We start from the raw sequence: 67,178 nt of genomic DNA on the forward strand, positions 1-67,178 counted from the left end.
TGTCTGAATCTCTAAGCTCAAAGGAGAAATCAGAGATGATTGATAGAGCCAGAAGTGCAATTATTCTATGCCTTGGAGATAAAGCTTTAAGAGAAGTTGCAAGAGAAAAGACAACAACCTCAATGTGGTTGAAACTAGAGTCATTGTATATGACAAAGTCCCTTGCAAATCGGCTATGCTTGAAGCAACAACTGTATACCTTCAAGATGACAAAGTCAATGATCGGAGTCGTACCCGAAACAAATAAACATTAAAATGCAGTATCTAGGAAGTGATCCTAGGTCGTCTCCCAGTGAGCAATGATGAAATAAACTTTCATAACATATAATAATAAAACAGTAACGAAATGGGGGGTTTGTTTGTTTTTGTAATTTAAACAGCAAGCAAACTTGAATTAAAAATAACAGAACTAAAACATGTTGTTTCCCCTTGATTCAAAAGCAAGTCTCTTATCCTAGGTTACGAGAATTTATCCCTAATCAGTTCAACCACTTAATCCAACCCAAAATTAATTTACTAAGCGAAAATTAACACAAGGTTGTCATTATGTGATTAAGCAACACATACACCAATTAATCCCTCTCGCATGTCCATTAAGCATGGACGCTAATTAAGTATAGAGACAATTAATCAAGCATTAAGCATGTATGGATTAATATCAGCAACAAATACAAAATAATTGGTGAAGGGGAAAAATTGATCAGAATTTAATATTAATAACAAAACCTCAAAGAGAGCTATGCTTAATCCTCAAGAGAAAACAACACTAGAGATTCAGCCTTCCATTAATAGCAGAAACGAAAACAAAAACAGAAATACAAACAGAAACTGAAAATGAAATTGCAATTGGAAACGAAATGCAGAAATGAAAAGGAAATCAAAGGCAGAAAATGAACTGAAATTAGAAGACAGAAATGAAAATGAAACTGGAATTAAAAGCAGAAAAAGAAACTGGAATTTGAAGCATGAAATGAAAATGGAGTTGCTACGTGAACAGTGCCATGCGAGTGAACGGTAACCCCGAAAACTGAAAATGAAACCCTCCAACATCTCCCTACGTCAATAGTAACCAGACCACTACTAAAACCCTAGCAGCTGGGCTCACTAAAGGTCACTAGGCCCCAAAGCTTACAAATATGATTTTTGGGCCCAATAAGGTTTGGTGACCTAATTACTAAAATACAGCCCAAAAACAAAATAAAAAAAAACTGGACGACAAATAAAATTGTCTGCTCTCTTCAAGTCCAAGCCAGTTCAGCCCAATTCCGGATCCAAGCCCAATTGCTTATAATTCTCCTGTGTTGGATTGAGTGGCCTCAAAATAATTAAGAAGGGTGGGTTGAATTAATTATTCCTAAACCTTTACTAATTAAAAAATTTACTCTTCTAAGATTTTTACTAAGTTGTTAAGCGAATAAGGAGTAGAAGAGAAACTTAACAGAAAGTAAAAGCGGAAATTAAATGCACAGCGGAAAGTAAAAGAGTAGGGAAGAATGAGACAAACACACAAGAGTTTTTATACTGGTTCGGCAACAACCCGTGCCTACATCCAGTCCCCAAGCGACCTGCGGTCCTTGAGATTTCTTTCAACCTTGTAAAAATCCTTTTACAAGCAAAGATCCACAAAGGATGTACCCTCCCTTGTTCTCTTTGAACCTAGTGGATGTATCCTCCACTAGAACTGATCCACAAGAGATGTACCCTCTCTTGTTCTTAGTCAAACCCAAGTAGATGTACCCTCTACTTGTACCACAAAGGATGTACCCTCCAATGTGTTAAGACAAAGATCTCAGGCTGTTAAACCTTTGATACTTTGTGAATGGGGATACAAAAGAATTCTCAGGCGGTTAGTCCTTTGAACACTTTTGTATATGGGAAAGGGAAGAATCAAAAGAATTCTCAGACTGTGTCATTTTGAATTCTTTGACAAGGGAGAAGGGAGACACAAAAGAATTCAGACGGTTAGTCCTTCATTCTTTTGGAAAAGGGAGAAGAGAGACACACAAAGAATTCAGACAGTTAGTCCTTGGCAAATTCTTTTTGGCAAAGGGAGAAGGGAATGAAAAAGATGAATAACACAAGTTTTTGAACAAAGAACTTTTCTTGGAAGAGAAAGTTTTGAACAATAACTTTTAGAAAGATGAAGAGAAGATGAAACAGAACAACTGTTGAAAGAGATGAAAGAAAATATTGAAAGATGATTGCAAGAAATGATTGAGATGAATTGATAGAAAGATTGCTTAGAAAGATTGATTGAAAATACAAAACACAGCCTTGCTTTTATAGACTCTTCATGTCTGGTCAAGAGAACCATTTTGAAGAGTTATAACTTTTAGAAAAACTTAAAACCAATTTGAAAAGGTCAAAAACCATTTGAAGAGTTATATCTTTTGATTTATTCAGAAACAACCACTGGCAATCGATTACCAAATCAGTGTAATCGAATACACAAAGCTTTTAGTGAAAGGATGTGACTCTTCACATTTGAATTTGAATTTCAACGTTCAAAGGCACTGGTAATCGATTACCAAAACATTGTAATCGATTACAGCTTTTTCGAAATCAATTGGAACGTTGTAAATTCATTTGAAAACTTTTTCAAATCCATTTTGCTACTGGTAATCGATTACAACAATCTGGTAATCGATTAACAGAGAGTAAAAACTCTTTGGTAAACATGTTTTGAGAAAAATCCATGTGCTACTCAGTTTTTGAAAACACCTTTTCATACTTATCTTGATTAAGTCTTCTGTTGATTCTTGAATCTTGAGTCTTGAATCTTGTTCTTGATTATTCTTGATTCTTGATCCTTGAAAACTTGAAACTTGAAACTTCTCTTGAATCTTTCTCTTGATTCTTGAATTCTTTGGCATCATCAAAATAACCTTTGAAGGCATTGCTCCTGAAATTAAATTAAAACACAGAATTAGTCAAGTAGGCCCAAATGATAAAACTGCATAATTAATTTGACAATTAAGGCTAATCAGTAATTAAAATGGTGACTGAAAGGGGTAAGAAATAGGAGAAAATAATGGCACATCAGTCAAGAACAACCACTGAACAATTGGCTGATTTCAACATGATTCTTGATGTTTTGGAAAATATTGAAGTAAAGCTTGAAGAGGAGGATAAAGCTCTCTTGCTTCTGAATTCCTTACCAAAATCCTTTGAACATTTCAAGGATACAATTTTTTATGGCAAAGATCAAGACATTACCCTAGAAGAAGTCCAGACCTCAATAAGGACCAAGGAGATGCAAAAACAGCAAGACTCCAAATCTGAGGATAATGGTGAAAGCCTGCATATTTCAAGGGGAAGGAGTGAAAAGAAGGGAACAAGAGGAAAGAAGTCCAGATCAAGGTCAAAGGATTCAAAGAGTGGCCAGAAAACAAAGTTCAAATGCTTTAATTGTCACAAAACTGGACATTTCAAGAAAGACTGCCCAAACAAGTTCAAGAAAGGATATTTGGACTCTACTGACATAGTTGAAGCCTTTGAAGGTTATGAGAGTGCGGGTGTTTTAGTAGCTTCTAATACCAAAACGCAAACAGAATGGATTATGGATTCTGGATGCTCATATCACAGCAGCCCGAGAAAGGACTATTTTGAAACCCTGGAACTGAAACCAGCAGGAGCTGTACTGCTAGGAGACAACTACCCCTGCAAGGTACAAGGCATTGGAACGGTGAGACTGAAGATGTTTGATAACAGAGAGTATCTACTGAAAAATGTAAGGTACATTCCAAAACTCAAAAGAAATCTTATTTCCATAAACATGTTTGATGATCTAGGATATGCAACTAGAATTTCAAATGGTGTTCTTAAGATTTCAAATGGATCTTTAATCATAGCTAAGGGTAACAAGAATAAAAGTAATGGCTTATTTATTCTTGAAGGTTCCACGATTATTGGACATGCATTGGTAGCTAGTAATACATTGATTGATAAAACAAAACTTTGGCATTTGAGATTAGGTCATGTTAGTGAAAGAGGACTACATGAACTAGTGAAACAAAATCTGTTAGGTGGTGATAAACTAGATAAACTTGAATTCTATGATAATTGTGTGCTTGGTAAATCACATAGAATAAGCTTTGGCACTGGTATTCATGTTTCATCTAGGCCTTTTGAGTATGTGCATTTTGATTTATGGGGACCATCTAGAGTAAAAACTCATGGTGGAAGCTCATATTTTCTCACCATCATAGATGATTTCTCAAGAAGAGTATGGTTGTATGTTTTGAAAAATAAGTCAGAAGCTTTTCAAAAATTCAGAGAATGGCATACTCTTATTGGAAATCAACTTGGTACAAAATTAAAAGTTTTAAGGACTGATAATGGCCTGGAGTTTGTTTCAGAGCAGTTCAATGAGTTTTGCAGGAAAATAGGCATCAAAAGGTACAAAACAGTCCCTCACACACCACATCAGAATGGTTTAGCAGAAAGGATGAATATGACCATTTTGGAAAGAGTGAGGTGCATGCTACTAAGTGCAGGACTGCCAAAGACCTTTTGGGGAGAAGCTGCAAACACAACAACATATTTGATTAACAGATGCCCTTCATCAACCTTAGGTTTCAAGACACCAATGGAAGCTTGGAGTGGTGAACCACCTGATTACTCAGGATTAAGGGTGTTTGGATCACTGGCCTTTGCTCATGTTAAACAAGGAAAGTTGGATGCAAGGGCTGTAAAGTGTGTGTTCATTGGCTATCCTGAAGGAGTTAAAGGGTACAAGCTGTGAAAATTGGAACCTAGTGAGACAAGATCCATCATCTGCAGGGATGTAACCTTTGATGAGAGCAGAATGACAATACTAAGCAAGGAGCAGAAGGATAACAACTCAAATAGTGAGAGTACCAATTTTGAGGTGGAGCATTCTGAGATTTTAAATCATGGCAGTGGAGATACTATTGATCACATTGATCAAGGAGAAGCTGGAGATAATGAAGAGCTAGCTACTCAGCATGACTTGTCTAATTATCAATTGACTAGAGATAGAGAAAAAAAGGGTGACAAAGCCTACAAAGAGGTATGGTCATGCTGATATTATCTGCTATGCCTTGAGTGTTGCTGAGGAGATTCAAAATTAAGAACCAAGGACCTGGAGAGAAGCAATTGAAAGTGAAGACAGTCAGCTGTGGCTTTAGGCAATGAGTGAAGAAATGGAATCTTTAAGAAAGAACAAGACTTGGATACTTGTGGATCAACCCAAGAAGCAGAAGGCTGTTGGATGTAAGTGGATTTTCAAGAAGAAAGAAGGCATTCCAGGAGTAGAAAGGCCTAGATTCAAGGCAAGATTGGTAGCAAAAGGCTTTACACAGGTTGAAGGAATTGATTACAATGAGATTTTTTCACCAGTTGTGAAGCATTGTTCAATAAGAATCATACTTGGTCTGGTAAATTAGTATGATTTGGAACTTGAACAGCTAGATGTTAAAACAGCTTTTCTCCATGGAAATCTGAAGGAAACCATTTACATGAACCAGCCTAAAGGTTTTGAAGAAGGGGAGAACAAGGTGTGCTTGCTGAAAAAATCTTTGTATGGACTGAAGCAAATCCCTCGAATGTGGTATCTGAAATTTGATGAGTTCTTGATTAGATATGGCTTCATTAGAAATAGATATGACAGCTGTGTATATATCCTGAAAAAGGGGAAAGTGTGTGTTCTTTACCTTCTCTTGTATGTGGATGACATTCTCATAGCAAGCGCTAATAAGGAAGAGATTAGGAAACTCAAAGAAAGCTTGAACATAGAATTTGAGATGAAAGATCTAGGGTCAGCTAGAAGGATACTCGGGATTGATATTCATAGGGATAGGGCAAAGCGTGAACTATTCTTGTCCCAAAGCAATTACCTCAAGAAAGTGGTGGAAAGGTTTAGGATGCATCAAAGCAAACCTGTTAGCACACCACTTGGCCATCATACAAAGCTATCCATTATTCAAGCACCAGAAACAGCTGAAGAAAGGTCTAAAATGGATCAAACACCATATGCCAGTGGTGTTGAAAGCATAATGTATGGAATGGTTTGCAGCAGACTTGACTTGGCTCATGCTGTAAGTATTATAAGCAGATTCATGGGAGATCCTGGCAGTGTACACTGGGAAGCTGTGAAGTGGACACTAAGGTATCTAAATGGATCTTTGAAAGCTGGATTAAGGTACAAGAAGACAGCACATGAGGCAGCAATCACAAGCTATGTAGATGCAGATTTTGCAGGAAATGTAGACACAAGGAAATCCTTAACTGGATATGTGTTTACTTTGTTTGGTACTGCAATCAGTTGGAAAGCAAATCAACAATCAGTTGTTGCTCTTTCAACATCTGAAGCAGAATACATGGCCCTAGCTGAAGGAGTGAAGGAAGCAATCTGGCTCAAAGTGTAGATGCAAATGCCTTTGGTGTTTTGATGATGATCATGATGATATGATGCAATTGATACAAATGGGCTTTTCAAGATTAAATTCAAGACAATACTTCAAGATTACAAGTCACAACATCAAGATGATCACTAGAATATTAGGACAGGAATTCCTAATTGAATTAGCAAAAGGTTTGGCCAAGTAATTTAAATTAAAAAGTGTTTTTCAAAGGATTTACTCTCTGGTAATCGATTACCAGAGGATGTAATCGATTACCAGTGGCCAAATATGTTTTACAACAACTATTAAAATTTGAATTCGAAATTTTAGACTGTGTAATCGATTACACAATTTTGGTAATCGATTACCAGAAGTTAATAAACGTTTTAATTCAAATTTTAAAAGCTGTAATCGATTACACAATTCCTGTAATCGATTACCAGACAGGATTTTCAGGAAATATTTCTAAGAGTCACAACTTTTCAAAGGCTTTATTCATGACCACCAATGGTCTATATATATGTGACTTATAACACGAATTAGCCAAGAGTTTTTCAGAACAACAAGTGTTTATCCTCTCAAAGAGCAAAATCATTTTATCCTCTTAAGAATTCCTTGGCCAATTCAATTGCAATTCATTAAGGAATTATTTGAGTGCTCAATCTGTAAAATCTATCTCTTTCTAGAGAGATTCATTCTTCTTCTTCTCCTAATTCTCTAAGGGATTAAGAGACCGTGGGTCTCTTGTTGTAAAGGAATTCTAAACACAAAGGAAGGATTGTCCTTGTGTGTTTAGAACTTGTAAAAGGAATTTACAAGATAGTGGAACTCTCAAGCGGGTTGCTTGGGGATCGGACATAGGCACAAGGGTGTGGCCGAACCAGTATAAATCTGAGTTTGCACTTTCTCTTCCCTTAATCTCCTTTGTTTATTATTGCTTTATATTCATATTCAAATTGTTTTATTTGAATCAATATTTAAGAAGTTCATTGTTAAGGGAATTTATAACTTGAATAAAAAGTGAAATAGATTTTTAATTGGGGAAGTAGTTTGGAATATCTTAATTCAACCCCCCTTCTTAAGATATCTGAGGCCACTTGTCTAACAAGTGGTATCAGAGCTTCATTCTTGTATAAAGTTTAGAAGCTTCAAGAAAAAGATGGCCTCAGCAAATTCCTTATTTCCAGAAGGGAATTCTATCAATAGACCTCCAATCTTTAATGGAGAGGGTTACCACTATTGGAAAACCTGAATGCAAATTTTTATTGAGGCAATAGATCTAAATATTTGGGAAGCCATAGAAATAGGGCCTTATATACCCACCACAGTAGAAAGAGTTACAATAGATGGTAGTTCATCAAGTGAAAGCATAACTATAGAAAAACCTAGAGATAGATGGTCTGAAGAGGATAGAAAACGAGTACAATACAACTTAAAAGCCAAAAACATAATAACATCTGCCCTGGGAATGGATGAATATTTCAGGGTTTCAAATTGTAAGAGTGCTAAGGAAATGTGGGACACTCTTCGATTAACACATGAAGGAACTACAGATGTTAAAAGATCTAGGATAAATGCACTAACTCCTGAGTATGAATTATTTAGAATGAATGCAAATGAAAATATTCAAAGCATGCAAAAGAGATTTACACATATAGTAAATCATCTAGCAGCCTTAGGTAAAGAATTTCAAAATGAGGATCTCATAAACAAGGTGTTAAGATGTTTAAGTAGAGAATGACAACCCAAAGTAACGGCCATTACTGAATCAAGAGATTTGTCTAACATGTCCCTTGCCACTTTATTTGGAAAGTTGCAGGAACACGAGATGGAACTATTGAGATTACACCAACATGAAGAAAATGACAAGAAAAAGAAAGGAATTGCTCTTAAAGCATCATCCTCAATTCAAGAAGAAAGTTATCAGGATAATGATCCAAATGATGATGATGATCTAAGTCTTTTTGTAAAAAGGTTCAACAAATTTCTTAAAGTAAGAGGAAATCAGAGGCGACCCAATTTTAAATCAAAGAGAAGGACAGAAACTTCATCCTCTACTTTAAAATGCTTTGAATGTAATCAACCTGGACATCTGAGGGTTGATTGTCCCATATTCAAGAAAAAGATGGAGAAATCTGAAAAGAAAAATTATAGTGAAAAGAAACTGAAGAAAGCATACATCACATGGGATGAAAATGATATGGAATCTTCTGAAGATTCAGAAAATGAAGAGATAAATCTCTGCCTTATGGCTAAAAGTTATGAAAGCGATGAAGAGGTAACGTCTTCAAATAACTTATCTATTTCTTTTGATGAATTGCAAGAAGCATTTGCAAAATTAGTTTCATCTTCAAAGAAAACAATTTCAAATTTTGAAAATGAAATTTCAAAGTTAAACAAAGAATTAGATCTTCTTAGAAATGAAGTCTCAATTTCTAAAACAAATGAAAAAATTAATACCTCTACTATTTCTGACAAGAAAATATCAGATTCTTGTAGTTGTTGTGATAAATATGTAAAAGAAATTAAAGAGTTGAAAAATTCACTTGCAAAATTTTCTTATAGTAAAAATAATTTAGATGTTATATTAAGTAAACAAAGATATGTGTCCAATAAAAATGGACTAGGGTATAAATCTGAAAAACAACAAAAGTTTCATAAAAACTTTTCCACTTCCACACAAAAATGTAATTCTAATTCTATCACTTGTTTTTACTGTGGAAGAAGAGGACATGGCATATCAACTTGCTACTTCAAGAAAAATTACAGTAACATTAAAATGATATGGGTCCCAAAAGGATCCTCAGTTTATACTAACATGCAAGGACCCAATAAAATTTGGGTACCTAAGTCAAAAACTTAATTATGCAGGTATCTTTGAGAAAGAAGTGGTACATAGATAGCGGATGCTCAAAACATATGACTGGAGATGCATCAAATTTTACACATATCTCTCCAAAGAAAAGCGGGCATGTAACATATGGTGACAACAACAAAGGTAGAATCCTTGGAGTGGGTAAAATAGGTACAAATTCTTCAAACTCCATTGAAAATGTTCTACTTGTTGAAGGACTTAAGCACAGCCTGCTTAGCGTTAGTCAATTATGCGACAAAGGCTATCTAGTATCATTTGATTCTCAGAAATGTCTTATAGAACATAAGCATGACATTAATATAAAGCATGTAGGACATAGAGTCAATAATGTTTACATAATAGACTTAAGCATAAAACAAGAAAACAATCATTGCTTTCTTAGTAAAGATGATGATCCATGGTTATGGCAAAAAAGAATTGCTCACATAAACATGGATCACTTAAATAAATTAATTTCAAAAGATTTAGTAGTTGGTTTGCCTAAATTGAAATTTGAAAAAGATAAACTATGCGATGCATGTCAAAAGGGCAAACAAACAAGAGTCTCATTCAAACCTAAAAATGTTGTTTCAACCACTCAACCCTTACAATTATTGCATATGGATTTATTTGGTCCATCTAGAACCATGAGTTTTGGAGGAAATTACTATGCTCTAGTTATAGTTGATGACTTCTCTAGATATACTTGGACATTATTTATTACACATAAAAGTGATTCATTCCAAGCATTTAGAAAACTTGCTAAAGTCATACAAAACAAGAAAAATCTTAAGATTGCTTCCATTAGAAGTGATCATGGGGGTGAATTTGAAAATAAAGATTTTGAATTATTCTGTGATGAACATGGTATTGAACACAATTTTTCTGCACCTAGAACCCCTCAACAAAATGGAGTTGTTGAGAGGGAAAATAGGTCATTGGAAGAAATTGCAAGAACTTTATTAAATGATACTTCTCTTCCAAAGTATTTTTGGGCTGAAGCGGTCAATACTGCATGTTACATCATGAATAGGGCCTTAATAAGACCCATTTTAAAGAAAACCCCATGAGTTATATAATGGTAGAAAACCTAATATTTCTCATCTACATGTTTTTGGTTGCAAATGCTTTGTGCTTAATAATGGTAAAGATAATCTAGAAAAATTCGATGCAAAATCTGATGAAGGTATTTTTCTTGGATATTCATCACAAAGCAAAGCATATAGGATACATAATAAAAGAACTATGAATATCGAGGAATCCATTCATGTTACCTTTGATGAATCTAATGCTATCTTGTCAAGAAAGAATATGCTAGATGATATTGCAGATTCTTTAGAACATATGAATATTCATGAACAAGATTTCAAAGGAAATGATAAAGGAAACAATGAAGATCCTCCAGAAGAAGTCAAATCCAATGATGAACTTCCAAGAGAATGGAAAGCTTCAAGAGATCATCCCCTCGACAATATTATTGGTGATATCTCAAAAGGGGTAACAACTAGACATTCTCTTAAAGATTTATGCAATAATATGGCTTTTGTATCTATGATTGAACCTAAAAATATAAAAGAAGCCATAATAAATGATAACTGGATCATTGCCATGCAAGAAGAACTGAACCAATTTGAAAGAAACAATGTATGGAAATTAGTAGAAAAACCTGAAAATTATCCTGTCATAGGAACAAAATGGGTTTTTAGAAACAAGTTAGATGAACATGGTATAATTATTAGAAATAAAGCCATGTTAGTAGCAAAAGGGTATAATCAAGAAGAAGGAATAGACTATGAAGAAACATATGCTCCTGTTGCAAGATTAGAAGCCATTAGAATGCTTTTGGCATATGCATCCATAATGGATTTTAAACTTTATCAAATGGATGTTAAGAGTGCCTTTCTAAATGGTTTAATTCAAGAAGAGGTATATGTTGAACAACCCCCTGGTTTTGAAATTCCTGATAAACCAAACCATGTTTATAAATTACAAAAGGCTCTTTATGGTTTGAAACAAGCCCCTAGGGCGTGGTATGAACGCTTAAGCAATTTTCTTCTAGAAAAAGAATTCTCTAGAGGTAAAGTGGATACCACATTGTTCATAAAGAGAAAGCATAATGATATTTTGTTGGTTCAAATATATGTTGATCATATAATTTTTGGATCCACTAATGATTCATTGTGCAAGGAGTTTTCCCTTGATATGCAAAGTGAATTTGAAATGTCAATGATGGGAGAACTAAAGTACTTTCTGGGATTACAAATCAAGCAAACTCAAGAAGGTATATTAATCAATCAATCCAAGTACTGCAAGGAATTGATCAAAAGATTTGGGATGGATAGTGCAAAACACATGTCTACACCGATGAGCACTAGTTGTTACTTAGATAAAGATGAATCTGGTCAGTCTATAGACATAAAACAATATCAAGGTATGATCGGATCTCTTCTTTATTTATCTGCTAGTAGACTTGATATTATGTTTAGTGTATGCATGTGTGCTAGGTTTCAATCCAACCCCAAACAATCACATTTAAGTGCAGTAAAGAGAATCATGAGATATCTATTAGGAACAATCAATTTAGGATTATGGTATCCTAAGAATTCAACATGTAACTTAATAGGATATTCTGATTCTGATTTTGCCGGATCTAAAACTGATAGAAAAAGCACAAGTGGAACTTGTCAATTCATTGGATCGGCTCTTGTCTCATGGCATAGTAAGAAATAAAACAGTGTTGCTTTATCCACTGCTGAAGCGGAGTATATCTCTGCCGGTAGTTGTTGTGCACAGATTTTATGGATGAAGCAACAATTATCTGACTATGGCATCATTCTTGATCGCATACCTATTAAGTGTGATAATACTAGTGCCATAAATCTATCCAAAAACTCAGTTCAACACTCTAGAACTAAACATATAGAGATTAGACATCATTTTCTTAGAGATCATGTCCTAAAGGGAGATTGTGTATTAGAGTTTGTTGATACTAAGAATCAACTTGCTGATATTTTCACAAAACCTCTCCCCAAGGAAGTGTTCTTCTCTATTAGAAGAGAATTAGGCCTCTTAGATGTAAGAGATTTAGAAAAATAGGGATTGATTGATTGATTGATTGATTGATTGATTGATCTACTCTTATTGATTGTTTATTTTGTTTGATCTTGTTTGAATTCTTATTATTATGATAGAATTTATGATTTCTTGTGTATGTAATAATTGAATGATTGAATTAAGTGCATTAGTAGTGATAATTAATCATATTGGATGTGTTTTAGCATAAACATAGATATTCTCTTAAGAAACTAGCCTAGGATAGGCTCTGGTAATCGATTACCATCCAGTGTAATCGATTACACATGAACAGGCAGCCTATAATCGATTACAACATCCTGTAATCGATTACCAGTAGGCTTATTGGCCCTGTAATCGATTACAATTCGTCCTCTTCTATAAATACTCATGAAATCAGAGCTGCTGCGCAGCCAAAGCCTCCTCCACGTTTCCTTCATACCTAAAACTTCAAATCTTCGAATCTCACTCAATTCTTCACCAAATCACGTCCCGTAAAGCCCAATCTTCCTCTTTTTCACTCCTCTTTCACTTCCACCGATCAAAATCCACAAAAACTTCATCAAATGGTAGAGCCATCGAAGAAGAGAAAGGGATCATCCTCCACCGCTGCTGCTGCTGCCCATCGTCGCCACAGCCCATCCGAAGCACCCACAACACCTATTTATCCTTCTTTGTCATCTCCAAGATCATCAACATTGTTTTCGTCCGATGATCAGCGTCTACGGTACCTTTCTCAGTTTTCTTCTAGAATCATCTTAGACCCTAAGTACCTAGACGTAGAATTCTTTAATGATGAAACGTTTGATTGCTATCAAGTGTTTCAAAATTCTGGCCTTGTTGATTTCATGTCATTAAAATTGCCATATTATCCTGAACTTGTAAAGGTCTTCTACTGCAATTTAAAAATTCAGGATGGCATTATTATCTCTGAGGTGCATGGTGCACCTTTTGAGGGCACCATTGTTGATGACTGGAAATTTGATTATTCGAGTCATGATGCTCGCCGTATGGTCTGCAATGATCAGGCTGAAATGACCGGTAGATTGTTGGCCGGGTCATTAACATTTGATAATCGCATCATGCACTATATAATTGTTAGAATTTTGCTTCCTCGGTCTTCCAATTTAGCACAGGCCTCTGAGGAGGATTTGATTCTTATGTGGGCTTTTCTTACCGGTCGTCAGATCGACTGGGCCCATTTGGTTCGGTACCGAATGCATAAGGCATTACGGGCCAATGCACCTCTTCCTTATCCACATTTGATTACTCTGTTTTTGCGTCATTTTCAAATTCCACTTGATGATGAACCCTTTGTTCAAGTCAAGCGTTCCTTTGCAATTGGTGCTGGTGCAGTGACCTTCTTTGGGTACCGTAAAGATCGGAATGGTCAATGGCTGAAGAAGGATGCACTCCCTCCTCAAGATGAACGTACTCCTTCACCTCCTCCTCCGCGCGAAGATTCCGCACTCATGAATGAAGTCCTCTCCGAATTACGGGGTCTTCGTTCTTATGTTGGTGACCGCTTCGACTCTTTAGATACACGCTTCGCCGGTATGGACATTCGCCTCACACAGCTTGAAGAGGATGTCGGATACATTCGTTAGAGTTTCGATCTTCCACCACCACCTCCGCCTTCTTAGACTTTAGTTTCTAGTTATATGTCTTTTATAAGCCGTGTATTTTGGCTATTCAGTTTCTTAGAGTTTAAATTCTTATGTTAAGTACTTTATTTCTCTTGTGGAATTTGGATTTCAGCCTTTTTTGCTTTGACATTATGTGGTTTTTGACGTTTTGATTTATTTGGATTATGGTTTGATTATTTATTATTTGTGAGTTTGGATGGTTATGCCTTATACTCTGATATTTATATCTTTCTACTCCATTGTTATATCTGTGTTGATTCCCGAGTTCTTTGGCTTTTTGATGTTGCCAAAGGGGGAGAAAAGGTTGTAGCAAAAGCTTAACAAACTTAGAAATCAAGTGATCATAAATTCCGAAATATAGGGGGAGTAAACGCACATTTTATCTATATATAATTGGTTGTTGCTTGCTTGAATCTTGATTTCAGGTATTGTATTGTCATCATCAAAAAGGGGGAGATTGTAGATGCAAATGCCTTTGGTGTTTTGATGATGATCATGATGATATGATGCAATTGATACAAATGGGCTTTTCAAGATTAAATTCAAGACAATACTTCAAGATTACAAGTCGCAACATCAAGATGATCACTAGAATATTAGGACAGGAATTCCTAATTGAATTAGCAAAAGGTTTGGCCAAGTAATTTAAATTAAAAAGTGTTTTTCAAAGGATTTACTTTCTGGTAATCGATTACCAGTGGCCAAATATGTTTTACAATAGCTATTAAAATTTGAATTCGAAATTTTAGACTGTGTAATCGATTACACAATTTTGGTAATCGATTACCAACAGTTAATAAACGTTTTAATTCAAAATTTAAAAGTTGTAATCGATTACACAATTCCTGTAATCGATTACCAGACAGGATTTTCAGAAAATATTTCTAAGAGTCACAACTTTTCAAAGGCTTTATTCATGACCACCAATGGTCTATATATATGTGACTTATAACACGAATTTGCCAAGAGTTTTTCAGAACAACAAGTGTTTATCCTCTCAAAGAGCAAAATCATTTTATCCTCTTAAGAATTCCTTGGCCAATTCAATTGCAATTCATTAAGGAATTATTTGAGTGCTCAATCTGTAAAATCTATCTCTTTCTAGATAGATTCATTCTTCTTCTTCTCCTAATTCTCTAAGGGATTAAGAGACTGTGGGTCTCTTGTTGTAAAGGAATTCTAAACACAAAGGAAGGATTGTCCTTGTGTGTTTAGAACTTGTAAAAGGAATTTACAAGATAGTGGAACTCGCAAGCGGGTTGCTTGGGGACTGGACGTAGGCACAAGGGTGTGGCCGAACCAGTATAAATCTGAGTTTGCACTTTCTCTTCCCTTAATCTCCTTTGTTTATTATTGCTTTATATTCATATTCAAATTGTTTTATTTGAATCAATATTTAAGAAGTTCATTGTTAAGGGAATTTATAACTTGAATAAAAAGTGAAATAGATTTTTAATTGGGGAAGTAGTTTGGAATATCTTAATTCAACCCCCCTTCTTAAGATATCTGAGGCCACTTGTCGAACACAAAGGTATGGTAATTGAACTTGGAATAGCACAAGCTTGTGTCACAATTCACTGTGACAGTCAAAGTGTCATTCACTTAGCAAATCACCAAATGTACCATGAGAGGACAAAGCACATAGATGTGAAACTACACTTCATCAGAGATGTGATTCAATTTGAGAAGGTGAAGGTGGAGAAGGTTTTAACAGAAGAAAACACGACTGATATGTTCACAAAGTCCCTCTCTAGTGTCAAGTTCAAGCACTGCCTGGACTTGATAAATTTTGAAGATGCCTAAAGCAAATTGGTAGAAGTGCAGCCCTGAATCGCAAGATAGACACTCGTTGATTTGGAGTCAAGGTGGAGATTTGTGGTGTATGACTCAAAATAAAAAATGGCACAAGTGAGAAGGCTTTAAGAGGTGCTGTCATAACTGAATTCAGTTATAATAACTGAATGGGTCTTGGCACCAAAGCATAGTTAGAGTGTATATATACTCTTGATCATGTAATGCAGTAAAAAGGGGGGGGGGGGGGTTGGCTGAAAAACAGAGAGGTTGAAAAAGATTAGAGCTGTTGCAGAAAAACAGAATAAGTTTCATAGAGAAAGAGAGCTAGGTGATTGAGAGAGGTTTTGTAAGAAAGAAACCGAGAGAGATCAAAGCTAGTTGTTGCTTGTATTGAACTTGTAATGTTTCATGATCAATGTGATGATGATGAGCTGCATTTCCCGTGGATGTAGGCATATTGCTGAACCATGTAAACTCATGGTGTAGATTCTTGCTTATTGCTTTGCTGTTTTTTTTTTCTTTTCTTTGATCTTCTGCAGGTTCTACAGCTTAGATAGGTAGAAGAACCAACAAATGAATTGATTTAAAGGTCAAATGCTTTAATTTATCATTGCAACTCATCAATTATATTTTCTTCTAAAGCTCTTGTGGGTTTTTCTCTGTTTGTTATACGTGATCTATATAGCAATTCAGCTCCATTGGGCATGATAGTTTTTCTTTTCTCTATGTAAACAAAGTGAGAAAATCTTTGAATTATGAGGTAAGAATATCTTTGAATTGTGAGGTATGAACAATAAATTATACATTTAGTATTTTAAAAAAAAAATATGATTTAGATTTCTACTTGTATTTAAGAATAAACAAGACCAATACCCACACTATCATCATTAATTTGGCCTATTATCTTAAACCTAGATCATCACAAAATAACCTTTAACAATACAATCCACATGCTAATGGTATTTGAGTATATCGTTTAAGTTTTGATTTCATATTTCACAATTTCTATTTAATAGTATATATTAAATGTGTATTCTCCAATTTCAATTTATTATATGCTCTATTTAAAAAAGCAAAAAAGGATAGTTTGGAATTTTAAGAATAAAAAATTGGCAGTTTTTAATAGATTTATTTAAAAAAATTTAAGATAATATATAGTGGAGTGGTAAGAAATCTTAAATTGACGTTGTTAATCCTTAAAAAGGAGAAAAAAATCTACTTTATCCATCAAGTAATTAACAAATACGAACCTTTTAACAATTGTTTTAATTTCACTCCTTCACCATCACTATACCAACATTATTTTTCCATTGTTGCTCTTCTTATAAAGTTGAACAAAAGTGTGAGAAAGGGATTACCATGCAAGAGAGTGTGAGAGATGTGGAGTGGCAGAGACATGACATTGGATTTGGATCCATAGGGAATGACATGGAGAGTGTGTGGACATGTCCGGTTATACAAGAATCCAGAAGATAAAATACATTTTATGAACAGTTTAGAGTATCCTTCACACTCTAATTTGCGGAAAGTTAAAAACGCGAAACAGATTAGTATGCAATTACAATAGATTAGTGTGCAACTACTTTTTACCTTCCTATCAATTTAACTTCACATGTTCATGTCATCTTTCCCATTTTATCCTTCAATAATTATACATTAACTGATATGTAGTGCAGATAAAAGAGAGTTTGATCACATTATAGTATAATTCAAGGGCAAAAATGTCTAACAAAATGTGTACACCAAATAGGTATAGATTGAAGACATCAATGGTGAAGATAGAGGACCAAAGCCATTGGTAGTGAAGATTGAAGACATAGCTATTAGTGATAGAGATCAAAGACTAAACCATCAACGGTGTAGATTTAGGGAAAGTTTGTGGCGGTTAGGGGTATTAAGCATTTGTACTCTATAAATATCAAACTTGTATTATGTAATAAGGGTTGAAACTTGTAAATCACATATCCTAAGTCCCCACGACGTTTATAGATTAACGGGTTAGTGCAATGCTCTCAATCTTTTCTTTTTTTCTTCAATAAAATAGATTCTTTCAATGACATCTTCTCCTTCCTATATCTCCTTCTTCTTCCTATAACACCTTCATTTATCAATGTCTCATTCTTCTTCCTATAACATTTTCTTCTTTTGATATCTCTTTCTTCTTTCAATGTTCTCGTCTTTTACTTAATATGTTCGAATAATTTGTTTAATTATGCTTGTGATTATATATTTCAGATTATTGAATTGAACATTAAAAATTTAACACATCGGCCCATGAAAAAGGACTATCGAGAGGATACAAGGCCTCCAAATGAAGAATTGTCTCCTTCCTCAAATTTCTATGGAATTATGTTTGTTGACAAAAACAAAATGCAAAATTCAATGTCAACAAAATGACGCGCTAGGCAGGGCCCCCCTGAAAGTAGGTAACATGTGTTTAGTTTTTATTTATGGTTACCGTTGACCAATAATATTGCATTCAAGATCCATTACATCTATACTCTTGTCAATATGATTTGAATTAATCTGGCCTAAAGGATGGATCCGTTCATGTTTTCCATAGCAATTTGTTATCCTTAGATGATTTGATTACTAATTCATTTTGGTTTAGAATGATAACTTCAAAATGATCATTTTGATCATGATGCATAATGGCCCTTTGAATGTCCAATTTTATTCCAAATTATGCACAAAATGGTTTTCAGTATTGGCCGGCCTTGTAAAGAGATCTCAAAAAGAAAGTAGAACCATTAAATTTGGTTGAAGTCGAAAATGTTTGGCTAAATTGAAACTTCAATAATGTTGTTGGATTTAGTTTACTCAATTAGTATTTATCTTTTTCTACTTCACTCAAAAGATAAATACAGGGGAGCTTTTACACCACTATTTTTCAATTGTATCAAAAATTGGTCTTTGGGTAATGATTATCAAAAGATCAAGATCAGACATCAATGGTGAAGATTGAAGGCCAAAGCCATCGATGGTGAAGATTGAAGACAAAACTATCAATGGTAGAGATTGAGGACTAAAGCTATCAATGATGAAGATTAAGGGAAAACTTGTAGCGGTAATGGGTAGTTAGCATTTGTACTCGATAAATATCCAACTTATATTATGTAATAAGGGTTGAAACTTGTAAACACCCACATATCCTAAGTCCCCGCAACACTTACGGATCGACAGGTTAGTGCAATGTTCTTAACCATCTCTGTTTTCTTCAATAGAATAGATTTTTTCAATGACTTCTTCTCCTTCCTATATCCCCTTCTTCTATAACACCTTCATCTGTCGATGTCTCCTTCTTCTTATAACATTTTCTTCTTTCAATATCCCCTTCTTTTACTTAATATGTCTTATTAATTTATTCAATTATGCTTGTAATTATATATTTTATTAGATTATCAAACCGAACATTAAAAATTTAACACAATTTAACACATTGGCTCATAGTAAATGATTTGTCAAGAGGATATAGGAGCATCCAAAGGATGAATTGTCCCTTCCTCAAATTTATGAGATCATGTTTATTGACAAAAAGAAAATGCAAAATTCATCTGAAGTTGCTTTATGTATTTTCTCATAAATTCAAAGAAATATAATCTTGCTATGAAATATCAGGACAAATGAAGCTCGATGAATATCCATAGAGAACTGATTTTATGGCCACACCAAAATTGATTTTTTATAAATCATTGGAAGATGAAACTATATTTGTCAAGTTGCTTTATGTGTTTTCTCATAAATTCAAAGAAATATAATCTTGCTATGAATATCAGAACTAATGAAACTTGATGAATATACATAGAGAACTGATTTTATGGCCACACCAAAATTGATTTTTTATAAATCATGGGAAGATGAAACTATATATAGATGAGCCAGCCACCCAAACAACCAGATATGTTTATTAAATTCACTTGTTGATAGTAATATCACTCAACATAGTTCATGTGTAGCTCCTTAAGCACTGTCTGAAATGAATTGATGCATTCCTTCGATTGTCTTGATGCATGCCAGTGACTGGCCTCATATTTAAATAGAGTATGAGATTATGTTTAATGTAGTCCACTTTTGATAGAAGTAATTTGATAACTCTTGAAATGAATTGATGCATTTCTTTGAATTTAAGGTTGCAGCATTACATCCAAATGGCAGTTTCACATAGGCATAGCTAAACAGAGTTTTAAAAAGGAAAGACCTTAGGCCATGACCACATAGAGTAATCAATTTTTGGAACAGATTCAAAAAAGATTTCCAGCTATATCAATAACTAGGTGCATATAAGATTCAAAACAGATATTAACACCAAGTGAGATCGTGTGTTCAAAAGAATGGTTTGCTTGACTATTCTATTTCAAATTTCAGGTTTAGTTTGACTTATATTTTCGTTATAACTTCATTTCACATGAGCCACATATTTATGAATAAGATTTTCCTCTTTCATAATAAAGATTTGTTGAGGTCTTAGTTTTGCTTTTATTCAAATAGTCTCAAACAACGACCTAAAAATAATTTCAAAAGAGGATTGTGTTTAGGTGTTAGTTTTTCTACTTTGATCTCTGTCTGTTTCGACCTATTTCTCAGCATTGGAACATTTGCTTTCTGAACAACTAGGTATGGGAACTAATGTAAACATGGCAACTTAATTCCAGCATTGGAACATTTGCTTTGCGAAAAATTAAAAACAGCACACACACCTTCGACTGGGGGGCAGGCTAGGGCACGGCGGGGCGCGCAGGCACAGGTTGCTCGTTCAGGATTTAAGGCTGACTTCAGGGCAGCAGTGCCACGATGTCAATGATGACACACTGTTGATGCGACACAGCAGACGATTTCAACTTCGAGGTTGTTGATCAGCTTGCTTCGTGTTCAGAACGTGTAGCTATGTTCAAATGGTGAAGAGAAACATGATATATTTTTTGTCAAAAACAAATTAAAAAGCATATATTATACGTACAATTTTGTTTTCTAAATTAACAAAGACGATTTTCTAATGACAACCGTCTTAGAATGAATACTTCAAATTACTAAAATGTCATTGCGCCCTACCTACAAAGATGAGTGTCATAGACCGTCGTAGTTATATTGTCGTTAATTACAAAAATATCACCGACGCACATTCTAAGATGATTTTAGGAAATTGCCTTAAAAAATGTGTCATAAAAAAATGATTTTTTAATAGTGCTCCCATCAAAGTTTTGGTATTGCCCATGTAGTATTTGTTTAAAAATAAATGTAAAAAATTGTAAATGATAAAAGAGAGAATAAATTGTTATTAATTTTATCATTGTATCTTTTTAAAATTTTGATAATACTGATAATAAAAAAATCAAACAATTAAAATGATAAAATATATTTTAAGTCTTTGTAATACAAGTCAAATTTAGTTTTAATATCTATAATCTCATATCCATCAATTAAGTTAGTCTTTATAATTTAAAAAATAGGTGAATTTAGTTCTTCTTATTATTTTTTAAAGTACAAGCACAAAATTATAATTTATAAAAATACAAGTATTTTACATTTTTTTTTATCATGACATTATCTCTATTATAAAAATTTATAATATTTTTTCTACGAAAATATCACTCCCTCGGTCATTTTTTTATAACACTATCTCAACTAATTAACACCCTTTTAAAAAAAGTAGTTAATTTAATTAGTGAAATTAAAATTATTAATTATTTATAATATTCTTTCAAAATTACTTTTATTTTTTTAAAATCAATCATCTTTCTCTTTCCACTTTTTTTTTTCAAGTAATTGCTACTTATTTTTTTCTGATCTTAAATAAGAGATAGAAATAATTTATCTCCTTAATTTCTAACCATTATTATTTTGACTAAAAAATGTTAATTAATTAAGAATAGTTTAGGAAAAAATAATTTATACAATAAACAATTAGAGAAAAATATTATATTTTTTTAAAATGGTCTTATAAACAAGGTTAAATTACTTATTTGGTTCCTATAGTTTCATGATTCTTACCTTTTTAGTCCCTATAGTTTACATTTTAATTCTCTGTTAGTCCTTGCATTCTAAAAGTGTTTTTTTAGTCTTATGGTTTGTATTTTAATTCTCTTTTAGTCCCTATAGTTTAAAAGTGATATTTTTAGTCCGTATAATTTATATTTTAATTATCTTTTAGTCCTTACTTCAAAAAATAATATAAAAATAATTAGCTACAAATTAGTTATAAATTATCAATTATTTTTTTACTGCAAAAATTATCTTACAATAAATTAGTTACGAATTACTTGTTAATATTTTTGTATTTAATTGTAATTGATAATATTACTCATATTTTGATGGTAAGGACTAAAATAGAATTAAAATATACAATGTAGAGACTAAAAAGACTACTTTCAAATTGCAGGGACTAAAAAAGAATTAGAATAAAAATTATAAGGATTAAAAAAATCACTTTCAAAATTATATGGATGAGAATTAAAATGTAAACTATAAGGATTAAAAATAACACTTTCAAACTACATAGACCAAAAAGGTAAGAATTGTGAAACTATAAAGATTAAATGAATAATTTAACTTATAAACAAAAATAAAGAGTATAAATGATTTCTTTGCCCACTAAAATAAAATCCTGAATTGCCAATGGTAACGGGGAACGATGAAGAAGGAGAATTGGAAGGAGTGTGTTCAGTACTTTAGTTTCTTTCTTTAATTATATTCTAGTGCAATATTCTTAGGGTTGTTCCTCACTTATTTTAGCCATTAATTATAGGATCTGTGTATTTTAACTGACCACGTTTCCTTCCCGTCGTGAGAGACATAAGGAGGTCCCAACAATAAACAAATCCTTTATTTGAATGTATTTAGTAAGAAACTTTAATAACTTTCAAGCTGATCAGAAGTTAAGCTAATTTGACCAGAAGTTGACACAAGATTATTCAGAGAGTCACATGCACTAAACTATGTTTATTAAACAAAAAATGACCATACAGATAAATGTAACCCTTGCAAAAAAAGTAGCGACACTAACCATAGTCCATGTACTGGCATGTAGACCACATAACGAAATGGATCAACGTATTTGATTTCACTTTTCATTTTTCACCCGTATTTGCTTCCTTGCGTTTGCATTTCCCCAAGGCCCAGAAATTTTGGATGTGAGAAGAACACAGACGATGACTAATACGATGGTAGGGTTGAGACCCTCACTCTCACTTTCAATTCCTCTTTCTTATTCCTTTCCATCCTCTTCTCCCCTTTCTCTCAAACCCCACCCTCTCCTTCTCTCCCCAAAACCACACCCACTTCTCACATTCGCAAACAACAACAACAACAACAATGAATTAAGGGAACAGCGAAACACCCAACAACAACAACAACAACAACAACAACAACAACAGCAACAACCACCCAATGGTTCAAACGAGCAAGAAGAAAAGGTCAACGATTGGAGCAATCAAAGACGACCCATTTTGGGGTTCAATTGGAGAACCCTTTTGGACCCTGACCCCGACAACGTCCTTGCACTTGGATTAACCGGTATTCTCACTTGGGCAAGTGTGCAAGTCCTCTGGCAGCTCTTGTTCATCTCCTTGGCAATTTTTGTTGCTGCCATCAAGTACTCTTTCATCGCCGCTCTTCTTGTTTTCATTCTCATTGCCCTTCTTTAAAGAGGTTTAATTTCTATCACGGTCTACTAGTCACAAATCATGGTAGATATATGGTAAGATAGTTATCGTTAAAAAGTGGACAATTTTTTTTATCATATATGACTATTTGTGATTGAATGACAATATGACAATGTAAAATTGGTTTATACTGTCTGTACATAGAGTTGTTTACTTTTCTTTGAATTGCTTCTTAGTTCCTCTTCATCGTCGGGTCTACCATCATTGGATAATGAAATTTTTGGTTTTTTAGTTTTTGCATATATGCGTATATATATTTGTAATTGCGGGTTGGGATGTTTTTAGATTTTGTTTACCGGTTATGGTGTTTGATAGGATGGTGTTCATGTGTAATGTGATGGAGAATATGTTTACCGGTTGTGGTATTTGATAGGATAATAATCAGGAAAATTCTGATTATATCTTAATAGACTGAATTGAACCTTTATTCTCAGGATCACCTACCATATTGGCAGTAATTTGTTTCTATGTCTTGTTGTAATCATTATTCATTAGCATTCCCTTTTTTTTGCATATATTTGTAATTGTGGGTTGGGAGTGTTTTTTTATTTTGTTTACAAGTGATGGTGTTTGATATGGTGGTGTTTGTGTGTAATGTGATGGAGAATTTGTTTACCACTTATGGTGTTTGATAGGATGATATTCATGTGTAATGTGGTGGAGAATTGATTAGTTCGGAGTATCATAGCTGCTGTTGTTCTTGTGGGTGTTTTCACTATTAATTTACCCTTCTTTATATTGCTTCTAGTTCTTCTTGACCATCATCTTCACCATTCACCACCAATGGACACTGCAATTTTGATTTTTTTTGTGTGTGTGTGCATATTTGCATATATTTGTAATTGCGGGTTGGGGTTGTTGTTTGTTTTGTTTACCGGTTATGGTGTTTGATATGACGATGTTAGTGTGTAATGTGATTGAGAATTGATTAGTTGGGTGTAGCATAACTGCTATTGTTGTGGGTATTTTCTTTATTAATTTGTCATTCCCCTTTCTTTGAATTGGTTCTAGTTCCTCTTCATCTTCATCTTCACCTCCACCACCATTGGACATCCTTCTCTCTCCTTTTTTTTTGTTTACCAGTTATGGTGTTAGTTATGATGATGTTTGTGTGTAGTGTGATGAAGAATTGACTAGTTGGGTTTAACATAGCTGCTGTTGTTCTTTTGGGTGCTCTCATTATTAACTTGTAGTTACCCTTCTCTGAATTGCTTCTAGCCTTGTTTATAGAATGCTTTCTTTATGTTGTGTTTATGTTTGTGGGTTGGAATTGTTATTTATTGTTTCTGTTTTAATTAGTTAATAGTTATGCAGCATTTTAGAATGATGTTTGTTAGAAAGCTGCCTTAATTGTGGTTACCCCTAGCCCACCTTAGTCGTGGGCAAAGAAGGGTGCGTTGAAGTCCCACATCAACTAGAGATAGTGTCATGATAGAGTACATAAGTGGGGAGCAATCCACACCTTAGAAGCCGGTTTTGTAGGTTGAGTTAGACCCAAATCTCAATTTCTAAGAATGTTGATACTTTATATGTAATGGAGAGTTGATTAATTTTGCATAGCTGTTGCTGTTCTTTTTGTTTTCCATTTCATCACCCTTCTCTAATTTATTCTTTTCTTCATCATTCCATTGGTCAATGCATTTTGTTTTTCTCTTATGCTTTCTCTAGAACTTTTATTTGATTTTGTTTGTCAATTATGTCATTCAATAGAATGAAGTTCATATGTAATTCTGCTATTCTGTGGTTCAGTTGCATTTTGTTCCTTTTCTTTGTGTGCTTTTCTCTGTATAATGAAAAGTTATTTGAGAAGTTTGTATGAATAGATTTTTAAGTATTCGATGGTTTTTGTTAAAACATTCTTCTAATGAAAATAAGAACCTTCCAGAATCCAAATGGATAATGTAATGGGTTTTAACTATTGAAATTGCTCTTCCATTTTTTTTCTTCTTCTGGATAATTTCGTGTTGAGAAAGTAAAGCAATTCCATGAAGAAATGAAATGGAGCAGATTATTTTGTTGGAGGGTTATACATGCTATAGTTTGCTTACATTTTTGTAGTTTGTCGGAAAGAACGAACTTTAAATCAATGGAACTTTAAAATAAAATGTCTTTATCTGTTTAATCATTGCCATTTCTATTTTTCTGCAAACCTGTATTTTATAAAATGTAAACAAATTAGATGAACCTACTTGATTGATAACTGGCTTCTTGGCTAGGATTTAGGTAGTGCATTAGGCAATTAAACAGTTCCAAAGATGAATCATTGATAACTCATAAGATACAAGAAATTTTTTGTAAAAATAAAAGGAAAATTAACAAAAATGTTGTTTTTCTTTGTGCCTTGCTAAGATTAAATCTGGTAAAATCAATGTATCAACTGCTCGGATAATGGTTTCAATTTAAGTTTCTTGGCATTCCACTGTAATATTTTTTGCTGCCCTCAGGTACTCTTTCGTTGCTGCTCCATTGCTGCTCTTCTTATTTTCGTTCAGATTACACTTTGCTAATGCAACTTTCTTATATTTTCTTTGAAATTGCTATCTTGTTTTATTCCCCAATTATGTTGTTTCAAATGATAAAGTTTGTATGCAATGAGGAATTGTTTGTGCAAAGGTTCCTTTATTCTTGTGATTTTTTTCTTTATCTTTTTCTTTTCTACATATAATGATAAAACTGGGATTTAGTTTTTTTTAATTGCTTTGAAAGGTTGGATGGTTATTGTTCTTGTCCAAATTAGCCGAGGTTATGCAAGACAGTTCCGGGGGCTAAACACCTATTTATAGGTTGAGGGATGATTAGGATTGGTACCTGTTTAGTCTTATATAGGAATTATCACCTAATCTATATTGATGTTTGATTGAAACGATCTTAGAAGGCAATGGCTACCCTTGTTGACCTTCAGTATCCTTATAGTAAATTTTTCTTGCAATCCTTTGAATGAAGACCTTCCAGAATCCAGTTTGATTCTTGATCTCATATTTCAATTCCATTTATTTGTGGACCATTGCATTTTTGGGAAAGCAAAATAATTTCTTATGAAATTAGAATCAAGGAACAAAGCTAGATAACATTTTGTGACTAGTTACAGTGTCATATGATTAAACCACTGGAATTTGTATATATTGAGTTTGGATGTAGAATTTAAAAATTAGTTGTATGTTAGCATTCAACATCTTTTATGTTGGAAAAAAACCACTTTTTTTTTTTAAATTGACATAAATTAAAGGATAATCATGTAATTTTCTTTATTTTTGTTTTTTTAAAGTAAATAATTTAATATTCCCTTTTCTTCTCTTTCCCATCTAGTCTCTTTCTTCTCCTTGTCATATGTAAGGTCATCTCTCTTTCCCGACAATGTTGCATGTAAAGGAAGGAGACAAAAGTTTGACATAAATTTACATAGGCTTAAATACTTTTTTAGTCCATGTAATTTAGTGTATTTTTGTTTTTCGTTCTTAAAGCGTTTTAAATAACACTTTGAATAGTGAAAAAGCTCTATCTAAAGCATTTTAAGGACGAAAAACAAAAAAAAAATTGCAAGGACTAAAAGTATTTTTTTGAAGGGCGAAAAATAAAAAATGGTTAATTGTAAGGACTAAAAATGTATTAAAATGATTTATATAACATCAAATACAAATAAAATTAAAAACTTAGACTTCCTCCCCCAACTTCAATGAAATCCGACAATGGCTCTTCTTCCACGTTTGCCACCTAGAGGTCTCATCCACGGAGGTTTTGAAGATTTGCAACAAGCAACAATCACAAAGTCGTAGGGAACCCCGACGTTTTAAATAAGCGCCTCTTGTGAGGGTGGGAAGAATTTATCCAAGAAGGCTTGTTGACATGAAGCCTAGGTAAGTCACCTGGTGTAGTACTCCGCCATTTCTTTGCTTTATCTTGGAGAGTGAGAGAAAATAAGTGAATCTTCATTGCCTTGGTGACCTCTACTACGAAATTTGGGTTCCATAAATTTTCCAAGAACTCTTCAAGATGGTCATTTGGGTCCTTCGAGGGTGAACTACCAAATTGATTTTGCTTCAGTACAGTGACCAAAGTTGTTGGTATAGTAGTTCCTATAATGACCTGTCGCTGTTACATGAAACTAGGAACTAGCTCAACTGGAGGGCTTTATATTAATTCATTTAAAACTTTTCTACTAATTTAGTTATGAAAATACTTGTGAACTTTTCAGATTTCAAAGGCCAAAAGCTAAAACTCAAGATATCAAGATAAAACATCACGTGACATAACTATATAATCAAATAACTATGTGTCTTATGACACTCCATCATGACATAAACTTCTATAACATCGGTGCATTTCATAACTCCTAAGAACATGCATATAAACATATACAACTCCATAAAGGTAAGCTTTCTAGACTCTGAGCCAATCAACACTATATCAGTTGCTAATAAAGGAACCATAGACAAAAACACATGTTCACATCTCGGTATACATATCCATGAAGTCTCCAAAGACACGAGGTCACCTCCTAGCCATCTATTTCCCATATACATCAGATACATGATCATCATAGGCACAAATCACACATACAACAATGGAAGAGTAAACTTACAAAAAACTCACATACTAAAATGAGATAAAACTTAACAATTAAAGCATGATCTACTGTAGAAGCAAATGACTTTGATGTTTTGATGATGATCATGATGATTTGATGCAAATGATTCAAGAATACAAGCCACAACATCAAGATGATCACTAGTATTTTAGGAAGGGAATTCCTAATTGATTTAGCAAAGGTTTGGCCAAGTAATTTGAGTTAAAAAGTGTTTTTCAAGAGATTTACTCTTTGGTAATCGATTACCAGAGGATGTAATCGATTACCAGTGGCCAAAAATGGTTTACAACAGCTACTAAATATTTGAATTCAAATTTTAGATTGTGTAATCGATTACACCATATTGGTAATCGATTACCAGCAGTTAATAAACGTTTTAATTCAAATATTAAAACCTGTAATCGATTACACAATTATTGTAATCGATTACCAGAGGAGATTTTCAGAAAATAACTTTCAAGAGTCACATCTATTCAAATGGTTTATGAATGACCATCAAAGTTCTATTTATATGTGACTTGGAAACACGAATCAAGAGAGAGTTTTTGATTGCCCAAAAAGTTTTATCCTCTCAAAAGATTAAGAGAGTTTTTCTAAATTGAAATGTCGTATCCTTTCAAAGAATTCCTTGGTCAAACACTTGCATATTCAAATAAGGAATTGTGATTGATCTTCATTGTACAATCTGTCTCTTTCAAGAGAGATTTCTTCTTCTTTTCTTTTTACTTCTGAAAAGGGGTTAAGAGACCGAGGGTCTCTTGTTGTAAAGGATTCCTGAACACAAGGGAAGGGTTGTCCCTGTGTGATTCAGACTTTGTAAAAGGATTTTACAAAGAGTGGAAAATCTCAAGTGGGTTGCTTGAGGACTGGACGTAGGCACAGGAAGTGACCGAACCAGTATAAATGAAGTTTGCATTTCTCTCTTCCCTTAAACTTCTTTTATTTATTGCTATTTATCTTTTGCCTTTAAAGAAGTTTATTATGAATTGTCTTTTGAGTAATTCATGTTAAGGGTGCATTGTTAATCTAAAAAGAGAGAGCGGAATTTTAAATTGGGGAATAGTTCTTGTTATCTTAATTCAACCCCCCTTCTTAAGATAATTGAGGCCATTTGTCTAACATCTACCATCATCGAATATATAACATAATATGTAGAAATCGTACATAAAACATAAATCTTAGAATCCACATAACAAGAATATCATAATCATCAGTTCATCAATCATCATACACCATCATCCTCATCAATCAATCAACCATCACCACCATGATTTATCCATCAAATATCATCATCACTAGTTCATCAATCATCGACACCAAAGTCAGACTTGATTCAATGGAGATTTTACCTTTTGAGCGATTAGCCCAAGTGTATTCCTTAACATAGTAACACTTTAAGCATTTGGGGATACTCAAATTAATCCTATGAAGGAAGTGTGGTTCTATAAAAAATGGATGAGCATGGATAGTGACTTATGTTGGTAAGGCTTGCAAAGACCTTAACCTATTTAGGGATTCATCCACCATCTATTCTATAGGTAGGGGTGGGTAAGCGGGCCGGCCCACCCCGTGTAAGGCTCGCCCGCATAAGCCCGCATTGGCAGCGAATCAGACCAGTCCGCCTCGCTTCTTACACGGACCAAATAAATTAGTGCACCCCCATCCCGCGGACCCTGTGGGTCAAACGGGCCGGTCTGCGGGTCTAGTTTTAAAATAATTTCAATTTTAATAAAAATACAATACAATCAAATTAAGTTTAATACAGATGTAAATAAAATCTCAATAATTAGTCAATTACATCAATAAAATAAATAATGTCTTTACAAAAGAAAATCCAAGCAATAAATCTAAAATATGAAATTTAAACATCTCCAACAACAAATGATTTCATATTTGAAGTAGCTTGAGCCTTCTCCATCTCCACATTTATGAGTACAACAACAATGAATCAGTCCCAACAAAAATAGGATAAAAACAAATTCTAGAGAGAGAAGAGATGTACTTTGCGTGGTGGTGCGGTGGTGGGCCGAGGCTGTGCCGCTGTGGTGTGTCGCGTGATTGCGCGAATGTAAGTCGCGTTTTGTTTTCCTTGTAAGGGGAAGAGTCGGATGACTTGTGCGCGTGCGTGACTGCGTGGTGGAGAAAAAAGTGTTCTTAGCCTGCTACAATAATAACTGCTAAATATGATGTGATTGTGAGCTATTTTTTATAATAAAAATATATTGAAATATCTTTAAAAATATTTATTTAACAATTATTTTTAACTTAAATGATAAGAATTGATATTTTTATTATTTATGGCTTGCAAATATGAAAAGGATAGATAAAAAGAAAAAAAGATCGAGAAAATATCAAAAAGAAAATTTTTTAACATGTTATCACTTATCTTTTTTATCTTAATTTTTTATTTCTGTTATCATCTTTTAATTTAAATCTTTTATCTTTATCATCTTTTAATTTAAATCTTTTATTTTATCTTTAAATCTTTATCTTATCTAATATATTTCTTTATCTGTTATTTTAAAAGAAAAGTTTAAAGTGAAAAAGAGAAAATCAAACCTAATATAATTGGGTCAGGATCACACAAATCAAACATAATGCGGGTTGCGGGCAACCCGCGGATCTCGTGGGCCAAACCCGCATAGTTTGCGGGTTAATCGGGGTGGGCCCAAAAATATGACATAACTATGGACCATTTAAAAAAATTGGTTAGTAACTCGCGCGGACTGCGGACCCCGCGGGCTAGTCCATGGACCTAGGCCCGTTTACCCACCCCTATCTATAGGCTCATTCCCATTAGCCATCGTTGATAACCTCCAACATTAGGTTGAGGACCCACTAAGCACTTCCAACTTACGTGCCTACTCACAACGACAACTACACTTAGATTACTTGAGAGTTTTTGGTACAACACATCCATACCCACCATCTCACTCATTGTTGGTCTTGAGTATCCAAGTTTTACCATTAACAACAATTCATCCCACATACATTGAAAAGTCACTAAACATCTTGGGAAGTAGTTCTCACCACTTCGACACGTCATTCAAAGTCATAACCTAAGAGTGGTACTTGGAAAGATACCTCACTAAGCGAGACCTTGGGTTGCTTTAGTGAGGTGAAGTTTTAGCATGGAGCTCACCCTCCCAAGTATAGCATTTTCATTTCAACAAATACCTTCTCAAAGGCCATAGCTAATCCTTCATATGGATGGTCATAAGCATAGTTGTCAACAGTGGCCGCTATAGCGGTGGAGCGGCCCCCATCCACGACGGGCACCTCTGTAGCAGAGCAGTTTCGTGTCGCGTTTGGAGCGGCCGCTATCGCGGTGGCACGGGTTTTGGAGCAGTTTTTCGCGCCGCTACTTCGAAGCCTCCCCTTTTCCCTCCTCCTTCGCCACCCTCCGTCCTCCTCCCCCTCACGCGCTAGTGCTTGCCATAGGGGGAGGACCCTAAGGTTGTGTAGTTGTAGAAGATGTGTTTTCCGGAGAGGAAGCGAGGGCGGTTGGCGAGGACGACGTCATTTTTGGTGAAGCATTCTTGGAATAGGGTTTGGGAGGAGATGACGACGACGAGGCGGGAGCTGAACCATAGGGAGATGACGTGGCCGTACTTGTTGGAGAGGGCTTTGAAGGTGCGATGGAGGGGGCGCAGTGGAGGTTGCCGATTATGGCGAGAGAGGGTGGACCTGGTGGGAGGTTTTGGAACTTTCTGGCTTGGAGGATAAGCTTTACGAGGAGAAAGCGAAAAATGCAGAGGAGAGAGTAGGACAAGGAGGAGAGGATCTCCATGCTTTTTTAGGTGCCACAGGACTAGGACTATCACTTGTTGATGATCATCACTTTTTATAAGATATATATATATTATATTCAAGTTTTTAAATTTATGAGGAAAAAAATAATAATACTTGATTGCATATTATATGAAGATTAATATATACTTGGGGGCGGGGGGAAGTGTACCCATGCCAGCACCAAGATTAATTTTAGTTAGGTAACATCTATTGTAAGCTATTCAGCAAAAAAAAAAAAAAATCTATTGTAAGCTTAATTGTCATATGACTTGAGTAAAAATGTTTTGAAAGATAAGATGAGTATACATTTATAAAAAAATTAATTAATGTTATTTAATTTTATTAATCTCAAATAAAAAATATAATTATTTTTAAAAAAAAAATTATTTAAATTCGATATCATAAATAAAAAATCATTATAAATAAGATGAGAAACACTTAATTTAATTTAATTACTTTTGTAATTTAATTAAAACAGTTAATTAAGTATTATGAAAATCACAATGTTACAGTTCCAACTCTTGCATTTTGAGCTGCATAAACTTGCATGCTATAGGCACAAAATATTCCTTCAAGGGTATATTTCTATAATCATCAACCATGGCGGTTGTCTCTTCTACAGGTTCTACTACTCTTTTTCTTTGCTTGTTCTTCCTTTTGTGGAAGGTTGTTTTTTTCTATCTTAGGATCTCCTTTAACTGGTCCTCCAAGTCATAGCAGTTTGGGCATAGAAAGGAAGAGATTCCAACAAAAGAGAAGAAATAAGATGAGAAAAGTTAAAACTGTGTTGTTTAAAAAGGAAAATAAAATAAAAGAAGAAATAAGATGAGAAAAATTATTTAATCTTTATTTAAAAAATGCAAATAAGCACCAAGCTAAGAGACAACAGTCCCCGACAATGGTGTCAAAAACTTGATAGGTTAGCCCGAGTGCACTGTATCATTCTAGTAATAAAATTATTGTTCTCTTCCAGGGACTGCGTTTTTGGATTTGTGGTTATCACATTTAATAGAAATTAAACAATTGGAAAATGATTAAACATGGATGATTGAACCTTTTTTTAGTTTAGTATTTTCCTATTCTTCTTAGCTTATTTGACCTTTCTTTGACTCTTATTTTTTCACCTTAACTCAGTTTTGGTCTTAGATAATTGGGCTTAATTGATAATTGTTGCTTAATTGATAATTGTTGCTTATTTTCAGATTTTGTGCTTACTTGACCTACCTGCCTCGTGCAGGACCTATATGACGCTACAGAATTCCAAATGGAGCATATGAGTAGTCCATGGAAAGCCAAGGAAAAAAGCTACAATTTTTGTCAGAAATAAGTGTGGGCCAATTTTGCCGTTTCTAGGGTCATTTAGACTTGGAAGTTAGAGCCTCTGCACTTAGATTTTGGGCTGTGAAATTGGGTTTTGCAACTGTATAATTAGTTTAAGAGTGCTGCTAGGTGCACCCAGCATTTTTGCTGGTGCACCCAGCACTTGAGGTGAAAAGTCCGTAATACCCCAGGCTTAATTTAAAAAAAAAACGCATGACTCTCTCTCTCCCGCTACTCTGTCTCTCTGTTTCAATTTCTTCTTCCTCACACAGCTTCTTCTTCTTCCTCAGACCGTTTCATTCTTCTTCTTCCTCACCTCAGCCATTTTTGTATTTTGTTGCTGACCTCTCCGACCTCTCTCCCTCTTGCTAACTCTAGTTCACCATTTTCGTATTCAGCCACGAACCATTGTTGCTGTGAAGAGGAGCTTGCTGCGAAGAGGTTGCGAGGTGCATTGAGGAGGTTTCCGTGAAGAGCTACGCCACCGTCCACCGTCGAGGTAAGCGCTGTAACCATGTTTCCGCCATTGTTGTCGGAGTAGGGAAGCTTTGAGTAGTTTACGGATCAAGTGATCCGTAAGCATGTTACGGATTAAGTTGATCCGGAAACTACTCAAACATAGTTACGGATCACTTGATCCGTAAGCATATTCCGGATCAACTTGATCCGTAAGCATGTTACGGATCACTTGATTCGTAACACTCACAACTTCATTTTAAAAATTGCCAAATATTTTGATACATTCTGAGTTTTTTTTTTAAATTAGGAATTTTGGTTATTAGGATCACCTCTGAGTGTATGCTAAATATTTGATAAATAGTGTCATTTTGGAGAATATCAATTGTTTCAATTTGATTTAATGCAAATATGTAATTGTCTTTTATGTAATTGCCACTTAGAACTGAATGTTGTATCGAAAAACTGTATCAAATGTCCAGACAACCTCAGCAAATTAAGTTCAAAAGTAACATGATTAGGACAAACATGTATGCATAAAACATTTTTAGTGAAATGTGGATAAATAGATATTTTTTATATAAAAAAACAGCAAACAAAATATATATTATCATGGTACCATGGGTACCCAAAAGCTGTTACAAATCCCTATCCATGTGAAATGCATTCCTTGTTAGATTTATTGATACCTGAAAACAGTATAAAGAAGCTCACAAGCTATAGTCACATGTAAGTAAGCCTTCGTATTTATCTGATTACCCTCAATTATAGGTAAATAATATTAGAGGATGATCCAGTGATCAAAATTTGTTGAATACATGAATTAAACCATACCTTCTTAGATACCTTTGGATGATCCAATGTCACATATTTTGCTTCAATTTATGAAGCCTGTGCAGGCTCTTTGTTTACATTGCGTGGAATTTCTTTAACATCTTCAGCTTCAACGTTAGGACTTTCTTCTTTACTTCCCCCTCGTTCAACACAAACAACTTCTTGAAGTTTCTCTATCTGGGAACTACGTGATCTGCTTTCTAGCTCTTCATTGTCTTTCTCTCCTTCAACAGATGAACCTTGATAATCTCTTGAAACTGCAACATCCTCCTCCAAATTACTCTCATCGGTCCTAACAATCTCACCAATTGAATTGGTTTCTTGCTTAACCTTAACCCCTTCCATAGAACCTTGAGTATCATCACATTCTGCATCAGTCCAACAAGTGTTACAACTCAGATCTTCACCATTTTGATGTTGTGATCTAGGAGAATCTTTCTCCTTCTGCTTCGCTTAAGCCAACAATTTGGCTTTCCGAGCCGAAACATTCTTCTAATGAGCTTAAACAAATTTTAACAAATACATTTTAAATCTGTATATAATTGTAATCCCGACAACTTTGCAAATAAATAATAGACTGAATGACAGCCCTACAATCAATGAAAGCCTGACAACTTGCGTGACTTTGAGTCAATGAAATTTGCGTTAGACCAATGAAATTTTAGTGAATGAAATCAGTGATGGAATTTGCGGTACTCATTTCCAGATCATGGTTAGGACCAGAGGATTAGGTCGTGCCTTAGGTCACATTACTGGCAGAGACTGCGGCACACAATAAGCCAGTGGTCCCTGCGCCCGATGTAGAGGTTGACGTATTTCCGGAGGTCCCGATGGCACCAGCTGATGTAGAGGACACTGGGGCAGACATTCCTGCAGACACAGGCGCGCAGGCTGCTGAGGATGAGCATGAGGGATTTCCGGGTGCTCCAAGTGACCCATCCGTGCTGACCCAGTATGCGGATCACGTTGCTTGCAGTGTATGTACGGGAGAGGTATTTATAATATTTATTTTTAGTTACTTGTTAATTATACTTTATGATTGAAATTAGTTTTCCTTTAAATGATGATTTTAACGAATTTTGTGTTCCTTTATACTTCAATTCAGGAGCGTCCTGAGTTGAAGTTATCCTTTCATGGGAGGAAGGTCCATAGTTTAGGCAGGCCTGTCCCTGCCATTGAGGGACTAATTGCTAGGACAGGACTAAGTCCTCTGATCGTGTGTTCGGTAGACACCGACGATCGGGGACTGTTGTCCTCGTTTGTCGAGTGGTGGCACTGAGAGACGTCTAGTTTCCATCTCCCTGTGGGAGAGCTCACGATCACGCTGGACGACATCTCCTCGATTCTACATCTGCCCGTGGTTGGCGACTTGCACGCCTTTCAGCCCTTGCACGTGGATGATGCGGTTCAGATGCTGGTGGAGTTATTGATGGTCTCTGTAGAGGCTGCCAGGGCTGAGACAGGGCAGTGTCGTGGACCGTACGTACGCCTGCAATTGGTACGTGATATATACGAGCGCTGATGCTAGGCAGGTCATTGGACAGCTTCGGCTCGTGCATATCTTCTTCATCTTCTGGGTTGCACTCTGTTTGCTAAGAAGAGTGCAACCAATGTGCATGTTGTGTATTTGGAGGCCCTTCGTGACCTCAGTTAGACCGGGAGGTATGCCTGGGGAGTGGCTGCTCTGGTGCATATGTATGACCAGCTAAACGATGTCTCTATCAGTAGCAGCTAACAGCTTGGCGGTTACATCACACTGCTGCAGGTAACAAACATGTTTTTCATTCGTTGAGGTTCAACAATGTTCAACTTTAAATTTTGTTAGACCTTCATTATTAATGTTTCTCATTTTGATGTTACCTTTGTAGTGCTAGATTTACGAGCACTTTCCCTCAGTCGCGGAGTCCACTGCTGATCAGGACTACGACGAGGATTCCTCGCGTGCATGTAGCTGGATTGCGACGAAGAAGACCATGAAGAGCATACGTACACAGGCGTACAGGGAGCGCCTAGACCGACTCTGGATTCCAGATGTCTGTTGGATCCTGTATGGGGAGCACCGACCGGTCCAGGACTTCCATTTGATTTCATGCTATTCCGGTCTCCTGCGCTGGGGGCTTGTTGCTGTTTATTACCAACCAGAGAGGGTCGTGCGGCAGTTTGGATACACACAGACCATTCTTGCTTTGGTTGTCGATTCATGTATGATGATATACACGACAGGTGGATGCACTACTCGAATCATATCGTTCCAGTAGGTGAGGTGTGCACTGTGCCAGGTCAGTGTGCTAGTGACTACATAGATTGGTTCTTCCGCATCTCGCATCCTTTCAAGACACCAAGCCACACATCAGATCCTCCGCAGCCCCGAGTCATCCCTCAGGCCCCACAGACAGATATCCCTCACGTGTCGGAGCCAGGAGCACCGTCGACATCTGCGAGGCTCGCTGAGGAGCCTAGACATGCAGTGGTAAGTAATACTAATAATTTACGTCATTTACATCAATATTTTCATAATAATTTGTGTAATCTGTTTGTTTTGTATTTAACAGAAAGTTTGCCATGGGATTGCTGAGAGGTTGGAGCGCCATTTGAGCCTAGGGGTGGTCACACCAGGCTCATCGACACATGAGGTGATCGAAGAATGTCTCAGGATGGCCAGGAGTGTCACACAAGACTAGCTAGTATATGTTAGGTCTCGACGCAGGCGGCGCACGGATTAGGCTTAGTTTATTTACATATTTTATATTGATATTTGATGTATATACAGATATTGTACATGAACCCATTTCATTAGTAATGTTGGTTTTATTTATTTCCATTAGTAATGTTAGTTTTATTTATTTTCATTGATTGTGTATTCCCTTTGCCTAAAAACCTAGAATCGTATCTCATATTTTACATTTGTGACACACGTGTTATTAAAATGGTCTAGTTAATTTAGTTATAGAATATGTAAATTATTATAAATGGTGTAGTTAACTTAATTTACCAACTAATAAAAAGTAATTTTTAATATAACTTTAAATATAATTGAAATAAAGAAGTTGAAAAGGGTGTAGAAAAGAATAAATTAAACAAATAGGCCCCTCGAGAAATAGACAATCAGAGAAGAAACCCTTTTGTTGCTTTTTGTTGTTTGGGCTTCAACATATTTCTTCTTATATAGCCTTTTGAAGCACTATATGTATATAGCTAGCTTTTGCTTACACTTACTTTTGCATCAGTAGCCAAATAAATATTTGTGTGCATATGAGTGTTGAGGTTCTTTAAACGCAATGGGAATATGGATGCTAGGTCTTTGAAGAGTCACAAAGTATAGGGGCATAAGGTGAGTTATGATCAGTTTCTATATATATCCAGATTTGTATAGAGAAAAGACAAGGGAAAGAGAAAGGGGGAATTTCTTGGTGACTTTGTATTTGCCAACAGTGAATTAATGGGAGGGTGAAGAGAGGGGAAGGAAATAAGTGTTGGATTATTCTAACGGAATAGGTTGTTGGAGGAATAAATATGGGGTGGGGGGTTTGAAAGTCAAGAAGGGGTGTGTTGTAGGGTTTGATTGGAAAGTGGTGGTGGGTTAGTAATTGCAAGTTATTTAGATTATTTTGAGCAAAGTAAGAAATAGGGGGCTTTGGATTGACTTGATGGGCCTATTTATTATCGTTACATATGTGTATTTTGACTGAAATTCCTCCATATGTCTACACCCTTTTCAACTTCTTTATTTCAAACAGTAAATTAAAAATTCCTCCATATGTGTATTTTGACTGAAATTCCTCCATATCTTGACTCGAGGGGTCTTCCATTTCCAGAAAAAAAAAACGATTATGTGATACATGAATTCAAACAGTACATTAACTTCAACATAGTCGAACGAAATTAAATTTGCATCAAATACTATAAGTAACTCATGCTAATTTTGCGACAAGACAACTCGTCTTCCATTTCTGGTACAGGTTTACTAAAAACAGCTAAAATTTCTATTGGTCCAATATTTTTCCAGTAGTTAGACTCAATCACCACCTTCATCACGTCGTCGTTGGTTTTGAGTTCAATTATTTCAAATTGTATAACTTTTTATGAATACTCATGGTGACTTGGTTTCCGAAAAAATAATCGCCTTACCATTTGTGTTTCATCAATACCATAAGGGGGAATCCCATGAGGCGCAACTTGTTTGATCAAATCCTTCAGTTCATCCATGGTACATCCGGTGGGAATGTCAAAGTTTTTGGGATTTTTTCCTGTGAACGAGTAACCAACAAACTCATTTTGGCGTGACATGTTTCACCTCCTATTGTAATATAGCAGGGCATCATGAGTAGGGGTCATAGTAGCTTCAAGTAAGTTTAAAATACCATCTGGGATTCTAGCAATGCTACATAATAACTCAATCGGACCAAAAAATGAAAATTCATGATTACACATTAACATTGTGTTAACATCAGCATCATCTTTTAGTTGCATACATTGAAACCGAAATTGATTACCTGCATACGTGAAAGACTGCCGGTAGTAAATTTCATCCAAAAATTGCTTGTCAGTTAGCTTAAGGGTATTGTGTATTCTGGTTTTTAACGTTTGAAAATCACACCCGTTAGGTACTCGAATGTGAACTGGAGTGGAAGCTTGAAAGGAAACACCACTGTCGTTGTGAACAATGGATCCATTTGGAAAAATAAAACCTAATGTGGAGTTCACAACTGTCTGACTGCTTGTCTCTCCCAAGAATGCAATAGTTTTTTGTAAGAGTTGGGTTGAGACTGAAACTTGTGCTTTCTTACAGTGTTAGGCTGTGTCATATATATAGATGGGTTTTAATATCAGTACTGCATTTTTTAAAGATTAAAAATACGCATGCACATGCTTTCTGTATGTGTTGTCAACTACACTAATGACGTGACATGCTTTAGCTTGCATCAGATCTGCATGTGTAGTCATGCTGTGCAGGGTCCTTTCACGCTCTTTATGTTAATGCAGACAACAATTTATCATACACGTTTTTTCACAGAGCGTTGTCAACTTAGACAACAATATATCATACATGCTTTTTTAGAATTAAGTAATAATTTTGTTGAGGACATAACAAATAAATGTGAATATCCAATTCAAAGCGATCAGTCATTATAAATTACATGTTCAATCATCATTTATGTCAACATAGTCTCTCTTGAACATCACGAAGCTCTTGTAATGTTGCATTCTGCTAATATTTGGATTTGGCCACGACTTTGCCTGTGGATGACAATTGCTAGACCATAACAATGCTACAGGTGATAAGGGACAACGTTCTTTTAAATAAACCTGTTGTATATGCGAAAAAAGTGTTAACTCAATCCTACAAAACTCATTGCATAAATATAAAAATAAACACTTCATATCTACATTATACCTCAACAAAATGATTGTCATACACATGACTGATACAAATTATACGATGCAATGAAGAATTTGCCAATGGTTGACTTCTAAGAGGAAAGAATGTCGTGCTTTGTTGTTTAGACAAGGATACAACGATTACGTTATACCTTGTTGCAATGACATGTCCCATGTCCGTTATATCCATCCACTAATCCGTATTCACCTGAATGAAACAAATATATACACGTCAAACTTAATTTCAAAGTAAAGTCTTAAAAATCAAATACATAAATTACATACCTTGGTTAACCCATCAACAAGTAGTGACATCCTTAATTCCTCAAATCTCTCCATGCCACCAAAGAGCTTGATATAGTCTTCTGAGAATTTGGCAAGTTCTTTAAGTAGATGGTTGCGGACCACCGACCAAGAGTCTTGACCCATACCTAATAAACCGGCAACCGACCGATATCCACAGTTACTATTAGCTTTGACATCAACAATCTTATCAATGAAGTCGTGCATAAATGGCTGAAACTGGTCCAACATGGGCATCATCGTTCTTCAATTTGGTTGCTCAGAGGATGATGCAGTACGCCTCACCGACGAATTGCTATTTTGCATAGATTCAAAGGCATCTACATACTCCCAGTAAGATGGATCGCGCTTTGTTGACCTTGGGTTCCTGCTCATAGCTTTCTTCGATGCCCCCTTTGTGTTAACCTTTGCTGGAGGAGGACACATCGAATTCTGATCAGGGTATGCAATTTCCCAATGTTTAGTCCTTAGAGTAAACTTACCACAAACATCAAGTTCTCTGAATCTTTTGGATATTATTTCCATTACGTCCTTGATGCTCACCCCGGGCTCAGATAACCCTTGGTCTGAAAAACTGAGTCTCCTCCAGAACATATGGATTGAATCCAGTGGGATGCAACCACCAACATATTTGGATAGCTCACAAGCACAAGGAAGACCAAGTGTGGTTCTCACCACGTAACCACAACTTGAGGGATTCTTGCCAGCATAGTCAACACACTCTAATTCAGTAGCAATCTGATTTAAAGCATACCTTGAAACCATTCCAAGCAGCCTTCTGTATAAGGTTTTTTTGAACACATGTCCAACGACATGTGTACTTGTTTCAAATGATTCTTTAATCTGCGTGTGCTGCAATGTAATCATGTTTTTTATGGCATCTCACACACTGCATAAGTCTCCAATACTATTTTGTAACAGTCTTTTTAAAGACGAGTGGGCAGATTCAACCCTACATTTCAAATACACAAATAAAAATAAACATATACAATAATACAATTCCATAAATTCATCAACGTTAATAGAAATAGTTGAACAGTTTCATACCTGTTTGTTGTTGTGTTTCCTAAGTGCATCACCTTATTAGTCCAGGCGGAAACAAATTTTTCCTTGTGTGGTATTATCCATGTTTCCTTGACATAGTCAACAAACATTGGCCAAGGTGTGCAAGCCATTTCAAACTTCTTCAGGCATTCATCAAACTGCTGTTCTGAAGGACAATCAGTCAAACATCCCCAGCAATCCATGACATAATCCCAAGCATCTTTTTGCGCAATTAGTGATTTACATTTGGCCTTCACATTGTTCTTTATGTGAAAGCTGCACAAAAAATTTGTGCATTCAGGGAATACATCCTTCACTGCATTCATCAATGTTTGGTCTCTGTCAGTGACAATAACTCCAGGGAGGGCATCATGCTTTAAAAAAAGGCCTCGGAAGCGTTGTAAAGCCCAGACCAAATTATTAATGCGTTCACCCTCCACATATGCAAAATCGGCAGAGAATGTCATCCCAGTCAGTGTCACCCCAACAAAATTGAGTAGTGGGAGTCTATACCGGTTTGTTTTGTAGGTGTTGTCTATCAAAAACACCAAATTACATGCGTTGACTAACTTCACTGAATCAGGGTGACACCAAAAGATATCACGAACCACGTCTTCATCCTTTATTCTGTGCCAATGAATATACTGATTACGTTCAGAAAGCTTCATCAGATGTTACATTTCAAGATCACTTCCTCTTATGGAAGAACGGAATGCACTTCTTGCATTGTATATCTGTTTAATGGTCGTACAACTATTGGCATTGTGTTCCTTCAGAGTTAGCAGCATGTTTCTTGGCTTCACCATGGACTTCGTCATATCATCAATAAGTGTTTTTTCAGCTTTAGTCAATCGCCCCGCATATGGACTTGGCCAATTCATGATTATGCACTCCACAAATCAACTTCACCATCCAGCCTTCTCCTCCAACCACTAGCTTGCAACGAAGCTTGAAGGGACACCCACATTTCCTAGTCCGAAAGTCTCTTCTAATAAATTTTTTTTCCTTCACCTATACTCGCCACTCCTTTCACAGCCAATTAACACAAACTTAGTCCTTCCTCTACTACCTGTGTTTGTGTCCGACCTTAAAATCACCACCACAAATCCATTTTCACGAGCCACGGATCGAGCCCACCGCAAAACATCCTCTCGGCACTCAAACACCTACAAAGAAATCCATATAATTTAAGTTTTCTACCAGTATTCATTTTATTAAATCTGCGACAAACATTAACATTATAACCTGAGAAGTGTTGAACGAATATGAACAATCAACATGTGATTCATTCGCACCACATGCTTTTGCATTTTCATAATCCATATCCGCTCGTTCAGACATTATTTCATACATCCACTCATCTTCGTCCATCTAACCAAATCAAACAAAAAATGGCCATACAAAAAAATAGTAATTTAAAAGAAAAAAGGAAACTAAATTCAAAAAACATCAAATACAAAAAATAAGTCTCTTATGGATCAACTTTATCCATAAGTTGGTGTGTCACTTTTACGGATCAAGTTGATCCGTAAGAGACTTACGGATCAACTTGATCCGTAACAGTGACACACCAACTTACAGATCAAGTTGATCCGTACGTCCGCGACAAAGGAACCACCTTCTGCGTACCTTGTTTGCCGCCGCTGACCACCGCAACGCACCTTCACCTTCACCGCACCTAACCGTTCACAATGAACCAACGAACCGAAGACAATGCCGCACGAAAACCACAAAAACAGAGAAAAAAAGAGAACAAAAATAGGGGCTGTGAAGCGCTGGAAAAAAAACAAGCTTTTATAAGGAAAAAAAACCCAGGGGCATTTTAGGCATTTAGAAATTTTGCTGGGTGTACCAGCAAAAATGCTGGGTGCACCTAGTAGTACTCTTAGTTTAATTAGATAGATTAGTTGGGCCTAATCAAGGCCTATCCATTCCTTCTATTAGTCATATCATATATTAGTGTAGTTAGTTAGTTAGTTTCATTTTGTACAAAATAGAATTTAGATTTTTCTTGTGCAAGTTTTAAGATCAAACTCTTATATCTCTTTTGCTCCAAACTGCTCTTCATTTTTCTTCCTCTCTTTAACTCTGTTCTTCTTTTTTCTCGCACAAATTTCATTGGTCTTCCACTAGTGATGATCATGGAAGGCTAAACAACTAATCAATCCAAGGATCCAGTCAAAGCATTAAATAATTTGAGTTATGGTCAAGTGTTTCAAATTCTATGTGAGTGTTCATCTTCTTCTCCAATTCTATTTTTGATTTTCATGATTATGAATGTGTTTAGGATTGGAAAAAATTAGGTTATGGATTAATTTCTTAATTTTCATATTTAATCAGAGATTGATAGGATGATATTTCAATCTGATTTGTGATCTCAATGAATTTAGGGATTACTTTGATTGAACTATCTCTAATGACATTGACTGAACTTTCACAATATGATCATTATTTGTAGTAACTATGATAATTCGAATTGCTTGGATTTGGTGAACTAGATTGATGTTATTAAATATGTTTCATATTATGCTTTCAAAACTCTATTTCTATTTTAGATTATGCACTTTTGTTTATGTTTTTGCATTTCTTTTAATTGTCTACAAACTTCTAGGATTGAGATTTTCTCTCCACGACTTCTTATTGACCTAATCCTTTATTTCAATATCCATCCTACATTTTAACGAAGGCAAATTAACCATAGGCAATTCTACTTTCTTTCAAGATATAGAAACATATCTATTGAGTTCTCTGCTAATTCGCTTTACCCTCTTAGGATTAATTCCATTTTCATGACTAAAAGACTAAGTTTTTCTCCTATATGTCCAACACGTTAGGTTCACCTTTCAATAATTCCCTAACCGTTTCAGATTATGAAAAATGGTAGCTAAGCATTTCGCATATGTAAAGCAATAAAAGAAAAATCGAGAGAAGAAATAAAAGAACATCAAAATAAATGGATTATCATCAATAGTTGTCAAGGGCTAGCCCCAATTCCAAAATAAAGAGGACTACTCACATGTAGTCATGGAAAATCAACAAAAATAACAAAGAGAAAGACAAATCAAGATCTTATTCTCTTTCTAAGTCGTCATAAAACTAAAGCTCAAACCCTAGGCTAGAGCCTAAAATGTCTATTTAAAGAAGTGGATCAAAAAGAGTTTTCAAACCTAATAAAAAAATCAGATAAAATAATAATTAAACTCGCAGGTCATGTTCATGGGCATGACCAGAATCACCCCTCTCTTGACATGATCTTTTTCGATTGTCGTATATCCTTTTGTTTAGCTTTTTATCATGGGTGTGACCAGGATCATGCCCCCAACTACTTCATATAAACCTCCTTTCTAGACTAGAGGTAACATCCTCAAAATCAGATTTTTTTTCCTTTCTAAATTAGAATAATTCCATATGTAATATTCTAATTACTAGATAAGTGAAAATTAAAAAACAAAACCTTAAATTTAGTGGAAATTATGTTTCGAATGCCATATTTCCCTAAAAATTGACTCAAATATAAATTAAAAAAAAACTAGGTTGCCAGCTGCACACTCCCCCAACATTAGTATGTTTGGATACTGGAATTTACAAATGGAACTTTTTTTGACAAGGATTTAAATTCTCTCTCTGTTTGGATATTTGACATAATCATTTTGTAAATTCTATAGAATTTTAATAGGTATTTCATTATCAAAAATAGAATTTAGAATTCTACCAAACTCTAAAATCCGTAGTCACATAATTCACAATTCATCTCGGTACGTGGTACGAGTTCGGGTACGTGGTACTCGATCTTACAAAAAAATTGGTACATGGGGGGTACACTTATGTGATACATTTCGGTACGTTGATTAAATTTATAGTAGGTTCTATGCTACCAATAAAATTTTAATTCTCATAAAATATTGAAGCAATTAATTAATTTTTATTGGAAATTGAGTTTAATATTGTTTAATTGAATTTATGATATATTTTTTTATTAAAATCTGTTAACTAATATAAATTTATTTTTAGTTTGATTTATTATTTTTTTAAAGTTTCTATAGATACATTACATATTTTTATAGGTGATTTGGTATTTCTTAATTAAAATTTCAATTACCTATGTGACTTTTCCCAAGAAAAGTGGCAGGCAAAAGGAGAAGGGGGATGAAACATGAGTTGAAAAAGTCAAGAGGGCAATAATTTATACAAATAAATTAATAATATATATAAATCAGCTCGAACACTTCTCAAAACCTCCACTATAAAAGAAAAAAAAACGTTTGTCTCTTTGGTTTTTCCATTTCAAGTCTTCAGCCTATTTCATTCTTTTAATTTTTGGAGTTCTAATTTAACTATTCTTTTCCAATCTTATGTCTTCATTCTGCAAATTTTAGCATTTTCTTTTTTGTTTTCACTATTTTCCTCCTTATTTCCCAAGTGATCTATTTCGTTGTAGTTTCTACCTTTGATTTTTTTTTCATTCGGTTCTTCTTCTCCACGAATTCATTGAGGAATTCTGGCGAATCGATTCGAAAACGAACCTCGAATTGGTACACACAAACCAATTCACAGTTCTATGGGTGTGGGAGAACATTATGTTTCCCTAGCCCTCTTTAATGATAACTCGATCTCCCCATCGTTTTAAGTTTTCACTTATAATTAAACAAAACAAATGTAACTTTTGTCATTCGATTCATCATCATTTGAGCTCCACTGCAACAATAGCATAATTCTCTCTTCTCAATCTTGTTCTTTATCCCAGAAGCAAAACAAGCTAGAATTTTGAGACACTAACAGTTATGGAAAGTGTTCAAGTGGTTGGCCTGATTAAAGCTTGTTTTGAGCCAGTAAAATCTTTGCAACTTGGAATTCAATACAGAGTAGAAATGAAAATGCTTTAACACAAACACATACACACACTTAAAAATCAAAAGGTGTATATTAGCTAACAAAAATCAGAAGACGTATGTTAGCATTCAACACCTTTTATGTTGGACAAAAAAATTACCTTTTTTTTCTATGTAGATTAGCATGTATTAAAGGATACTTGTATAATTTTATTTTATTTAAAAAATGTAAATTATGGAATAACACAAAAGCTCCTTTTCTATTTCCCACTATCGTGTCTCCCATGAGATTTGGTGGCTACTACAAATGCTTTTCATAAAGTTGCCCAAAGCTTCAATTATGGAATAACAAAAAATCTAAATCTATCATGGACTAAAAGGTTGAGGAAGAAGATCACCAACTTCCAACAAGATGTCGAATCAATATATGAAGCATAAGAGCAATACAAAGGTTACTTGGAAGAATGTCAACAACATGGGTTGAGTGAACCATTGACAATCCATTTTTTCTTTGAAGGATTGAATCATCAAAGTGTGTCAACACAAAACTAACAACAACCCTAAGGCTCCCAACAATGAATGTCATAATTAGAAAACCTAATGGGGGGGGGGGGGAGGGGGGGTTGGATAGCCAAAAGCAAGTGAACTTGACAGTTGGTAATTCCATCAAGGAGTTGACAACTCATATGGATGACATGGCATTACACAACAAAAATTTGGAGAACTAGATTTCTTAGATAGCTTAATTCCTTCCGACTCCAAGCCGGAATCCAGGTAAGTTTCGAGGTAAAATGAAACTAACCCTATTGAACATGTGAATGCTTTTACACTAAGGAATGGTAAGGAATTAGATAACCCTATGCCTAAGCATGTGTCTAAGAAGGATCAGGTGAGTAGTGAGGAAGTGGAAGTGGAAACACCATTGATGTTGAAAAATAAAATTTAGTTGTTTTAGAAAAAGGAAAGCTTGTTTCACTAGCTTCCTTGACTACTTATCAACCTCCTATTCCTTTCCCTCAAAGTTTAGCTAGGTTTAAATTGGATTAACAGTTTGCAAAATTTCTTGATATGATTAAGCAATTGTATGTGAATATTCCTTTTGTTAAGGCTTTGCAACAAATGCCTAACTATGAAAAATTCTTGAAAGTTATCTTGGCTAATAGAAGGAAAGTAAAGGAGAAAGAAACTGTGACCCTAGTCCAACAAAAGCTTCCCACTAAGCTTAAGGACTCAGATAGTTTCTCAGTGAAAAAAGATGATGGAACTCACAAACCAAGATGGGGGGGGGGGGGGGGTGAATTGGTTCTAAATCAAATCAAACAAAAAAAACATAGAGTTTTGAAAAACTTTATTTTTCAAGGATCGTATCACAAACTTTTGTTAAAACCAATCACCCTTAACACAAAATCCTTTTGTTAAAGTTCTTATTCAAGAAGATGTTTTTATTTAAACTTCAGCAAATTGATCAATAATACAATGAGAAAGAAAAATAAGATCAAGAGAAGATGTACACCAATTTTTATATTAGTTCACTCTCTATCTCTAGAGAAGCTACTCTAGTCATCTAATCCAAACTGAATTATAGAGAAAATAGTTATAACCGCTTGTAATCGATTAAATATCCAATGTAATCAATTATTTCGAAGAAGTAATCGATTATATTATCACTTCAATCAATTAAAGTGTTATTCCCAACATCTGGAAAATTTTCAAGAATAATGTAATCGATTAAATTCTTGATGTAATAAATTAAAGTGTTCTCGATCACTTATGGGAAAACCTTTAAGAGCAAAGTAATCGATTTTGATCACCTGGTAATCGATTAAAGCAGAGACTCATGAAAAATCGGACATGGTCTCAACCGAACTATGTAATCAATTACGATTAACTTAAACCGAAACTAGAATCTCTCTACAAGCTATAAATACTTGTGTAATCGATTATGATCAACCTCGTAATCGATTAAAATAGAGTTTTATGCATTGAAGAAGTTTCTATCTTAAGAAACAATCTTCCTACCTCTACATGATGATGCATGATGTACATATGAAAAGTTAGAGACTAAGATGCAACAATCAATACAAATACCACTCAAAGAGTTGGACATGTAAAAAGACAAAACTTCTTCAAGCTCCAAAGCTTAATGTTCATGTTGCTCCCTTTATCTCTAACACTCAGTGCCTTGTATAATTGGAACACTACTAAAAAAAAGGCTTTCTACATCACTCCATTAACATCGGTTATTGCGAAAACCGATGTTAACGAAAGCGCGGTGACATTTTTGTAATTAAATGGAGTTACTTAACATCGGTTTTAGCAAAACCGATGTTCACTACTTCATGTTAACATCGGTTATTTAAAAAACCGATGTTAACATGATGTTAAGATGAATATGGTAACATCGATTTAGGCAAAACTGATGTTAACTTCATAGAGTTAACATCGGTTTTGAGAAAGCCGATGTTAAGGAGTTGATCATAACATCGGTTTTTTAAAAAACCAATGTAATCTATTTGATGTTAACATCGGTTTTTACAAAACTGATGTTAACTATATTCAGTTAACATCGATTATCCTTAAAAAACCGATTTTGTTATGTTTATAAGTTAAAACTTGACATTTCACAACCCGCGTGCTCGAAAACCTTGCACTCCCTCTTCTCTTTCTCCTCTTGCCTGAAATCTGCCGAAAATCGCTCCCTCGACACCCACATTGTCCCACATTGTTTTGAATACTCTCGGAAACCCCTCGCTCAAACCCATAGAACCCCCTATAGTGCTCTTGGAACTGTGGCTCGAAGAAAACCCTACATACACTCCTCCGTTAGGTACTAGGGTGCTGAAACACTCGTGGGTGGTCAAAGCTTTCTCCGCGAGGTACGTAGGTCAACTTCGTGTATGCTAAGTTTGAGTGGGTGTTCATGTTTTATTGATCATAATAATAATAATACGTCTTCAATTGCAGTATTGTTGATTGAGGTACGAGGAAAGCTTTAAGTTTCGTGCCATTTTGTTAGATCTCACTGCCATTGCTACTGTTTGGGTTCGAGGTAAGCTTGGTCTCTTTTTCATTTGTAGTATAGTTTACTCTTTTTCACTGCCATTGTCTCTATTTCAGTGGGTGTTCACTCTTTTTCATTGTCACTGCCATTGTCACTGTGTGTAAAAGTAATATAGTTTACTAATTTGTCCTGTACTTTTTTGTTCAATGTTGTAAATAGTGGTTATGTATGATGTGACTAATTGGGTTAATGAAAATTGATTGGGCAGGGTCTAAGCAGAAAGCTGGTCCATATATTGTCTGCGTTGTTTTTTCTAGTTTCTTCGACAATTTTCAGGTATCCCATTTCTTCAATTTTTGAATCTTTGATACTAGTTTACGTGTGTGAACGGCAATGCATTGATCGTTGGTGTTGCTGCAATGTTTGAATGTTTTGATGTAATTTCTAGGATAGCAATAACTCCGGTAAGGCTACCTACTTTGCTGCTTTTGTTCGTCTGGTCAATTGCTTGAGTCTTTTGGTCAATTGTGTATATTAGAGTTGTAGTCAATTGATGAATACTAAAGAAATGCAAAGAAAATGCTTGACTCTTTGTCATCATGTTGACTAACTAGTTTGTAGGTTCAATATCCTTTAGAAGTCCAACTATCTGCTGCATGTAGAGATACGTATTTTAAGTGGAAACATTTACATTCAAATAGAATTCAATTGTTAAAAAAATAGAAGCATGTTCACCTGAAGTATAGCTTTTAGAAAGACGACTAAAATGTTGTGTGACACACTGCTACTCTCTCTCTGTCTTTCTGTCTCTCTCTGCCATCTTTTGTCCTCACCACTATTTGACACACTACTGCCCTCTATATGGCGTAAAGTCGATAGCTGATACAGAGACACGCACACACACACACACACAGACACACACACACACATAGACACACACACACACACACACACACACAAATGAATGCATTGGGTAAAAAGTTAGGGTAGCACCTGTTGTAAGAAAGATGGTAGATTCTTGCCTTAGAGGGTTAAGCATGTGTGAGGATGATCTTATAAGCCTTAGTAAGGAGAGTAGATCAGATGGAGGATAGCCTAGTCACTAGAGGCAGAGGGAGAGTAAGAAAAACCATAAGCAAAAGAATTAAAAAACATTTAGAGATACAATGGAACATTATGGCATTGTCTGATTCATGTAGTGAACTCAACCTAGTGGGGAAAAGCTTGGTTGTTGTTGTTTTATATGTCATTGAATAGTGTTGGTTTTACTAATTAGGGTCCTTCAGTTATCCCAAAATAAGATATATGGCAAGTAAAGTACATTCAGCCACTCCAAATACATAACTTAAACATACACAAGTGATGAAGGAATCAAATTCCTTCTATTTCACATTTATTTAAAGCCAGGGACAGTACTTCAGCAACCATAGAGCCCTTAAATAGAGATACTATTGGGAATTCCTCTGAAAGTCAATCCCTCCTCACTAGAAGGATAGAGTAAAGTCTAAGGCATTTTAGTCGGCCCATAGCAGTTTCTCAATGTCTCATCATTGTTCTTCTCTATAAGCTTCTTTTCAATCTCTTCAAGATTCTTTCCAAACCTCTTAAAGGCCTCTAATGGCCCGGCATCAGAAGTCCAGTAGTCACCACCATCTCTCTGCCCAAGGTAGAACTCATCAGATTCGTGCCTTGATAAAATTTCTATAACTGTAAGGTCAATGAGGGTCTTTTTCTTGCCAGTAATAGTCTTAAAAAATTCCTTCTCAGGATTAAACCTCCGTATGGATACTGTCCTAATTTAACATCAGCATGAAGAGCTGAAGCAATCCATATGAGGGTAGTGGAAGCTTCAACCAACTCTTCACGAGTTAGTATCTTTTGCCACCATGGCTTATCCTTCAAATCCCCATGACCCACCTCTACAAGTTCTTTCCACCAAGCTTGGAGCTCGGGGTCTTTCTGAAGTTCCTCAGCTGACTTGTAGTAGAATGAGACATATTCTTCCACCCAAGACTTGATAGCATCCCATATCTCTAGCCCATCAGAAGCATAAGGATAGTCCTCGATCAAAAGTCTAACTCCATGGGGAGCAGATGGATCCTTAACAGCAACTCCTCTGAATTAAAAGCACCCAAATAACATTGATTAGCACAAGAGTTATATCAAGCCTGAAGCCCTTTTTCTTCTTATGTCATTGATGACTTTTTATATGATGCATTCATGTGTTCCCCCATTGTATGCACTTTGTGATTTCTTTTGTCTTTTTAATTTACTGTCAAACACAAAACTAGAGCTGAATCGGAACAAGAAACTATTTCCAACACAAAAGACTAGAGCTGAATCCAAACAAACAAAAACAATCATGGCTAGAAATAAAAAAAAATTAAAATAGAATTAGATTGATGGAAAATTTGGGACTGTTATTCGTTCATTGGCGAGACTGAGAATGAGGTGACAAAGTTAATTTTTGGCTTATCAGACCAGCCTGGGCTTTGAAATAGGCTAGGTGAGGCCTTAAGAATTGGTCCATAACAAGCGTTGGTCCATAAGAGGTAAAATCCTTGATTTATTTTAATCACTAAATTGATAAAATTTACATTTTATAAAAACTAATTAAAAGTGTAACTTTATAAAATTTGGCAAACAAGCCAAAGACTAGAGAAGGTAGGTATATAAGTGACTTACATACTAGGAAAAGATAATAAATTAATAAGTAATTATTGAGTCATTAAATTAACCCAGCTAATATTCTTATTAACCTAATTTTTATTTTGCTCAACTTCTTTTAACTAACCTAATAATATAAGGCTATGTTGAACTCCTTATTATTTTTATTTTGCTCAACTTCTTCTAACTAACCTAAAACTTGAATAAATAATGGACCTAAAATTTTCTCAATATTTGTATTATTTATGTTGAATTTAAACCTATTTAACTCCTTATTATTTAGAACCACAAATTTTGATAAATAATTATTGTTTAATAAATTATTGTACCCAAAGATATATCATTTTCCTTTTCTTTATTAAGTAAGTGGTAGCAAAGTACTGTGTCATATCTAGTCTTATATAGCAAGTAAAAAATTACTTGAAATATAGGTATGATAAGTGATGACTTGAATCCAGATGTACTTGAAATATATATCCTTCGACTTTTCATGTAGTGTCTCGTTTTCGCTTCTTTCTTTAGTCTTAAGGTTCTGAGTGTCTCTTGCTGAAAGAGACGAGGTCCATGGGTCTGCTGAACTAGTAGGTGGGGGTGGTGGATGATTTGTTAGATTCAGACTGTTTTCTCATTTTTAAAACTGTTTTGAAATTAGTATTACCAAAAAAAAATTTCTTTTGTTTATATTATTCTTTAAACTTGTTTTACAAAATAGTTTAACAAAATCAAACAGACCAAAATGGTAAGTTTTCTTTTCTTTGTTTTCAAGTTTGAAATTCTTTCAAGAGTAATAATATACAAATTATTATTATTTTATTTCAAAACATCCTACAAATATTTTTCATTTCTCTTTATCTTGGGTGTTTAAAATAAAAAATGATTTGTGTATCATTATTTTTTCTTGTTCAAATTGAAAGAATCTAAAACTTTTATATCAAAATGGATAGCATTTGTAGCTTGAGACGATAATATTTATTTGTTCTGTTTTCGTAATTTTATAGAACAAATGATCAGTAAAGTAGTGTAACAATATTTTTTTATTTTTTACTTTTAAGACTAGATATGACACATTAATTTTTGGTTCCTCTGATCATGTTCATATCCACCCAAGCATGAGGGAAGTAAAGCATTTGCTCGAGGCTCCCAAAATAACTAATTTGATCATTATTTTCTTACTTGTTGTCCACTCTAGCATAATCAATTAGAGAGAAAGAGAGAAGTCTATGTATCCATCATGAAGGTAGTAGCAGTAGTAGTAGGAAAACCCTAATGGTAGAGTAGTGAATGAAATTGGGGAGAGGAGAGGACGAAGGGCTTTTCCTTTACAGATGTTAACCTCCTGCCCCTAGGATGTGCTGTAAAAAAAGGAGAGAAGAGATGGTGGGAGTGTCGTTAGAGAAGATTGTGAGGGAAGATGGTAGGTAGGTAATATTACCAATGCTGGGGGATGAGATTTGGGGGTGAGACTAGAAACCCCCAACTAATTAAACTAGAGTCACTTTGGTTCAATTCTATATTTAATCTAAGCCACTTATGTATGACAGGCCACTTTTACTAGTAACAACACTATTTTATTAAACTAATTAAGACACAATTTATTATCCTTTTAGTTATTCTAAGTACTAATATAATGTAAACAATTTATTGTAAGATTCCCATAAATAGACTTTCTCACGAATCGTATTTTTCGAATATAAAAAAATTTATCCCAACCAAACGCGTCCTTAGTGTTGAAAGATCTCTTTATTTCCCTTTCAAAGAGACATGTAAAAATGTGTCAATACAATTGTTTTTGGATTCAAGTGTGTACATCAACAAAATTGTTTTGAAGCGATATAATGGAAGGAAGTGAAATTTGAACTTTATTAACTAAATTAAACTTACACTCAGGAAACTATATCACTTGTTAGTGGCTAAGTGTGTGTATGGAAACCCGTTTCAGCATGACTGGACGGAGGTTTTACACATTTCAAAGCAATAAAATAAAAGGAAGGGGAGAGTTGAATAGGTCAAACACACCCTAAGTCTACATAACTCTTAGAAGCTGTTAACCTACCCCACACACACACACACACACACACTAGAGTTCAAGCTTCATACAATTCTCAACTCTTTTAGCCATGGGGAATGCAAAGGGCATGGGTCTGGCTTGCCTTGGGCAGTAGCCTTCTTAGAGAGAGAACAAAACCAACCATTTCTCCATTTGAACTGCAAGTTCAAGTATAACCAAGATAAGAACTTATATATCTAGTGAATCCAATATTTATTCCACTAACCCTATCATTTACCTCCTTAACTGTCATGGGAAAGTGGGCTACAGCTCGAGAATATGCACATAAGCGCTCTTCCATGGCTTCTTCAAATGTTAACCCCTTTTCACTTGTTGCTGCTGATGCCAGTTATGTTATAAGGCTGGACAACTGAAAGTGCAAACATCAGTCAGTTCTCATTGCAGTGTTAACATTTTTAGTGTTGAATACGTTATCAATATTAGCTCTAGATGTTTGTCAAAAAATCTCTACACTTTCTTCCTTATCTTGTTATGGCCAACATTTTATGCCCAAATTTGTATTACAAACATAGTTTATTTACAATTTATAGATCGTAGATTTCATTCAAGGCAACAAATGAAGTTCAATATCAGGTCACCCATTTTGGACAGAGCTCCTTTAGTGCAGGATCAACCCTTCAAGCAAACCAAATCCAACCAAATTTGAACATATTTCATGTTAACTTGATTTCACCCAAGACTCAGCCATAGGAATTGAGAATGGTCATTGAGTAGTGGGTAGACACCTCTTCAAGATCAAAAACAAGAAAACACACACACACACACACATATATATAAGAGAGAGAGAGAGAGAGAGGATAGTGATTGCAATTACCAACCATCCTATTAACTACCCAATTTTAATCAGATCATGTACATCTAATATTGTCTTCCAATCAAACGAAATGTCATTGATTAAGACCATGTTTGGATAAGTTTCTCCATAAGCACTTATAAGAGAAGAAAATAAAAAGAAAAAAGATGAAATAAATTTTCTCCCATAACCTACAATTAACTTAACATAAGTTAAAATCAACTTTTTGAAAAAAAAGCTGATTTTAACTAATGCATAAGTTAATTTTAGTTTTCTGAAGAAACTTTTTTCCTTCTTATTTTATTCTCCTATATTTTTTTTGAACTGCAAAGATATATTATATTAATAGATAAAGAGTACCAGGGGTACTACATAACGACACAGGATAGTAGCTCTCATGTAAAATAACAAAAGAACAGCAGCCCAACAAAACCACCACAAACCCAACCCTACAAAGCAAACTCTATATAAAAGCTGTAGACATTACTGAGGACCATTGGTGAAAAGGAACATTGAAATCCCTTTCCCAACCCTTCAGCGAAGACCACGTGAGGAAAATTGTACTGTCTACCAGCTTAGAGATATCAAAAGGCTGATTATGAAAGACCATGTCATTTCTAAGCTTCCAGGTTGACTTTGTAGCTGCCAACCACCAAATTTTCCATCTTCTATTAGTAGCCATCCTTTCTGCTGTAGTTGAATGCTGGAGAAAGTTATCCATCGCCCTACAGTGGAGGACTCTGTCTTCCCTAATCCATGAATTGAAATCCCACCACAAAGGCAAAACTTTATCACATGTGAAGAACAGGTGAGAGGCAGACTCAGGTTGGCTTTGGCAGAATGGACATAGATCATTATCAGTCTCAATTTGTCTCCTAGATAAGTTATCCTTAGTAGAAAGTCTATCCCAAAGCAATCTCCAGGCAAATGATAAGTCTCTAGGAGGGATTTTAATATCCCACAGTTGTTGGAAACCCAGACACTAGACTTCAGAAGACTGCTCAACTTTAATAAAGTGGTATGCAGATTTGGTAGAAAAGATCCCATTAGATTCAGCTCTCCACACCCAAGTGTCCTTCAGATTAGCACTTAGGCTGATTGCTGTAATTTGATCAATAAATTTTGAAGCTATCCCCATCTCATTGTCAAACAAATTTCATCTCCAAGAGAGATTCCATTCCCATCCATTTTTAGAGAAAGAGCCCATGTCTGCCACAATATGTTATCTTTGGGAAGAAATTTGATATAATTCTGGAAATTGATTTTTGAGAGGTTAAGCAAATCAAAAAGGACATCATACAGCTTCAACCTCGAAGTTAAGCAAATAAAAAACACTTACATCCCATAAATTAAAAAGAACCACCCCCAACCTAAATGAGCACAACTAAACAATTCCCAAGTATCCTATAGTTGCTATCAAACTAAATAAACTACAACTATAATGATCCTCAAAGTACAGGCTCTTTAACAGGTCACAAGATTAACAACTTTGTGGATGTGCTGTATTTAACTTGCTTGAACATCTCACAATAACATAAAACATATCCAAGAAGTAAAGCTTATTCCATGTTTGCCTATATCTAAGAAGCTTTAGGATATCTAATTGATATTTTAGGATATGTAAGTTATTTGTTTGTTTTTCCCTTTTATTGCCTTAGTACCATCCTTTTTGCATTATCTCATTTTTTTTTTGTTTCTTCATTCTGTATCAGATTTGACAGTGACTGGAAAAAGATTGAATCATTTGTTGTATCAAAGACAATCATCTAGGTAATTTCAAATGCAAGTTGTAACTGTTTATTTACATTAGCTGTTGTTTCTGGGTTGTCATCCATAAATGTTGTGGATTGAATTAGGCATGTTATAGTTTTTGAAGTGTGTTTGATTATGTTACGTTAAGGATTTTGGCACTTTCCAAATAAAGAATTGGTTATTGGACATGAAATGCCAAAAAAAAAAGAAGATTTCTGGACATGAAGTGGTTCCATTTGTCAAATCACCTATTTTGGTGTCCCTAGGTGGCTATTTTTGTCCCTCTCCTTCTCAACTACAATTTCCACCTCAGAATAGCTCTTTTTGGAGCTTTATTATTTTGCTCAGCACTTAGGTTTCAACCAATTCTTCCCTTTAAGCAAACTTTGCTCCAAGCAATTCTGAAAACTCTTCCTTCCTTTTCCAAATTCTTCCCTTCAAAAGTTAAACAAACTTCAATTACTCTCGTTCTATTGTTGCCACAGGATCTGCACTAGAATTTATAGGACAGCCACAGGATTCTAAAATATGCCCAAGATTCTTTGTTTTCCAAATGTCCTCATTTTTCACAAGATATGCCCCAGAAATTACAAGAAGCATTTGCTTCAAATAAGAAACAACTAAGTCACCAAAAGGAATTGAAACAATGAAGAAGGGAACAAAAAATATAGAAAAAGAAAAATACTACAAGTGGAAATCCACTATTGAATTGGTGTGACTAACGCTTCTGCTCCATCATTGCTTTAAGAAAAAAATAAAAAAGAATCATCATAAATCTCAAATGTACACAATCATACCAAATTTATTGTTCACCAGGAAGCACAACAGAAATCCAATCAGAAGCTGCCATTTGAATAACAGTCTCAATATGAGGAGAAATAGACAGCGGAGTCACTATGACCTGTTCCACCAGATCACATGCAAGAATCGGTCAGAACGAGGGAAAATTGCTAGCACCGGTAGATACCAGCATAGTAGCATGCACCAATATGGAAAATAAAAATGTTAATCGAAAAGACGCTATTCCAACTTACATATCCACTTTCAAGTGACTTCATTAGTAGATAAATGTGAGCGAGATTTGAGTACCATCATTATACTTTTAAATTAAAAGACTAACATGTAATCCATGTAATTTTAGAAAATCATGTTTAGTGTTTTCTACATGTCTTGGCGCCAGAGTAAAAGAGAGCTACTTAAGTTTAATTTTAAGCTAACAAAAAAACATGTATGAGCTTAAATTCTACCACAAAAAAAAATACTTAGGTTCAGTATGTCTAAGAAAAATATTGAAATCACCTGACAATGTCAGTTTCATGATTTTTGGTGATATCTTCAAGCTCTTGCTCACTCAAGCTAAGACACCTGACTTGTTCATGATCAATCAGCCAGTTTCTTAACTTACCTTCTGCTGAGGCTGCATGATTTCTTAGATACTCATTGTCGCAACCTACCCTTCGGAGGGAGGGCGACGCATGACTCGCGGGTGCGTGTTCCAAGAAAGGAATACGCGCGGAGTTGCCACCAACATTTATTTGAGGAAAACGTCGGAAAAACTGGAAAAGACGTGATCTACGAACTTAAAGCGAAAGGTTCAGGAGTTGTATTTACGCACGGGGAAGGTATTAGCACCCCACGCGTCCATCACAAGAGACGACAACCTTTAATCAAATGTGCAAACATGACTTCAATTTTTATGTTCCCTTTTACGTTTTTATTTCTTTTTGTACTTTTTATATTTTTTTTATCTTTTTGCGGTTGATGAGGGTGTTTCCCTTGCTCCTACGTATTCCTTAATTGCGATAAGGAAATAAGACCTACGTAGTTCTTTGTGAACAAAGTGTTTGGTTAAGTTGTTTTTATCCTTTTTGCAAGACATGTTTTTATTAAATGAAAGGTCATTTAAGGCGTTGGACCATTAAACAAACTTTCGATTCTTTTGGAAGGAGAGAAGACATTAAGGCATTGGACCATTAATGATCTATTTATTTTTGAAAGAGGTAATAAAGTTACATGTTGGTTTTAGGCCTTTAGGAATCTACCCTTAACCAATAAAAGCGGAAAAGACCATTTCAAGGCGTTGGGCCTTTTAAAAATGGCTTTTTAGGCGTTTGACAAATGTTTGGTTTATGAATTGATTTTAGCCTTAATTTCACTTTAGTTATTAGTCGATTCGATTAAGAAAGAAAAATCCCAAAGAGAAACATCCGATTGATTTTTTTGTTTTATTTTGCTAAAATATATTTTTTATTATATTATTATTATTTTACCTCTTTTTGGTTTCCAACGTGGTTACGGCATGACCGAACGGTCGGATTTCATTTTAAACGAAATTAACGGATATTACAATTCAAATGATCGGTGGAAATTTATTTTATTTTTGATTTAGGCGAGAAAATGACTTAAGTAAATGACTTAAACATGTCAAAAGGGGGTACGAAAAGTAAATGAAATGAAAATAAAAGTAAATGAAAACAAATGAGGACCACTAAGGATACATAGAATGAATTGAAAAGTTCGATTTCGAGAACTTATCGGTTGAAGACCGAAGAACGGTGAAGAACGAATGAAGAACGTCGAAGAACGGCTGAAAATCTTCGCGAAAATCCCCACGGAAACGTTACGGAAGCGCCTCGGCTCGGATATTCTTCACGAAACCAATTTTTTCCACTAATTTCAAGTGATTCTCGAATTACCAGGAGGACTGAACAACTTTCCTCTTCACTTCTCCCCCTATTTATAGGAAAATGGGGGAGATGCTTGCCACCCAGCTCGCCCAGGCGAGCTAGGTTGCTTCCTCCAGAAGCAACCACCTTCTGGAGGAATTTTCTGGAAGGCCCAAGTGGGCCTGGTTGCTATTTGCACCCCCATTTTTTCTAAGTACACCCCTGCCTTTTTTTTGGTGATTCTTTTTCCGTAACGTTACGAAACTTTACGAATTTCGTAATGATGCTTGTTTTCTTTCCGTAATGTTACGAAACCTTGCGGATTACGTAATCATCCCTTCTTTGCCTTTCGGAATGTTACGGAACTTTGTGGATTGCGCACTAACACTTCCTTTTAATTTCCGACATGTCGCGAAACTTCACGGATTGTGCTACAATGCCTTTTTTTGACTTCCGGTACGTCACGAAACTTCACGAATTGCCTAACGATGGGTGCCAAGTACCTCGAAGTGGTCAAACGAGGGTCGCATCCCAACCACGAATGGTCCCCGGACGAAATTAGGGTATGACACTCATACTCAAATTTTGAGATTGTGATCATGGAACTATGCTGTGCTGTTAAAGCTCATTCTCTCATGGTACTCTCAGTAAGAGTTTTCAGCTTCTCTAAGGCTAGAGCTTCAGATGCTTTGCCTACTTCTAGCTCTTGCCTTACAACCTCCTGGCTTACATCCTCATTTTCCTTTTTTGCTTCTTCTGTTTCTGTCTTCAGCTTTTCAAGAGTATGAGATTGACTCATGACTATGGATTTGGCCTTTTCCTTAGTAGCAGACACAGGTTCTAATTTAGACTTTGCTCTCAAAATCTTGAAATTGAGATTTTGAACGGTTGGGTCTACTTTCCCTTTCTTCTTCTTCAACCTATCTGTCTCAGCAGTGACATGCTTCAACTCATTTCTTATGACATCCAAAGAGGCCATAAACTGGAAACCTTCTTCTCTAACCAAAGCTAATTTTTTCCTAGTTGCCTCCAATTCTTCTGTTGTAGTTTGTAACACTATAGAATCTTCTTATTCCTTCCAATTGCTTCTGGAAATGTGCAGTTTATACAGCTCTTTTGTGTATTTATATTTGGCTAGTGAAACACCCTCATATTTGAGGATGTCCCCATTCCTGTAAAATTTAATTGGAAAGGATAATGATTGTGGCTTATTGTTGCAGTTCTGTTTATTGTTGTTTCAGGGGAGTTTCCATTTCTACTATGTAGAAGAACTTAGCAGCCATGTTATATTCTTGCTGTACCTTGTTTACTCTATTTTGGATAATAACTCATCCTTCATAGTAGGACTTTCCTCCTTTTCTCTTGGAAAAGTTTTCCTTTTCTACTAAAGAGACAACCCAAAAAAAGAGAATTTGAAATTGAAACCACAATGATAGTAATTAATGACTAACAAACCTTAAGGATTTGATACCTTGGAGAAAAGAAATAGAAGCAAGAGTTACTGTACTGACTCTTGGATCAGGGGGATCTTCCTTCTTGATGTGCAAGCTACTACCAAGAGCTGGATTGCTATCAATAATTGCAACACTCAACTGCTTTGTCATTGGATTACTTGCTGGAATAAAAAAATATTAGCCAGATTAAGAGGTTATAACATTACTCTACAACAGCAGCATCATAAATTAGGTTATTATTTGTGTTCATTGTATGCTTCTCTTAATGCATGTTCGGATAAAAGCTTATTATAAGGAAATAATCACTTTTGTTGACAGCTTCTAGGGAGTTGTTTTGAAAAAAGGAAAGAAAAAAAAAACGATTTTCTAGATAAAAGTGTTCCCAGACATCATGTATTTTTTTACTATTTTCCACACTCTCTCTCTCTCTCTCTCTCTCTCTCATTCATTTTTTAATACTTCCCTTCATCACCATTATCATGCTTAGCCCGCTTCATGACAAATTACAGAATACAAAGTACAGACATAAATAATTATTACCTACCCAAGAAACAAGATAAAGCCATGCCAACCATGCCTCCTCCAACAATAGCCTGCTTCTTCTCATGCTCTTGCAAATTTTCAAGAATATAATTTTGCAATTTTCATTCAATATAAACTAGAATAATATGAAAATGCACAAAGATGCAAGGTGTGGAAGAAGTGATGACACTAGACAAAGATTAAAAGAAAAAGCTGAGAAATGAGTAACCACAATCATCCCTTTAATCAATGTTAGAAGAATAAACTACTAAAAGATAAAATAGAAGTAAAAACCAGAAATTAAAAATATGATGCTACAAGCCTATAATCCACCTCAAATCATTACAAGAAAATGATTGTATCATCATGTCACATAGTATTCCCTTGGCTGTGGCTTGATTTAATCACAGAGCTTGTTCAAGGAAGTGAGGGCAAGTGGCACAACACAGTAATGATTTCAGTCTTTGTTAAATTCATAGAGTTTGTTGATCATGGGGGTGAGGGCTAGTTGCCCAAGTTAAAAATTATTACAGTCTGTTCATGCATAGAGAAATTCATTTGAGGGAGTAACGACAAGTTGTCCAACTTTGGTGTTTTGTTTTAGTTTGTTGTTGATATGGCTTCAAAAGTGTTAGAGAAAAAATAGTGGTTGAACAAGATAATTTACTAGCATCACAGGTTGTAACCCCTAGAGCATGTATAACCTTGATTAAATACTATCATTGTGGTTTAAGGGAACACAAAGACCACCTTCTCACTACCAGTGGGAAGGATTTCTCTTTTACTACTCACACTAGAATCCCATACTTCTAATGTAGGACTAGTGTCATACCCTGTTGGATCCTAACATTGGATCTTGGTTAGCATGTTGCTTTTGCTTGTATTATTATAACTTTATAATGATATTTACATGTTGGTTAGCATCTTGCTTTTGCTTGTGTTTTTATGACTAGTCTCACAACTGTTGATGTTGATATTTGTACGTTCTTGTACGTCATCAATGTAATTGCTATATAAACAATTGTTGTTAATGCCGAGTGAACCATAGATTCCCGTTTGAGACTTGTCGCAACCTACCCTTCGGTGGGAAGGCGACGCGTGACTCGTGGGATGCGTGTTCCACGAAAGGAATACGCGCGGAGTCGCCACCAACGTTTATTTGAGGAAAACGTCGGAAAAACCGGAAAAGACGCGATCTACGAACTTTTAAGTGAAAGGTTCGGGAGTTGAATTTACGCGCGGGGAAGGTATTAGCACCCCACACGTCCGTCACAAGGGACGACAGCCTTTAATCGAATGTGCAAACATGACTTTGATTTTTACGTTCCCTTTTATGTCCTCATATCCTTTATACCCTTTTTATATTTTTTCTCTTTTTGTGGTCGACAAGGGTGTTTCCCTTTGCTCCTACGTATTCCTCAATTGGGATGAGAAAATCAGACCTACATAGTTCTTTCGGAACAAAGTGTTTGGTTAAGTTGTTTTTTGTCTTTTTTGCAAAATATGTTTTTATTTGAACAAAAGGTCATTTAAGGTGTTGGACCATTAAACGGTCTTTTGATTTTGAAAGATGAGAAACGTTAAGGCGTTGGACCATTAACGATCTCTTGTTTTTGAAAGGAGAGAAACGTTAAGGCATTGGACCATTAACGATCTCTTGGGGTGGTCGACAAAAGCGGGGCTTTTGCTCCTACGTATCCTCAATGAGGAACTCAGACCTACGTAGTTCTTTCTTATCAAGTGATTCTTTTTTACTTAAGTGGTGATCATTTTAAGGCATTGGACCTTAAAAATGATCCATTTTACTTAGTGAGAAATTGAAATGACAAACTTCAAAAGCCTATTTTTGTGGACGAGCTTGACTAGGCGAGTTGATTTTAGCCTTAGTTTCACTTTAGTTATTAATCAATTCGATTAAGAATGAGAAATCCCAAAGAGAAAACGTCCGATTGATTTTCCGCTTTATTTTACTAAAAGATGTTTTTATGATTATTATATTATTATTTTACCTCTTTTTTTTTTTATTTCCAACGTGGTTACGGCACGACCGAACGGTCGGAATTCATTTTAACCGAAGTTAATGGATAATACAATTCAAACGTTCGGTGGAAATTGATTTTATTTTTAAGTTAAGCGAGAAATGACTTAAGTAAAATGGCTTAAGCACGTCAACAGGGGGTATAAAAAGTAAACAAAACGAGAATAAAAATGCACGAAACACAATGTGGACCACTACGGGTACATAGAATGGATCGAAAAGCTTGGTTCGAGGTACTTACCCGTTGAAGATCGAAGAACGATGAAGAACGAATGAAGAACGTCGAAGAACGGTTGAAACCTTTGCGAGATTCCTCACGGAAAACGTTACGGAAACGTTTCGGAAGCGCCTCGGCCTAGATTTTCTTCACGGAAACAATTTTCCCAAGCAAATTCGAAAGAGAGAGAAGTGCCAAAGGGGCTGAACCCTTTTCTTCTTCACTTCCTCCCCTATTTATAGCAAAATAGGGGAGGTGGTTGCCGCCCAGCTCGCCCAGGCGAGCTCAGCTCGCCCAGGCGAGCCAGGTTGCTTCCTCCAGAAGCAACAGCCTTCTGGAGGAATATTCTGGAGGGCCCAAGTGGGCCTGGGTGCTATTTGCACCCCCATTTTTACTAAGTACACCCCCTCTGTTGTTTTTTGGTGATTCTTTTTTCGTAAAGTTACGGAAACTTACGAATTTCGTAACGATACTTGTTTTCTTTCCGTAATGTTACGGAACCTTGTGGATTACACAATCATCCCCTTTTTGACTTACGGAATGTTACGGAACCTCACTTAATTATGCAACGATGCTTCCATTTGATTTCCGGTGTGTCACGGAAACTTACGGATTGTGCATCAATATTTTTTTGGTTTTCCGGCATGTCCTGGAATTTCACAAATTGCCTAATGATGGGTACCAAGCACCTCACAAGGACCAAAGAAAGGTCGCATGTCATCAAGCAAAGGTCCCCGGACGAAATTAGGGTATGACAGTTGCCCCTCTTTACTTTTCTTTTATTGGAGATAAAAGGAAAGTAAAGATAAGACACTAATTTCGTTCCTCTCGATTTGACGAGAGTCGCGGGTGACCATAAAATCTCCACATGCAAATGACTTGTTGTTCCCAGAATTTCACAAATTGCCTAATGATGGGTGCCAAGCACCTCACAAGGACCAAAGAAAGGTCGCCTGTCATCAAGCAAAGGTACCCGGACGAAAATTAGTGTACGACACTAATTTCGCTCCTCTCGGTTGACGAGAGTCGCGGGTGACCATGACTTGTCGTTCCCGGATTTTCACAAATTGCCTAATGATGGATGCCAAACACCTCACAAGGACCAAAGAATGGTCGCATGTCATCAAGCAAAGGTACCCGGACGAAAATTAGTGTACGACACTAATTTCGCTCCTCTCGGTTGACGAGAGTCGCGGGTGACCATGACTTGTCGTTCCCGGATTTTCACAAATTGCCTAATGATGGATGCCAAGCACCTCACAAGGACCAAAGAATGGTCGCATGTCATCAAGCAAAGGTCCCCGGACGAAAATCAGTGTATGACACTAATTTCGCTCCTCTCGGTTGACGAGAGTCGCGGGTGACCCTGAAATTTCCGCATGTAAATGACTTGTTGTTCCCGGAGGAACAAAAGGTGCAGAAGACTGTGTCAGCCTCTGCATGCTATCAAGCGTTCTGTCTTACAGATAGCAAAAGAATGTTTATACGGATAACCACTCGGGTATTTCCGCGTATCATCGGGCCCGCCGCCTCTGGATGATACAAGGGTGCAGAATGACCAAACTTGGTCTCTGCTTGTCATCGGGCCCGCCGCCTCTGGATGACAAAAGGATGCGGATAACCGTAAGGTATCTCCGCGTATCATCGGGCCCGCCGCCTCTAGATGATACAAGGGTGCAGAATGACCAAACTTGGTCTTTGCTTGTCATCGGGCCCGCCGCCTCTGGATGACAAAAGGGTGCGGATAACCATAAGGTATCTCCGCGTATCATCGGGCCCGCCGCCTCTGGATGATACAAGGGTGCAGAATGACCAAACTTGGTCTCTGCTTGTCATCGGGCCCGCCGCCTCTGGATGACAAAAGGGTGCGGATAACCGTAAGGTATCTCCGCGTATCATCGGGCCCGCCGCCTCTGGATGATACAAGGGTGCAGAATGACCAAACTTGGTCTCTGCTTGCCATCGGGCCCGCCGCCTCTGGATGACAAAAGGGTGCGGATAACCGTAAGGTATCTCCGCGTATCATCGGGCCCGCCGCCTCTGGATGATACAAGGGTGCAGAATGACCAAACTTGGTCTCTGCTTGCCATCGGTCCCGCCGCCTCTGGATGACAAAAGGGTGCGGATAACCGTAAGGTATCTCCGCGTATCATCAGGCCCGCCACCTCTGGATGATACAAGGGTGCAGAATGACCAAACTTGGTCTCTGCTTGTCATCGGGCCCGCCGCCTCTGGATGACAAAAGGGTGCGGATAACCGTAAGGTATCTCCGCGTATCATCGGGCCCGCCGCCTCTGGATGATACAAGGGTGCAGAATGACCAAACTTGGTCTCTGCTTGCCATCGGGCCCGCCGCCTCTGGATGACAAAAGGGTGCGGATAACCGTAAGGTATCTCCACGTATCATCGGGCCCGCCGCCTCTGGATGATACAAGGGTGCACGTCACATGACCTCAGGGTCAGTATGACAAAGATTATGGGGCGGCCGACAAAAGCAAGGCTCTTGCTCCTACGTATCCTCCAATGAGGAACTCAGACCTACGTAGTTCTGGATAACTTGTGAGACTTGAAAAGTCTCCATCGGAAAATGCTGACATCTCCGGAAAGGGCGCAGATGACCATATTGGTCTCTGCTCGTGAATCACACTTGGGGTCACTGAATGACGAGGTGCGGATAACCGTAAGGTGTCTCCGCGGGCTACCAGCTCTTGAGTCATGGCAACAAAAGGCGGTGTGGTCGACAAAAGCGAGGCTCTTGCTCCTACGTATCCTCCAATGAGGAACTCAGACCTACGTAGTTCTGGATAACTTGTGAGACTTGAAAAAGTCTCGATGTTTTCTCCACTAAAATGCAAACATGCTTTAGCAAAGAGACAAATATTCCAACTGATTTAGAGCAGCATATGCTTTTTTGAGTGAAAAACAATGCGTCTACCGGGGAAGGAGAGTCTGCTGATGAAATCTCCCATAACCATAAATGAGATTTTGGATGTTAGCATTTCGTTTCTAAATGACCATTTAGAGGAAACACTGGGTTCGACAAAAATAGAAGAAATCCACTCAAAGTGTATCAATCTCGCACAGGTAAGTGTTTCATCCTAATTCCGAACCATAGATATGTCATGACTTGACTTTGCAAATTATTTCCTATCAAATCAAAAATTACATGCGTGATCATGGATCAAATAGGACTTCCCTTGGGAATGGGTTCTTTTGGGGAGTTTTTTGGCTTTTGATTATTTTTTTGCCTTTTCCTTTTCTGTTTTGGTTTTGCGCGAGGCGAACAAGTCACCGACGCACAGGATTTTGGTTGGTAATCAAAGGGAGAAGACCACTTTAGGTCATGGTTTCCTTTTCTTTCTTTTGTTCATTTGATGACAATTCTGTACTGTTCAGATATTGTCTGGTCCAAAGACCTCTCTGCATATTCCTTCTGGTTTCTTTGACCAGGAGCTTCCTTCTTTTTTACTTTCTCCCATTCTTTGGTTGGGAATTTTCTTTCTTTTCTTTTTTCTTTCTCCCACTCTTTGATTGGGAATTTCCTTTCTTTTCTTTTTTCTCTTTCTCCCACTCTTTGATTGGGAATTTCCTTTCCTTCCTTTTTTGCTTTCTCTTTGATTGGGAATTTCCTTTCCTTCCTTTTTTGCTTTCTCTTTGATTGGAAATTTCCTTTCCTTCTTTTTTTTTTGCTTCCGAGGGTAAGGTTTATGGTGAGTCAGGATTTTGGCTCAAGGCTTGTAGAATGGCTAGACATGATGCATGTCAGGGTTTGGTTTGGTTCAAGGATAAAAAGGGATGCCCCACATTATTTCCATGACACAAATGCAAAAATGATGATTTGGAAATTTTATGCAAAACTGGTTATGCATGCACCTATGCGGACACTCAAGTGTCAAATTTTTATGGTCATGTGATGCTAGGGCTCAGGATTTATTTCCTCTATTTTAAATCAACCCAATGTTTCCAAAATATGTTCTTTTATCAATTTGTGCATTCATTCGAGTCCATTTTGGGCGTCCGGGAAAATCTTCACAGCATTCACCCTTCAGGTGTATACACATTTTTTTTT

The 67,178-nt window shown here is 35.8% G+C and overlaps 4 protein-coding genes, 1 non-coding gene and 1 pseudogene across 5 annotated transcripts; 2 read left to right on the forward strand and 4 right to left on the reverse strand.

Annotated features, from left to right (window-relative positions):
* Positions 1–22,888: 22,888 nt before the first annotated feature.
* LOC114374065 (probable serine/threonine-protein kinase samkC) lies at positions 22,889–23,371 on the forward strand. Its single transcript, XM_028331662.1, has one exon. It carries the CDS (start codon positions 22,889–22,891, stop codon positions 23,369–23,371), a length of 483 nt encoding a protein of 160 aa, XP_028187463.1.
* A 10,809-nt stretch (positions 23,372–34,180) lies between these two features.
* LOC114374074 lies at positions 34,181–35,076 on the reverse strand (annotated as a pseudogene).
* Positions 35,077–35,206: 130 nt separating this feature from the next.
* Positions 35,207–37,132, forward strand: LOC114374084. The gene is made up of 5 exons (XM_028331684.1): positions 35,207–35,368; positions 35,482–35,601; positions 35,761–35,874; positions 36,328–36,846; positions 36,929–37,132. The coding sequence occupies exons 1-5, from the start codon at positions 35,207–35,209 to the stop codon at positions 37,055–37,057; spliced, it is 1,044 nt and encodes a 347-aa protein (XP_028187485.1). The 3' UTR covers positions 37,058–37,132.
* A 3,172-nt stretch (positions 37,133–40,304) lies between these two features.
* On the reverse strand, positions 40,305–42,425 carry LOC114374093. Its single transcript, XM_028331695.1, has 5 exons — positions 42,348–42,425; positions 42,172–42,268; positions 41,211–41,637; positions 40,703–40,836; positions 40,305–40,624 (listed from the first exon to the last, which is right to left on the reverse strand). The coding sequence occupies exons 1-5, from the start codon at positions 42,423–42,425 to the stop codon at positions 40,305–40,307; spliced, it is 1,056 nt and encodes a 351-aa protein (XP_028187496.1).
* A 3,884-nt stretch (positions 42,426–46,309) lies between these two features.
* On the reverse strand, positions 46,310–46,413 carry LOC114404754. Its single transcript, XR_003665138.1, has one exon. It is a non-coding gene; the product is annotated as a small nucleolar RNA R71 (small nucleolar RNA).
* Positions 46,414–50,436: 4,023 nt separating this feature from the next.
* LOC114374103 (linoleate 9S-lipoxygenase-4-like) lies at positions 50,437–57,635 on the reverse strand. The gene is made up of 5 exons (XM_028331706.1): positions 57,618–57,635; positions 57,026–57,113; positions 56,676–56,832; positions 50,818–51,048; positions 50,437–50,725 (listed from the first exon to the last, which is right to left on the reverse strand). The coding sequence occupies exons 1-5, from the start codon at positions 57,633–57,635 to the stop codon at positions 50,437–50,439; spliced, it is 783 nt and encodes a 260-aa protein (XP_028187507.1).
* Positions 57,636–67,178: the final 9,543 nt, after the last annotated feature.

This window comes from Glycine soja, chromosome 2, assembly GCF_004193775.1.
Source record: "Glycine soja cultivar W05 chromosome 2, ASM419377v2, whole genome shotgun sequence".
Lineage (NCBI taxonomy): Eukaryota > Viridiplantae > Streptophyta > Magnoliopsida > Fabales > Fabaceae > Glycine > Glycine soja.

Excerpts from the sequence above, each read along its gene's own strand:
- LOC114374065 (XM_028331662.1), top strand. The coding sequence starts at position 22,889 with ATGGTAGGGTTGAGACCCTCACTCTCACTTTCAATTCCTCTTTCTTAT.
- LOC114374084 (XM_028331684.1), top strand. The coding sequence starts at position 35,207 with ATGGCACCAGCTGATGTAGAGGACACTGGGGCAGACATTCCTGCAGAC. Across the intron at positions 35,875-36,327 it reads CGTACGTACGCCTGCAATTG|CTGGATTGCGACGAAGAAGA; the intron begins GTACGTGATATA and ends GCGTGCATGTAG. Across the intron at positions 36,847-36,928 it reads AGGAGCCTAGACATGCAGTG|AAAGTTTGCCATGGGATTGC; the intron begins GTAAGTAATACT and ends TGTATTTAACAG.
- LOC114374093 (XM_028331695.1), bottom strand. The coding sequence starts at position 42,425 with ATGGATTATGAAAATGCAAAAGCATGTGGTGCGAATGAATCACATGTT. Across the intron at positions 42,269-42,347 it reads ATTCGTTCAACACTTCTCAG|GTGTTTGAGTGCCGAGAGGA; the intron begins GTTATAATGTTA and ends ATTTCTTTGTAG. Across the intron at positions 41,638-42,171 it reads AAGGTCGGACACAAACACAG|ACAACACCTACAAAACAAAC; the intron begins GTAGTAGAGGAA and ends TGTTTTTGATAG.
- LOC114374103 (XM_028331706.1), bottom strand. Across the intron at positions 56,833-57,025 it reads GATTTCTGTTGTGCTTCCTG|TTGTTTCTTATTTGAAGCAA; the intron begins GTGAACAATAAA and ends TTGGTGACTTAG. Across the intron at positions 50,726-50,817 it reads GATTTGAAGGATAAGCCATG|GACAGTATCCATACGGAGGT; the intron begins GTGGCAAAAGAT and ends ATGTTAAATTAG.